Here is a 72089-nt window from a genome sequence, read left to right on the forward strand (position 1 = left end):
TATTCGATTCAAGGAATGTACACAAGCTGTTGAATTAGAAGAGGAGGCACATGGACCAGAAGAGAATCCCACGGTTTCAAAGAAAATCAAGAAAACATGGGTAACGAACAAACAAGTTTGTTTTGTAGAATTTTTTAGAATGCCGTTTTATTCATATGTTTTTGTTTTTAAAGTGGTATGTGCTGTTTGTGTGCTATACATTGATCATGTTTTTCAACACATCTCTTAGAGGCCCAGAAGGAAGAGACGCTTTAAGAGACAGACAAAAAATGAAACCAAAGATGTTGCTTGCCAAACAGATTTCACAATGAAGCAACTAATATGTGAGGTGCAGTGTGGTCCAGTCAATAAGGACCGTGATGCTTATGCCCAATGGCTGGAAACTGAATTGAATGTGATCGGCGAACCCTGCAAAGTGTCCATGGACCATTGCTACCATGTGACAACCCGACAAGATGTAACTGACTACAATGAAGAAGCATTGCAATTCCTTGCTGACCCCTTGACACAATCTACACCCGCCAAAAATGTTCCACCCAAGAAACATTCAATTTTAACTGTTTCTCCAATTCGTGTGCAAATATCAAAACCTGAACTAATAGAGACTGAAGCTTCAATGCAATTGACTGAGGAACTTGCTAAAGATCTCAACTGCAGTTTGCCTAGTGTGGGTGATTTATCCACCACAGTCGAGTTACAAGCCACATTCATGCCGGATGATTGGCTATGAAATGAGCAAAAATACATTGTATTCAACAGCTGCTTGTAGAGATTGTACAGATGCTGAAATGTGTCCATGCATTAAGGAGGAATATATGCAGGCAGCCATTGGTGAATGTGTCTCATGTATTACAAGGCACTAACCTGAAAATCCAAGCCAGCTGTGTCCACCTCCATAATACATTTTCATGCTCTGCTCAACCGATGCTGGGCAAAGTGCCAGCTGTAAATCTACTATGTTCAGCAGCTTTACTTTTCAGCGGGTTTAGTTTCGGTAAGATATCCAGTTTCTGTCAATGTGTGGCAGTTGAGTTCCTTGCTAAAACCCAGTACTACAAATATCAAAGGGAATTCTTATTCTCCGCTATTAGTCAAGTCTGGAAAATTGAATAGATGTCATTCGAAAGCACATTCTCTGGCAAACATTTCTGGCTAACTCGTGACAGACAGTGTGACAGCCCAGGATTTTCAGCAAAGTACTGCACATACCACTTTCAAGATATGGAAAGTAAAAAAAGTGTGAGTTCAGAGATAGTGCAGGTGTCCGAATGTACATCCTCTGTGGCCATGGAGAAACATGGTTTCATCAAATCCGTCGAACATCTTCTATCAAGCGGAATGAAAATAATAACTTAATAGCCACTGACAGGCATGTTTCGATAGCCAAGGCCATGCAAGAGCAGTTTCCACACATTCGTCATCAATTTGATGTATGGCACGTTGACAAATCAGTCAATAAAAAGATTACAGCTGCTGGTAGAAAAAAGGGTTCGGAAAATATTTTAAAGTGGTGTCAGTCTATCAGCAACCATTTTTGGTGGAGGGCCAAAACTTGTGATGGGTCTGTAGAAATTCTACTTAAAAAATGGTGTTTGTTGATACAACATTGTTCCAATGTACAATCATGGACAGAAAACCAACATTTTCACGATTGTGCACATGGACCTTTATCGAAGGAGCAGAATGCACGAAGAAGTGGTTGATGCCATGTTCACTTCCACACAAAGCTCTTGAGAAGATCGTGTATGATAAAACGCTTTCAAGAGACCTGAAGGGACTCATAGAATTCTGTCATACCAGAGATTTGCCGGGGTTCCACAAAATGTGTCTAAAGTATAGGCCCAAAAGGTTGTATTTCGGCATAGACGGTATAGAAGCCAGAACAAGACTAACTGTACTTGTGCACAGGAATGCTGGGAGGGAACAAGCGAAAACTGCAGGACATTTTGGGATGCTTCGTTATCTCATGCCCTTTACAAAATGAGGCAAACAATGTGTGGCCAAGCCAATATAGCAGGTAGTGGAATTCGAATTTGTGAAAGATTTGACATTGAATGTGTTGGCCATGCAGGGGTGTTGCTAGGTCTGGAAAAGACCTGGGGCTAAGCTGATGTCAGAACTGTTGGGACTGGGGGCTAGCTAGCCTTTTGGCTGTAGCTCCTGAGATTCTATCCGGGGCTACAACCAAAGGACCAGGGGGGACCCCTTAGCCCCCCCTAGCAACACCTCTGTGGCCATGCATACTCATGGAATCGATCCTGATTTTGTTCCTAGGACACATACAGTGCCACAAAACATTGCAAGCGAGCCATGACCACCAAAAGAGGAACTTGTAGAAAAGTTGACTTCCCGATATAAGTAATTAGTAGCTGTCTTCATAATCTGCTCACACTAATACTTTCGATATGTTCCCCAATGTTTGTACATTGTACATCAACAATTGAATGCTATTACACTCAATTTCAATGCTATAAAAAGTATTGAAAAGTATTTAGTTATGTAGATTAAATTTGGTGTATGATTCATTAATGTATATCTTTTACCTTCCCTTCATTGATATTACGGATCCTCAATCGATAAGACACAGGGCTGCGGTTGCTATTGGTGATATATTTGAAAATAGAATTGCCCTAGCATATCGGTGCTGCACTACCCATTTGGGTTGCTGAAATACTGATGGTCAAATTGATATTTTCCACCAGTCAATGGTACACTGAGGCTTGGGGTCTATCAAACCCTCCTCTAGACCCAAACCACATATGCAGTGATTGGTACTGGCATTGAAGGCCTATGGTGGGTAAGATTTTCATAGAAATGATCAATTGCCTGACCTGTGTGAACCCCATAACTTCCAGAACTTTGTGCTTTAGCAGTGTATTCTTTTTTCAAACACCTCGGCGAGTGGGCACCTTTTTACACACTCACAGACTATTTCAGTCTTTGAGATGTGTGTTTTCTTTGGGTTCTCCATAGCTCTACATTGCTCACCATAGCGTCCAAAAAGTCATTTTTCAATGTATCCTTTTTGTCAACTTTTTGGCAATAAGTGCCTGTTGTTGCTAGGTTGCCATACAGTGTGACTCCGTGTTTTGCTTTGCGTGCGTCCCTCCCTGTGTCCTTCCCTTGTGTTTTCCCAGACCCCTCCAACACCATTTCTCTTCATTCCTCTCCCTACCAACTCTATGGTGTTCTCTGTCTCTCCTATCTTTTCAAACTGTTTCTCTATCGGCTACCCTGCTCTCCTCACTGAATATAGTAGGAAGAAGTTTAAGAAGGACATCCTGGTCTTCAACCCAGGCCTCCCTATCGCTGTACCTATACCTATACCAGTGCTTCCTCCGAGCAAACCCTCACTGACATCCTCTTTGTCGTTCCCTCGCCACACCTATGGACTCTACATATGGCCTCTGTGCTCTCTCCTTTCTCTTCTTCTCCCATTAATGGTGGCACCCGGTGAGAGGCCCTCTTGGCCTCCTTCTACTCCTCTACGGTCATAATTAATGCTTACTTAATGCCTCTTAATTAACAAGTCTTCTTGTTAAAGTCTCCTTCTTCTAGACTTTAACATCCAACTGGATGCTTCCTGTACTTCCTCAGGAATCATACAAAACTGCTCTCCTGAATATCCCTGAAGACATGCTCTCAAACCTTGATTCCTTCACCCCCTGGGTCCTCATCTTACTCGATCTTTACTCTGTCTTTGACATGGTCAACCCTGCCATCCTGCTCAACCGTCTTCGTGATAACCAGGGTATCACCGATCAGGCCCTTGCTTGGCTGACTTCTTTCTTCTCTGATCGACCCGCCCAGGTCCAACCTAGGTCCTTCCTCTCCTCTATCTCTATCTGCTTTTTCTCCTCCTATCCCCTGCTGACCACCTGGCTGAAACTGAAACTGTGCTGGTTGCCTGGCTACCTTTTGACTTGGCGACCCTCTGATCTCACTTGCACCCAGGGACTGTTTCTGTATCCCTACAGCCCCCTATCAGCTATCGACACGATGTCTGCACTTACCCTTACACTTTCCAGCAGCTGGCTGCACTTTTTTTATATTGTATTTCTATATTTATTTCGACTGTTTATCATATGCACTACAATGCCCCCTCCCCCTTTCCCTCTGCACTTTTACCCTCCCCCGTCCCTTTGCACTTTCACAATCTCAATGTCACATGGCCTCGTAAGATCTTTGTCTCTGTCTTCCCTCTGTCTCCCCTCCCTTGCCTCGTCGCGCCTTGAAGCACTTGTGCATATGTGCGTTATAAATGCCATATCATATCATCATATGATATCATGGTCTACTTTGGACAGACACAAAAGGAATCTTAGGTTACACCAGGCTTCCAGTGCCTTGTAGTATCGGTTTAACTTACCTTGAGAGTAACTGCTGTCCAAAACTAATTTGAAGTCATGGCTTTCCCTACTCTGTGAAACAAAAAGCAACTGTGATTGAATATTACACCTCAAGGTCCAACTCTCCTAGAATGACAGTTATCCAGAATACAATTCATAGTTTTATACCGTACATATTATAGACTATGCGATTTCTTGCTGAGATTCACGATACAACGGATAGAATTCGAGGTTGGCTGGGTTGGCCTGCGCTCACCTGCTGTTTTCAGATTTTGAAAACTGATCTGCTGCCATGTGCACACCCTAATGGAATAGTGGGAACCAATTCTTCATCGCCTCAGGCCCCTTTCTGACTTGCTACGGGCTTCCCAAGAAGATACGCTTTTCGCTTGACCGTCGCAATTGCGTGCCTTCGCGCACTAGTGCAATGTTGAGCACAAGGCTACAGACTTCTCAGGTCCACATTTAAAATTCAGGGAACAGCTCAGAAAAATTGTTTAACACTAGTCCACGCTTACCCTATGCACATGCACGGCCGATTGTCACAAGGCCTAGTGAGATCATGAAGATACTAACTTGGTATGGGCAAGCAATGTAACCTGTCTCGCTTGAACTTTCGACAGGGCTGCCTCAGATGGGATAGATAGTGTGAATGGCTGTCCCCTGTTACGCTCACAACATAATGAACATAAACCTATCGGGAAAGAAGCAAAGAGATAGCTTGCAGAGTTTAACAAGGTTAACTTTTTTCCGAAATTAAAAAATAATCATCAAAGGTGGCTGCTCTTCGTGAATGTTGAGATTCCAGAATCAATGGGCCTCATTATGACCCAGGCGGTAAGGGGTTAACGGCGCCGTAAAAGGTGGCGGCGCGGTTAACCCCTTACCGCCTAATTACGAGGTCCCTTTGCGGGTCCCTACCTTAACGGCTGTTTTATACCAGCCGTTAAGGATTGGACCCGCAAAGGGACCTTGGAGGTATTTACGGTACCGCAATTTGCGGTACTGTAACTACCGCCTTCCCCATTTCCATTGAGCCCTATGGGGGCAAAAATGGGAATGGGGAAGGGCCAATGGTGAATGGGGAATTACCGCCCCACCAACCTTGGAATGGGGCGGTAAATCCGCCATTCACCATGGCGGAATCGGTAAAATACTGGCGGCAACCATGGCGCTAGTAGTGCCATGGTTACCGCCTGGGTCGTAATGACCCCCAATGATTTTGCCCATGGAAAGGACACAGCATTGTGAATGACATCAGATATAGGTTCATAACCTGCACTAGTGATGGGTAAGACAGTTTTCAATATCGCGCAGTATTGGTGGATGCCAGCCAACAATTTGTTTTTCATGGGTTTTTCGAAATGCCACGTGGGTCAGCTGTGCTCATCGCTACATGGCGTGAAGGTCACTTCGTGGGATTATGCTTGTGGGGAGAGAAGAAATTAATCAGTTCACACTGTCGCGTCTTGTCCAATATGTTTTAATATTGTGGCATTCTTTCACAAAAACGAAACCTAGCACGCATACACACTGAAAACAATCTTCAATTGTTATGTGACCTTGGACGAAAGGGAGAAATTGCCAGGCTAGAAGGACAGAAGCTGTGGAATCCCTCTAAAAATTATAACATTTACTGGGCCTCATTACGACCCAGGCGGAAAAGCTTACCGACTCCGCCATGGAGAAAGGGGGAATTACCACCCCATTACAAGGTTGGCGGGGTGGTAATCCCCCCTTCCTCCTTGGCCCTTCCCCATTCCCATTTTTGCCCCATAGGGCATAATGGGAATGGGGAAGGCGGTAATTACGATACCACAAATTCAGTACCGTAATTAGCACCAAGGTCCCTTCGCGGGTCCATTCCTTAACGGCTGGTAAAACCAGCCGTTAAGGTGGGAACCCGCAAAGGGACCTCGTAATCAGGCGCTAAGGGATTACCGGTACGGGTACCCTTACCGGTACCGGTAATCCCTTAAGCGCCAGGGTCGTAATGAGGCCCACTGTGTTGAAAGTTGACATTGGAACATTGTTCAGAGCGGACACTGCGTGTTACGCCAAGAGAATGGAACTACTGAACATAATATAAGTTGAACTATACATAATATTTTTGCGATTAAAAAAAGGGGACATTTTTCTGTTTGCGTATGGGAGAATTCAGCGATGTGCGAAAATACAATTTGATGTAAATAGTGGACAGAATACGTTGTTCTGTATACCGCACCAAAACCAAGTGCGTAACTCGCTGTTTCTTTATAAGTCTACTAATAATAGTTATTTAGGTTTAGTTTACGTAGTAATGAGTAAATGTTTGGATTTTTAGCCGGTATTGGTTACTGAAATTTTTATGGGTTGTTAGTTGGAGCATATTGTGATGATTATTCATCAACGACCCAAAAGCACAACCTGTATGCAGGTTAGTGATATCTAAACCACTTTGTCCAATGGAATATCAGGGTGTGATATCAACGTTGCATTATTGGATGTGCCGGGGGCAGAACATTTTCCAAGGCTACTCGGTTAGCTTTTCAATAGATAATATTCCCAGTTCCGTTACAATGCCATCTGTCTGTTGTCGCATTTCTGCGTCAGTTTCTCCAAACCTTTGGGAGCTATACCGACTTCACAGCGCTAACCTTTCATGCACATCATAGTCTAAAATAGTCCCTCACGTTGTCTGTGTGTGTCATTGTGTGTGATTTGAGTTCGTTATTCGGTTTCACCCGGTGAAGAATTAGAGGATAAATTTGAATAAAGAACGGATACTAAAATAGATACTAATATATATTTTTATTCTATTATCTACACAGATATATTGTACCATTCTGTGAATGCCATCATTTTCAGCTGCTGTGGGATGGCTTCTTTAATCAACAATGGCAGATACGTCTAAATACCTCGATTTGCATTACCCTCATGTGGGATGATAGACTTGGACCGATATGGCTTTTGGCGGTACCAGCGACAAGGGGCAACTTGTCATCGTTTACGCTATAGCAAGAAGCAGATGCATCAAATACACATATTACCCCGAAAGTAACAGCATGTGCGTCATTTTAAAGTTTAGCCACTCGAGCCTAAAGACACACAACCATAGGTCGTTCATCGCAATTAGTGGAACATGATAGTGTGGTTTTTGAAGCGTTCTTTGCTAAATAAAAGCACTTGTGAAATTGCAGATTACTGATGATTTCTTTAAAATTATTGATTGCAAATCTGATTTGGGACGCGCTGTGAGAGGATGTGTGTGTTGATCTTCCGGGTTCTGCATTAACTGACTTTATGACATGGATGATGACTCGGCGCGTTTGGCTTCACTGCCCACTAACGTCATGAAAATCGGTGGAGCATATCGTTTGAATTAGTGATGTCAGCTTCAGGGGCGGGTGATATGATTTACTGTCGCGAGGGCACTCGAATTTGGGGCGATGCATCTACGGATAAGATTAGCACAAGATGGCCGTGCCCAACCCGTTGTTTTCGCGTTGTGTAAAAGTGAGGAAACCTAAGGTAAAATGTATTGGAACTTTTTTTACGATCAATCACAGTATGCTGAAAAACACATGCCTGAACGATCGGGACAATAATATTTTTGAGCGCACTTTCCCTTTAAATACTTGGAAACACATGGGTCTTGAGCAAAAATAGCACATAAAGACATAACAAAATAAAGATGTTTCGCTTTTTCATTATGTGAGGCACTGCTATGAATGTAGGCAGTGCCTTGGTGCCGACCAAGGATTTTCCTTTGACAGCCTGTAAGTTCTCACACCTGCACTTGTCCTATAATGTATCCTGGTAGCGCCACGGTGGTGGGGAAGCCACGTGAGGGTGTGTGCCTTACTCGTGGGTCGTGAAAGCCAATATCCCTGTAATACAGTGCGTTAGGAAGTTAGGAAAACAGCTGTGCCTCGGTGGTGGAGCCCAAAAAGGCAGAAATATGTCTGTGGCTGCGAGTGTTCTTGTACAGAAGGGGCGTGGCCCAGCAGGTCAGGACGAACTGATTTCTCTATAGGAGAGGTGAAGCTGATTTGCATATGGATGACCTCCTTCTTTAATAATGCATGCAAGACGTCGAATGCTATCTGTAGAATTTCCCAGTGGTTAAGAAGTTGTGTCTCATTTCTATCCGTCACTTTTCGGTTCTAACTTGTGGGGTTAGGTCACGTGAGGGTGGAGGGGGATATCACTTGGCCTAGCGTGGCAAAGCCCCCTCATTGTGCAGCTGAGCCTTCGCAGGTGTGCTCTCTCCCAGACGCTGCCCACACCTCCTGTAATGCTATAAGCTGTTTATGCCTGCGGCGGCTCTACAGACACCTTATTACCCCTGACCTTGGAGCACACACACTGGGACGACCTGCGTGGCTCCTGTGTCTGGGCCCCGGAGTGCCCTTTCCAGAGACTAGCTGACACCAGGGACTAGGGTGAGCCTTTGGGCTTCTGGGGACTACAGGATGGCTTTCATGCTACAGAAGGTAATGGGGTCGTCCATGAAAAGCATGGGGGGAGATGCACAAAAGGAGAACGCTGATGGGAAGGAGACGGCCCAGTCCAAGGGGCTGACCCGCGAGGAGTTCGAGGAGTACCAGCGCCAACTCGTGGAAGAAAAGTAAGTGGTGGTAGGAGGGGGGGCAGTGTATTTCCACCTCTTTATAGTATCACGTGGGTGAGGGTGAATAGAGTCCCGGTTTCTGGTGCCGTGCCCCCCTTTCTCAAGATTATGTTTCCATTAGCATAGCTCTCAACTCACATGCTTTTGGCGGGTGTCACCCGCCTTGTAAACAGCTGCCTCACCCGCCAAGCCTCCAGCACGCCCATTTGTTTCAATGGGCCTCTCACCCGCCAAAAATAAAATCGGGTGTTTTCACCCGCCTTTGCAACAAAAATGGTTGAGAGCTATGCATTAGAAACTGCAGTGGTCCCGGTTTTTGGTAGTTTGTCTTTATAGCTGACAGGCATTAATGCACAATCTGAAATAGAAGAAATTCCGCATTTTACAATTTAAGATAGTGTTAGTTTGCAATAAATTAATTATATTATGTGTTTATTTGAACAGTAACACTTAAACCACCCTTCTCCTCCAACCACTAATGAAGTGTAGAGTTTTGATAGCCACTTTCAAGAGTTAGTCCTACTTTTATGTTAGCTGCCCTGTCCCGGTTTTTTACTTTTTAAATATGGTCACCCTAACGTGGTTCCATGTTAAGTGGGACACCTTCAGACGGATGTACCTACATTTGGTGAACATGGATGGATTCACCAAACTTCTCTGTACCGCCGACGCATCTGCATGGCGAACACAGAGTGCCTCATTACACGGATGGCGGTAATGGTTAACGGCCACCGTTAATGGTAACGGTGACCGTTAACCATTACCGCCTTACTACGAGGTCCCTTAGCGGGTTGGTGCTTTAACGCCTGCTTTTTGCAGGCGTTAAAAACCAACCCGCTAAGGGACCTCGGAGCTAATTAGGGCACCGCAAAATTGCGTTGCCGTAATTAGCGCCTTCCCCATTCCCATAGAGCCCTATGGGGCAGAAATGGGAATGGGGAAGGGCAATGGCGGAAGGGGGATTTACCGCCCCTCCAACCTTGGAATGGGGCGGTAAATCCCCTTTCCGCCAAGGCGGTGCCGGTAATTTACCGGCATGGTCCAGGGTGCTAATAGCACCCTGGATCACCGCCTTCCGTGTAATGAGGCCCAGAGTCACAGAAAGCATGGTCCACTTTCCATAAATACTGTACGCAGCACAGACACGTGATCAGGCCACCACAGAGGATGGGGCTCGGGGAGTGAGGTTAGGGCGCATGGGTGTGCACAGAGTGAGGAAATGAGCTGGTGGCGAGGGCACAGAGAAGACAGTATGGATGCGGCGTTATGAGGTGCAGACTAGGGAGAGGGAGGTGATTTGTGGTGTAGGTATGGGGCGGCGGTGCCCTTATTGAGGCAGAAAGAAGTGGGGCAGAGGAAGGACCCGAATTTCTTAAAGCGATTTATTGAAGATGGTGTTAGAGTGAGAGTTGGTGCGTGGGTTTCGTTTCGGTGTGTCCCATTTCAGAGTTCAGGATGTGCTTTTAAAGGTGCAGACACGCCCCCGGATTTGTGCAAATGCACAAAGGGTTGACAAAGGACATCTCAATGAGCGCATCTAAGATGCTCTCATTCACATCTCCTCAGTGGATTGAGCTGCTTCTTTTTTTGGTGCATCTCATCGCTTATGCCACAACAGATTTGAGAGTTTGGCCCCTTATCTGTTCTCTCCTTTCCTGTGCATTTTATTTTTGGCTGATTGGCGGTGCTTTAGCTCTACTTGCTGTCAGCCAGAACTGATGCCAAGGAGTGTGAGATGAGGGGCAGAGGGAATTCCACAGTGCTTGGGTCTCTTAGACATCCGCTTGTCACATGGTGCACATGTTCTTTCCATAAATTAAAATGAATTAGAGGAAAAGAACCTCAGCAAAGCTATCTCAAGTCAGCGACAAATTGCCCCACTTTGGATGTTAAAGCTGCAATGCAATGCTCCCTTGCCATCCAACTTGCCATCCAACTGGAGTCGGGGCAGCACTGACCCCCCATCAGAACAGTTTCTAGTCCATTTGGTGCCCAGGGCGAAACACTAGGAATGCGTCCACCCAGCGCACCACGCCTGGCGTAACGTGCGCGCCCCTCCCAAACTACACCGTTAAGGAATTCCTATCCAAAGTCAATAAATCACTGCTATATAAATGAAATTGGTTTTATTATATCACGATTCAAAAAATGTGCAGTAACTCATCGGAGAAAGCAGAGTGCACAAACAGTATATACTACTTTTAAAGTTTTGTGTCAATTTTTAGTATATGTTAAGGGTACTCTCCTTGACTTTGCTGCTGCAAAAGCATTTATTGCTGCTGCATAATCAATGGTTTCAATAAGTTCACTCTCAATTGAAAGTATTGCAAGAGCTTTTCCTCTGCCATTGTGAAGCGCAAGTGTGTCTTTAAAAGTTTCAATTTACTGAAGCTCCTCTCACCACTTGCCACTGTAATTGGGATGTTAGTAAGATCCTTATGGCAACCCACACATTTGGAAACAACCAATGTGTTTTTGTATGATGAACATGCTGCAAAACTTCAAGGGGCATAATACAACTCTTCTGAAGTGATAGCTGGATATGTCTCAGTTCTTCAGGCAACTTGCTCAAGGGGCTTGCACAGTTTTATCAATTCTTCTTTTCCAGGCAAGAGCTTTATGTTGTACATGAAACCCCAGCTTGTATTGTGCGCAGACAACTGGGAAAAGCGCCTTTCAAGGGAAGTAGTATTGCCGTCAATCAGGGTATAAAATACGGGTACTTTAAAAAGTTCTTCATTCTCAGGGGCCTCGTCCCAAGTCTCATATGCAAACATACAGTAATACAATTTGGAGGTCACAAGAAAATATCAGTTTCGACATTTGTGCAGCAGAGGAGAAAACTCGACCACTTGGAGTACTTGTGAAATGAAAGAACTGTAGCTGGCTCATGAGTGGGTATATAGCCACGTGTACACGTTGTGACCCCGTGAATACTAAGACAGGCTATTCGCAGACATAATATTGCGAGATTGTGCATTCCTGCCTGCCAGCTAAGACGACGTACTACAAAAAACCGGGACCACTGCAGTTTTCAATAGGAATATAATCTTGAGAAAGGGGGACAGAGTATCAGCCATGCCTTTCAGACCATGTGAATACCAACACCTTCAATTACTTTTAGAAATCAAGAAAAGCACCACAAGCTCTCCAGGTACAAGAAGAGGTTTATCATGCAAGCCAGTCTTTTAAACATTACATACACCAAGGGCAAGAAAAGAAAACGTTGTTATGGGCCATTAAGATGTGTGTGAAATTAATGCTATCTAAATCATTTAACAGATCTCTAAAAGTATGTAGCATGGGTCATTCGTTTGATCAGTTACTTCAGCATGCGGATAGTAGTTTTGATCAGTCTTACTGAATATATATTCTTTAAAATGCAGAATTTGCATCACATTTTATCAGCCTCCGCCCTCCCCCCATTGCACTATTCAAACAGTCCATCACACAAGACAATTTTATGCCCCAGTCCCACTTAGGCGGCACATAATGAAGACTCGGCACACCAAGAGACCAGGAATATGGCATAGGGTGCAGTATATACAGCCAACAAAGAACACAAGATGCTGAAAGGGGTTTGGAGGCAACCTAAGCCGAAAAGGCAATGACAAGGAGACACCTGAACCCGATAAACAATGACTTTAACATTCTTTGAATGGGAATCAAGTGTATGCTTTGATACAGTAAAGTCTGACTGTTGACTTGTTATAAAGATAGATGGACTCAGATTATTTATTTATTCATGCAATGTTTCACGCACTGTGGGCCCAAACGGGTGGGCCCACAGTGCGTCCCTGCAAGGCCATGACCCTTCAGTTATCCCCCCAATCTTCGAGGAAGAAATAAATAACCGCCCACTCCCCACACCCCACTGAATCTCCCCTCCCATCACAATGCCAGCACAAAACCATTCAGTGACTAATGGCCCATCACTAGCAGTTTCCTGCTGGCATTGTTATGGGAGGGGCTAGTCTTAGCTGCAGGGGAACTGAAGTGTTTTTATTGTTGCGCTTATGCCCCCACCCTAAGTGGCGCAAAAGTGCTCTGACGGAGCCTCTGACTTCCGTAATTTCACGTAGGACTTGCGTACTATGTGACATTATAGTCAGAAGAGGCAGCGCCAGCACGTGCGGACCTCTCCCGATGGCAATCGCTCCACCCCACAAACTGGGGAATTTCATCGCAACCAGGGACCGGGGCAATTGCGCCCACTGGGGCAATTGCGCCCCCTGGGGCAATTGCACCCCGGGCAGCTGCCCGTTTTGCCCAGGCCAAGAAACTGGCCTGCCTCCCGTATCCCCTCTCTGTGTGACCTTAGAAGAGTCAGGGTTCCACAAGGATGCACCCAATGAAAGCTATCATAGCCTGGCTCTGCTCGGGTTGCAGACTCATGAATCAGTGGCATTGGTGAGGTCTCTCCTCTAGTTGGAGCAGCCATTAGAGGAAAGGACCGCAACCGTGATGCTTGCATGGCACGTTGTCATATGAGTGTGGAATCGGATTATGAGACCGGAAGATGCTTTTTGCTTTGATAATACTTATTTATCTCTGTATGCATTGCAGTAGTAGTTTACTTTTTCTCTCAAGTTTGTCCCCTCTTTCATTTGTCTTTGTTTTTGCAAATAGGCTTGGCCCTTTCTGAAGCAGAGCCTCCTCTTGTAAAAACAAACAGCACTCAGGAATGGAGCACCACCTCTCACAATCAATTAGTGAAAGAGGGCGTGTTGTCTGCGTCTGGTGGAGCTGTGCAGAGGACATTGTGACGTCACTAGCTGACTGTAATAAATTATTACGTAGTATACCAGTTGTGTGATTTTCTTATTTCAAGTGAATTGTGATGTTGCAACTCATTTGTAAAATGAAACACATGGGGCCTCATTACGAGGTTGGTGCTAGTCATGGCGCTACTAGCGCCATGACTAGCACCAATAACGGAACCGTGTCCGCCCTCGTTCAATGGGGACTTACCGGTCCAGTCCGACCTTGGCGGGACCGGTAAATCCCCATTGTAAAAGCCATTCCCCATTCCCATTTGAGCCCCCATAGGGCTCAATGGGAAGGTGTCAATAACGGTACCGCAAATTGCGGTACCGTTATTGACCCCGGTATCCCTTAACGGGTCCCGTCCATAACGACTGGTAAAACCAGGCGTTAAGGGAGGGACCCGCTAAGGGACCTCGGAATAGGGGGCAAAGGGATTACCGGCACTGGTGTCATTACCGGTGCCCGGTATCCCTTTGTGCCCACCTCAGAATGAGCCCATGGATTATAGTTTTACATGCATTCTGAACTTTAACTGAGACAAACTGTGGAAGTTCATTGGCATTTTCCCAAGACCTAGTAGGCAAGTTTACCATGAGCTCCTATAATAAAGTAGAGTTCTCAGAAGTAAGTAGTATGCTTGTTTATTAACATACAGATCAAGAACAGTACAGGGGTAAATGGGGCACCCAGCGTCCTTCACCTCTCCGCTCACCTTTTCAGATGCCTCCCACTCCAGAACCTCCCAAGCATCTGAACCCCCAACAAATCCACCTCAGAGCTCAGGTGTACTCCATTCCCCATGGCATTATGCAAGATAGAACTATATGCAAGAAGAAACAGTAATGTACAATATAATACACCTCCCCATCCCACATGAATAATTGAAATCAAAACCCTGTAAGGCCTGGTCCCAATACTTGAAGACCGCGTCTCTCTATGGGAAGTCACATTCTCCCTTCCAGCAAACCTCTCTTTGTTCCAAACATGCTCATCCTCAGATTCCACAGCATTATCAAATTATTTTGTCACTCTCTGTGGGCCCCAGAATCGTGGCTCACATTTCGGCACCCATCCAGGGCTTTGCTCAAACACTATGCTGCCCACGCCCCACTCTTCAAAACTAACATGATTCTGTTGATCATACCTGTGTTTCATGCACAACTCCTTGGCATGAATCCTCTCCCTTAAGTCCCTATCACTCCACTCCACAAAACCTGATCCACCTAACCATGGTGTATTGGCCATTGTTGGTGACTTTCTTCTCCTCAGAACCTCAAATGGACTCGGACCAGTGGTGGTATGCGGGGCTAACCTGTAAGCATAAACTCTCTTCCTCACTAGCTCCTACCAATTCTGTCCAGTATCAGTAGCCTTCCTAATCCCTTGCATAAGTGTGCGATTAAACTGCTATACTGCACCATTGGTCTCGGGGTGATACAGCGAGGTACGATGTTGTGTCACACCCATGTCCTCAAGAAATGACTCCATGGTGCTTGAAGTCAATTGCACACCATTGTCTGTCAGAATTGCCCCAGAAACCTATATACCAGTATTCCCATATAAGAGCATACTCATCTTTGCTTTGGGTATGATGCCAGTAATGATACTGCAAGAAAACATGTCAAGCTGGATCTGCCAATATATACTAGTACCCACACGTAAACATATAATAGTGTTTACTTTGTTATTAAAAATGCCATACCACAATAGAAAACATGTTAAAACTAGCTGCTCCAGTGCAGGCCAGTCAGGACATGTAGTAACACTTATCATGTTTGCTTCATCATAGATGAACAGTAAAAAATCCCATGTCACAGTACGATTTTATAGATAGACTGGCTGCGCCAAAATGCTAGACAGGTAATAAGGATTATCATGCTTGCTTTATCATAGATGTCCAGTAAAAAATGTCATGCAACATTGAGAAATAGGTATACTGTCTGCACCAAAATGCCAGTCTAACCATGCAATACCACTTATCATGCTTGGTTATCATAGATGCCCAGTAATAAATGTCATACCACAGTAGGAAATGGCTAGAATGTCTGTACCAAAATGCCAATCCAGCCACAGAATAACACATATCATGCTTGCTTCATTATAGATAGATGCCCAGTAAGAAATGGCTACACTGCCTGCACCAAAATACCAATGTAGTCATGTAATAAAACTTACATTGAGCCGCATTACACGTTTGGCAGTCCCCTTGCCGGTAAAACCGGCAGGCTGCTGCCAAACTTGCAATTTTTTCCGGCACCCGTGAATGCGCAATTACCGGATCATTACGGCCCCGCCGGTCCCGGTAATTGCCCATTTGAGGGCGTCGGAAAAAAATGCTTCCAATTCCCATTGGGGGAGGTCTGAAGCACCAGCACCATTCAGAATGGTGCTGGTGCATCCGACATGCTCTGCTTGCAAGTGCCGGTATGCCTGCCAGGCCAGTCCTGGCGGACGGAAAGGCACCCGCAAGCAGAACTCCTAGTTTGCCGGTCCAGTAACAACGGTACCGGCAAGCTTACCGGTACCATTGTTACCTGACCGGCAAACTTATAATGAGGCCCATTGCATGCTTCCTCATAGATGACCAGCAAAAAATGTCATACAACAATAAGAAATATGTATATTGGCTGCACCAAAATGCCAGTCTAGCCACGTAATAACACTTATGATGCTTACTTCATCATAGATAAATGCCCAATAACAAATGCCAAGCCATAGTGAGAAATGGCTAGACAGGCTACACCAAAATCTCAGTTTAGTCACATTTTAACACTTATCATGCTTGCTTTATCATAGATATCCTGTAGAAAATGTCATGCCACCATGAAAAATGGCTAGACTGGCCACATCAAAATGCCAGTCCAGCTACATAATAGCACTTATCATGCTTCATGTATCAGCAAGCAGGATACATGTTATTTTGTGGCAGGCTGGTATTTTGGTGCAAATAGTCTAGCCATGTATTACCGTGGAATGACATTTTTTACTGGGCCTGTAAAAAAGATGTCAAGCCACAGTAAGAAATGGTTAGACTGGCTACATCAAAATGCCAGTCTAGCCATATAATACTTATCATGCTTGCTTTGTCATACATGCCCAGTAAAAAAAGCTCTCCTCCCTGAAAGTCATGCCCAAATCAGCCTCCCAGGCTGGCACAAGCACACACACATATACTCGCCCATTCAAATTTACATTCACACAGCATTACATTCATTTAAACACATTCACTCGCTTATTTACACAGCATTCATTTTAAACATCTTTCACTTGCTCATTCAAACACACATTAACACAACATTCACTTGCTCATTCACATAGCATTCATTTCAATCAGCATCCGCACAGCATGTACTTCCTCATTCAAACACACATAGACTCGCCCTTTCAAACAGTGTTCACTTACTAATAAAAAAAAACACTGAAGGTTGACGGCTGAAAGGTCATGAATGAATGTTAACCACTGACAATTGTTCTGGGCAACCTTCCAAACCATTGTTTTTCTGCCTTCCTTGCCATTACAGAAGGAAGGGGAAGACAGTTTACAAATCAGGCTTGGGGTCACCCCAGAGCAATGGCAGAGGTTATGAATAGTTCAAAACCTTCTAGCCATTAACATCCTGTTTTGCTAATGTCACCCCAACAAGTATCCCCAAACGTGAGTTGTGTTGGAAACCTTCTGTTCCTAGAAACCCAAGATACACCTCACGGATAATGCCAATGAGAACGAAATATGTCGGAGTTTTCTTGTGGTCTCGTGCAGAAGAGATGTGACCTAGCAGTTCAGGCTGGACTGACCCTTTTGGAGACCTAGAAAAACTAAATATTCCAAACTCAGACCTAAGCATGAGGCTGTCCTAGGCATCTTTTTAGTGGGCTTTTAACACACTTAATTGCTGATTATTACATGATATGTACATTATGCATAGTACACGATACTTGCATGTGCCAATTAAGTACTATAAGCCTGTGTCTATCATATAGGCTCTTCCGTGTAAATTATGCATAAGTCTGAACGTAGTACAGCCATATGGTAGTCTTGCAGAGATCTCATGTTCTTCCATGTCAGTAGTGATGTCATAAACTGATCTTGGCTGTCAGGTTCATACCACATTGCATTCTGGTACATGTTGACCTTCACGCGTAATTGGGATTGAATTAAGGATTTTTTTAACAGAAGCTGAAAGCGGATCGCGAGTATCCAGCATCTTCCAATAAGAAGGACCTAACACTGGCAAGCAAAGTACTAATATGTAGCAAGTTCCAAATGTAATGTTAACATGAGGGGCAAATTCCATACTGTTGTCCATTATATAAGACCCATTATGATTTAAATGCATACTAGCGCTGTCGCGCAACTCTTTCAGACGCATTCCCAAATACATAGAGGTAAACTCACATAAGTTTATTTCTAGGGCACTACGTAGCCTGGGGCTGCACAAGTAGTTGCTGGTAGCTATTGTTGTCAAGCTAACTAGGTTCTGCTAAACTACAAATAGTAGCTGAACAGCTCCCAGGTCCAAGAACTGTCAAAACCAGATGGTATGTAAAGGAATGGAAAATAGCAATCCGTACACGCACCATGACTCGTAGAACATGCTTTGAGAGATCTCTTTCAGCATATTTTCAGGAAACGTAGTGAGCATGAAGTAGTGATGTGAGGTGAGAAAAGTGGATGGTGGTTTTCTGCTTTATTACCTTTAGCAAGCTATAAAAGTGTCATCGTTTTATAGCAGCTATTTTGCACGTGTTTTACTGTTGTATAGCTGAAGAGAAAATATTCATATGTTCGAACTCAAGCAGGGCTAACTTTCTTCCATCTTTACACAGGTGATACAATAAATGCCATCATTTGAATATTATTACCATCTATTATTTAAAATGTTGTAAGGTTACTCAATGAGGAAATATTACTTTGACCACCCTACTCTGGGCTATGCTTTTATGTTAAAATTACTTAAGTCTATTTTATTCAATTGAAGTGATTCAGGGCTTCAACTCCTAAGGTGAAACTGGTAGAAAAATTAAAGCATGCCACTGGTTAATGATGTTGAGATGAAGTCACCTGTCAGCCCATATGCTATGAAGCTACTGGTACTCTCAGTTATGTATTAAAAGCTATTGGTGCACCTGGTCGCTAAGCCTAAAAATACCCCAGTTAGAAATATAACGTTCCAGGAGAACAAACTGAATCACAAAGTAAATCAACTATCTTTGTAAGCTTCTCAGTTTATTTCCATATTGGACCTCATTACGAGTTTGCCGATCCGGATACAACGGTACCGGTACGCTTGCTGGTACCGTTGTATCCGTACCGGCAAACTCCGAGTTGTGCTCGCGGGTGCCTTTCATTCCACCAGGTCTGACCTGGCGGAATGAAAGGCACCCGCGAGCGCAGCATTTCGGATGCGCAGGCACCGTTGATAACATGCATCTGACTTCCCCATTCCCATTGAGCCCTATAGCCAGCTGCCTTCGTCACATGGGGTGTTTTGTTGTGAAATTTGAGTTGGGCTCATATTACTTTGTGTTCTAAGACTGTGGAAGTACACATTTGGTTGAATTGTGTCTTTTAGTCAGTTAAAAGTATAAAATAGCTTGTAATATGTCAGACTTTGGCCTGTCGGGACATACCGCGATAAAAGGGATATATTTCTTTTTGTTGAGAGAGCCCCCTGCCCTAGGCTCATATGTGTAATGAGCAATGTGCAGGCCCTTCCTGGCAAGAAATCCTGGTTACAACAGTGTGTGTGTAGTAAAACCCAGTTGTATATTTGTAAGACACAGGGAAGTAATATGCGGCCATGTATCTATGGACTTGTGGCACAAATGTACAACCAAGTATGTGCTTTAGGTGGTGCTCGCTCACATTTAATATTTGTTCCCTGTAGAATTGAAAGAGACCACAACTTTGCCCAGAAGAAAGCAGAGCGTGCCACAGTCCGAGTGCACATGAGGGATAAATACAGATTGCCGCAGGTAAGGGCATGACCGGGCATAAACAGACACAAGTGGCTGTGATGGTCATAGTTAGGGCATGTCTTCTTCTCTTAAAGCAATCAGAAAGTGTGAAATCCAGGATCGAACGACCAGTAGGATCCTGCATTTCACACTTCTACTTTGTTCTCCCTGCTACCGGCTTTCTAGCCAATGAACAAGCTTGCAATGGAGGCTCCAGCCGCCTGCAGGGCTGCATTCCAGGCACTGGGCAAGGAGGCATGGACTAGCTCTGTCATGGGAGGCCCAAGCTGAGATTTCCATGTTTCCTGTGCACAAGCTCTGATAGCCCTGGGAGCCCTTACCACTGAGCTCTATTGTGTGCCAGGTGATCTTCGTCTCACCTTTGGCTTGGGCCCACTAACCTGGGCGGTGGTCACCTCTGCTGCTGGCTCTAAAACTTCAATAACGGCAGGAAATATGATTGAATGATAAATAAGATCAAACATGCGAGCAGGCTTCCTAGGTTAAGTGGCCCAATCATGTTCCTCAGACGTAGACAATGCAACCAGGCTGCACCAGGCTGCACTTGGGGTGTGTATCTGACCACCAGTGACCCTTCAGAAGAGGCTTAAATGCTCACTGTTTACTCGCAAGGGGTCCTTAGGAATCCACTATCAGACTCGTTCTATGGAGCGTTTTTGAGGCATTTGTATGGCAGAGTTGTGGACCTTTTGCACAAAAGTGCACACAGGAGCAGTCCCCTCAGTGCAATTTACATGGGGATTGAACAAGACCCCCAGGCAGTCTGCCCTAATGCTAATACAGAATGGTATTAGCACTAGTGCAAACTTTGTCCTGTGCAAAAATGCATCAAAAACATTTCTTTTTTGCATTAGGGCCAAACTGCACTTGTCCTGGTGCAATTATCTTCTAATATGCCCCAGTGTCTTTAAAAACGGGGTGAACTTTGCCCTAGTGCTAATACCGTGTAACTTTGCACTTGCACCAGTGCAACATCTATGTAATCCAGCCCCAGGAGCTCAACCCTACAAAGACTAAATTCCCTCTCCTATGAAACCCCACCAACCATGACCAAGTCTAGAATTGGCTGATTGACATGAAGCTTGAAGGATTCAGGCCTCAACTCACACCCAGTACAACATCTCTCGGCTTTACTATCGACTCTAAGCTTTCATTCAAACCATATAACCAAGAAGGCCCAAGCACCATGGTCCCAGCTATTACGCAGCTATAAAGGTAAGCTGTTCCTCGCAAGCCGGAGTGTAAGAACAGTTGTCCAAGCCCTGATCATCTTCTGTGTGGGAGCTGACAATGTCCTACTCAAAGTTGTCCCAGACGCCATCTTGGCCCCCCCAAAAGCTGTCCAACATGCTGTAGCATGCCTCATCAGAGTACTAAGAAAATGTGACCAACTTCACCCTCATGGAGTGCATTGGCTATTCCTTCAAGCGGGCATCATGCTCGAGACAGCCTGTATCACCTACAAAGCATTCACAACCAAAACACCACTCTACTTTGCAGAGAAACTCACCATGTCCAGAGGGCAGCACACCCCAGAATCCTCCAAATTGCCAGTTTGAAAACTCATAAGAAGGAACAAAAGAGGAAACAGGCTGTTTATGCTATGCACCCAGTCTCTGGAACCATCTGCCAATGTAGATAAGACTTACCCATCCACCCTACACTTCATGAAGGACCTGTAGGCCCTACTCTTCAAAGAACATCTTGCCAATCACAGATAACTCTACTAAAACCTATTCTACTTGCTGGAGTTCTTCCCTCCCTTCTCCACCTACTCATCCCAGCTTCTCTGCTCCCACCACACTCTACTTTTAACCTCTGGATGTGTCCCCCTTGTATGCACCCAGGGGTTACAAGTTGCTTCCCAGCTAGGCCTGACCTTTTTAAATCCTATACATGCCCACATATACATACAAACATACTCTGTCAATTTATAAACATAATGGGAATGGAAAGAGATCAAGAATGTATAACTGGGAGACTATTTGTACTGTGCAAACTGGGACTGTGTTGCGATTGAGCCAACAAATAAATAATGGGAACGGTGCAATCAGAAAGCACACCAGGATATCACAACTGGTAATGTGGTGGTGTTAGACAAAAGGAAAACATGCAAGTGTGGTTAAGAGAACTCGAAATGTGCTGAGATTGTCCACAATGGATTGGTGTAATTGGGAGTAGATTGGCATTCCCAAAGTGGTAGAACATGGGCAGTGTACTGACTGGAAATATGCTGCATGTTTCGAGACATAGATCATACTGGAAACGTGTAACAATTTACTGGGACTCTGCAAACTAGACTGTAAAAAGAGTGGGCATCCTGGAGTTATACCAGAATTTCACAAACTGGAAAATATTGTGATTTTGCGAACTAGATTATACCAGAGTATTTAAATTGGGAATATAATTGGATTTGACACAATGGGAGGGTACTAGAATTGTAATGCTGGTAGTAGGTTCAAATTGTGCAAACTGTAATTAAACATGGATTGTCAAAGGGGGAGCAACTGGGATTGTGGAACTCAGCGTACACATGGGATTGTGCAGACTTGAATGATATGGGGATTTCAAAAAAATGGGACTAGCATGGCATTGTGTAACAGTAAACTCCCCCTGATGACTTGTCACTGTCCCCAAGGCACACAACCATGGGGTGTCCTTCAACAGCAATCTAAAGCCCCAACACCCCATCACCTCCAGAACCACTGCTTGTGGAGTCAATAACCTTAATAGCCACAGGATCCCCTTCCTTACCTACCATTCTACTAAAACTCTTATCTCCACCCTGGTCCTCAGTCACCTTGACAACTGCTGAAGCCTTATTCTAGGCCTCCATCTCTACTCCTTCCCTCCCGCTGAAAATCCTCAACTGAACAAAAATAGAATACGTACACAAACACAGAATACATGTAAACACTGAAACTGACAAAAACACATAAATTGTGCAAATAAGAGGACACATTGGGGAATACATTATTTAAAAAGAGTAAAGATTGCTGCCTTTAATACAGTGATGTCTACAAGCTCGGGAATTCAAACATTAAGTTACAGATCCCCAACCAGGGGTAACAAAATGAAAGTAAAGTCCACAAACCTTGTGAAGGCCAATGCTCACCGGCACCCTTGTTTCCAGACCGGAAAACTACCAGTCTACCTGCCGGAGCCGCTCTGCCCGACAGGTCTGACCCTGCCGGTCGCAGTGGCTACCGTAGGCAGACGTGTCACGGGAGCACTGACACCGTTTCCCCACTCCCCCAATGGGAATGGGGATTAACAAATGTACCGGCGCCTGACTTCCCAGGCACCGTACTTGTACTAGCTCAGTGGCACCGGGAAGTCAGGTGCCGGTAAATTATTACGGGTCTGGCGGCAACCCGCCGGTAGCACCCGCAGGGTTACCGCCGGAGTCTAATTTCCCTAATACAACCAATTTAAACGAGAATATATATTAAACAATAAGTCGTAAACAATTAGACGAGAATTTGCCACCTGAGTCAGCTTAGACACCTCTCTTTATTTGTTGAAAATATGTACATAGTTTTAAAAAACAAAAGGGATTGCTCCAAAACAATAAATATGTTTCCATTGGACCGAAATTCAAATCTTATTTCAGGGAATATGAGAGGACGAGGTCAGGCTGATGAAGGTTTGCCACCAGACAGCTTTGGCCTGTGTAACCAGATTCCAGTCAGTGCTTCTTTTTTGGTTGATTTAATGTCTAGGAAATGCGATATAGCCCTATCCAGTTTTTTTCCATCTTAGAAATGTTTTGCTTTTTAAGATTTTTACTTTTGTGTTTTGCTTTTTAAAAATGTTGATCTTATAAACAAGTGCAATATGTAATGTTGCTTTCTTTGCATGGAAATAATATGTGAAAGACCATAGTTTTGGTTGAAACACAATAAAAAAGAAAAATGGAAATAAAGCAGCCAGCCCCATTGGCCTTGAAAAGGCCAGAGTTTGCCCTGGACGGATGGAGTGTGCATCTTTCTAGAACAATGACCACATTTTGCCACAGAATGCATTCAGCCACAGAATTCATGGATACAGTAACCAGTTTATGCACATTTCCATAAGCCCTGCTAAACTTAAATTGACGTTGGCCCACAGGAATTGGCAAATCGAGAGAGGCTTACAATTTTGGCTCCTATAGTTAGAACTACATGAACCTTTCTAAAAAACAAATATATGCAACCTTTTGGGAAAGTTTCCTAAATGTGTGGTCTGGGAGATAATACTGAAATTCCCTAAAGTAATTTATGAAAAGGTGAAGTATAAAACTGCTAGTTGGAGTGACATGAAACTTGAATGTGAAGTTGATATCTAGCCTAGAGTGACTGTCCTGGACACAGGGGCAATTGTCTTGTGAAGAATCAATGTGCTCTGGGCACCGTGTCTTCTGGTTACACACTGACCCACCCGTTAGACCCACCCGTCACTGTCCACTGGGCGTGTGCACACGCTACTGTAATGACAGGGAATTGTTCTCGTTCACTGTTCACATCCTGTTCTAAAAGACCATAGAAATTCACTGAAAAACCTCTAATAATGGGATGTTATAGATACTAAACTGTTAGAAGATGCTGGTTTCTGCTACCCTTGGTACACCCTTCACAACAATATATTAATGTTAATGATAAAGGATATTTATACAGCACACTATCACCACTGGAGTGGTCCCCTGGTGCTCTGGCGGCTCTGAAAGGTAAGAGGGTGGGGTGTAAGTGGGACATAGCGGGACAAAGGTAGAGGGAGAAGATTATGATGTACTGTTGGCAGCTTCAGTTCGGTTAGCTTCGTTCGCTGAGCATGGGTGCGGTTTATGGATCGTAGACTCCCATGTGCTATTGTGCAAGACTATGTGTGGTTTCCTTTGTTGATGCAGTGTAGTGAAGTGGGTGCAGATTGCTGCGCAAGGATGTGGTTGTGTTTGTTTAGCGTTTGAGAGGCGCATGTAGAGAGGAGAGTTGAGATTTAGCAGTTGGGTTAGTGGGGCTTTTCTAACCTTGTTGCTTTGGGCATTCGACACTCACTGAGTCTCTCGCCGCGTTCTGCACCAGTGGTCTTGTCTCCTTGAAACTGTTTTGTGGTCCCAGGGTAGAAAATAGGTGAAAAAGCCCTCCCCTCATTGGGTCGAGAAGTGTATGGTATTAGGATCATTCTTAGGTCTCCAGGCGGTTGCCTTCCGTTGCCTCACTGGGTTTCTAGGGCTGGTACCTGCCCTCTAATTTGTAGGTGCTTCCAGTCTCACTGGGTCCGTTTATTGGTTAGTGCTCCCTCGCCTGCAGTTAGGGTGTCTTTCCTTGGGCAAAGCCGAGAGTTGGATGGTGGTTTGGGAGTGGGTATGTCCTGGGATTATCTCCCTTCCCGTCTTCTGCCTACCAGGTGCGTTCATCGTGGCCCGTTTTATTTTTAGTGTTTTCTTAGTGTTTCTACTCGTTCCTGTCGAATTGTGAGACGAAGAGCCAGGTTTTAAGTGATTTTCTGAATATTAAGTGATCCTTTGTATTTACCTATTTCTTTCAGGGGTGTTCCATGTTTTGGCTGGCAGGTGGGAGAATGATGATCCTCCAAGTTTTTTTCTTGTGTATGGTCTTGGTTCCAGGTGGATGTTATTTCTTGATCTGAGAGTTCTTATCGGCAGATAGATGGTTATTTTCTTTTGTAGGAATTCTGATCATTTGTCATGAATTGCTCTGTGCGTAATGGACATGGTTTTGAATGTAATTCGCTGTTTGATTGCCAGTCAGTGTAGCATTTTTAGCGCTGGGGTGATATGGTCCCTTCGTGATAGTTTGAAGAGAGGTCTAGTCGCTGAATTTTGGATACGTTGCAGTTTCTTCAGTAGGTGTTCCGGCATTCCGAGGTAAAGGCTGTTGGCATAGTCTGTTGTTGACATTATGAGAGCAATGATGGTCAGTTTTTTATGAGTGAAGGAGAGGAATGGTAGGATTCTTTTTATCGTCTGTAGGAGGAAGAAGCATTTCTTGATAATTGCTTTTGCTTGCAGTTCTAGTGTGAGTGCATTGTCCATTAGGACTCCAAGGTTTTGACGGTGTGGGTGCTGTTCTTAGTTCTCTCAGCCATGGGATATATTGGCACCGTGTCTTCTGGTTACATACTGACCCACCCGTTAGACCCACCCGTCACTGTCCACTGGGCGTGTGCACACGCCACTGTAATGACAGGGAATTGTTCTCGTTCACTGTTCACATCCTGTTGTAAAAGACCATAGAAATTCACTGAAAAACCTCTAATAATGGGAAGTTATAGATACTAAACTGTTAGAAGATGCTGGTTTCTGCTACCCTTGGTACACCCTTCACAACAATATATTAATGTTAATGATAAAGGATATTTATACAGCACACTATCACCACCGGAGTGGTCCCCTGGTGCTCTGGCGGCTCTGAAAGGTAAGAGGGTGGGGTGTAAGTGGGACATAGCGGGACAAAGGTAGAGGGAGAAGATTATGATGTACTGTTGGCAGCTTCAGTTCGGTTAGCTTCGTTCGCTGAGCATGGGTGCGGTTTATGGATCGTAGACTCCCATGTGCTATTGTGCAAGACTATGTGTGGTTTCCTTTGTTGATGCAGTGTAGTGAAGTGGGTGCAGATTGCTGCGCAAGGATGTGGTTGTGTTTGTTTAGCGTTTGAGAGGCGCATGTAGAGAGGAGAGTTGAGATTTAGCAGTTGGGTTAGTGGGGCTTTTCTAACCTTGTTGCTTTGGGCATTCGACACTCACTGAGTCTCTCGCCGCGTTCTGCACCAGTGGTCTTGTCTCCTTGAAACTGTTTTGTGGTCCCAGGGTAGAAAATAGGTGAAAAAGCCCTCCCCTCATTGGGTCGAGAAGTGTATGGTATTAGGATCATTCTTAGGTCTCCAGGCGGTTGCCTTCCGTTGCCTCACTGGGTTTCTAGGGCTGGTACCTGCCCTCTAATTTGTAGGTGCTTCCAGTCTCACTGGGTCCGTTTATTGGTTAGTGCTCCCTCGCCTGCAGTTAGGGTGTCTTTCCTTGGGCAAAGCCGAGAGTTGGATGGTGGTTTGGGAGTGGGTATGTCCTGGGATTATCTCCCTTCCCGTCTTCTGCCTACCAGGTGCGTTCATCGTGGCCCGTTTTATTTTTAGTGTTTTCTTAGTGTTTCTACTCGTTCCTGTCGAATTGTGAGACGAAGAGCCAGGTTTTAAGTGATTTTCTGAATATTAAGTGATCCTTTGTATTTACCTATTTCTTTCAGGGGGTGTTCCATGTTTTGGCTGGCAGGTGGGAGAATGATGATCCTCCAAGTTTTTTTCTTGTGTATGGTCTTGGTTCCAGGTGGATGTTATTTCTTGATCTGAGAGTTCTTATCGGCAGATAGATGGTTATTTTCTTTTGTAGGAATTCTGATCATTTGTCATGAATTGCTCTGTGCGTAATGGACATGGTTTTGAATGTAATTCGCTGTTTGATTGCCAGTCAGTGTAGCATTTTTAGCGCTGGGGTGATATGGTCCCTTCGTGATAGTTTGAAGAGAGGTCTAGTCGCTGAATTTTGGATACGTTGCAGTTTCTTCAGTAGGTGTTCCGGCATTCCGAGGTAAAGGCTGTTGGCATAGTCTGTTGTTGACATTATGAGAGCAATGATGGTCAGTTTTTTATGAGTGAAGGAGAGGAATGGTAGGATTCTTTTTATCGTCTGTAGGAGGAAGAAGCATTTCTTGATAATTGCTTTTACTTGCAGTTCTAGTGTGAGTGCATTGTCCATTAGGACTCCAAGGTTTTGACGGTGTGGGTGCTGTTCTTAGTTCTCTCAGCCATGGGATATATTGGTTATTTTCCTGATTTTTGGATACAATCATAATTTCTGTCTTGCCTGGTTTGAGTTTGAGGCTCTTTGTGTTCATCCATTCATAGAGTTCTTTTAGGCAATCTTCCAGTATTGTATTCTCTTCTTGTGGGCCGTTGGTTGTATTGATGATTTATGTGTCATCTGTGTAGTTGTAGCAGTTAAGGCTGTGTCTTTTGATGAGCTTGATTAAGCGACTCAGGTAGATATTGAAGAGCAGTGGGGATAGAGATGATCCTTGTGGTAATCCACAGTTGGAGACTTGTGGAGTGGATTTGAAGGGTTTCATTCAGACTGTTTCCATTCCATCAGTTAGGACTTATTTAATCCAGAGTAGGGCTATATCGGTTATTCCTATTTCTTCTAGTCTTTTGATGAGGATGTCATGGCTGACTGTGTTGAATGCTGTAGTATCAGGGCACAGTTTGTGTTGGAGTGCACATTGTTTTTTAAATTGTCCCATATAGATAGGAGTACCGTCTCTGTTCCTCTCGTGGGTCTAAAGCCAACTTGAGTTTGGTGCAGCTGCTGACATTTTTATTCATGTTCCTGTGCTAGTTTGTAGATGTAGGTTTCTTGCAAGTTTGCTGGGTAGGAAATGTTTGTGATAGGTCTGTATTTAGAGAGGTCTTCCACGTCGGCTGCCGTGTCCTTGAGGAGAGGTTTGATGTATGCAGATTTCAATGATCGTCGTACTTCTCCTGTTGCGAGTGACAAGTTAAAGAGGTTTCTGAAGTGTTCCAATGGTGTGCCCTGGTGAGGGTTGATTTGTAGATGTCTGGAGGGCATGGATCCATGGGGGAGTCTGATTTGTTGCTATGTTTGGCCAGTTTGATGAAAGTCTACATTGATATTTGTGGGAAGATTTTGAGTTTATTATGTGGTTCCACGGTCGGTGGGATGGGTTGTGCGTTTTGGTTGAATGGTCTGCTTTGTATGATCCGATGGATATCGCTGATTTTATTCTTGAAGTGGTCCTCAAGGTCATTGCATAATTTCTGTGAAGGTAACGGTGCGTTGTTGCAACTCGGTGGGTTCCTCATTTTGCTTATATTGTTGAAGTTATTTTTGGGTGCTGGCGGCTTTGGTGATCCGGTTGTCGTATTATTTCTTTTTTGCTTTTTTGAATTTCTTTTTTGTAAGATCTGATTTGTCGTTGGTTTTTTTCTGGTCGTATTCCTTTCTCCATTCTATCTCGAGCTTCTTGTTGTTCATTTTCATGGCACTGAGGAGGGGAGATGCTGTCAATTGTTTCGGCGATCATCTATGCAGTAGCTCTGTTTTTCCATTGAGGTCGCTTTCGTCTAGGCTATTGGGCGAGGGTTTTGTGATTTCAAGTTGTTCTGTTAAGTTGCTAGCTTTTATGATCTTTCGGTTTCTTTTAACGATACTAGGGAGTTTTTTGGGTTGTTCGGTTGCTTTAGTTGATAGAGTGATCATGTAAGGAATGGTGAGGTGGTTGCTCCAGAGTATCTGTATCGGTGGTGTAGTGGTGATAAGGTTTTTATTGGCGAAGATTGCGTCAAGCGTGTGTTCTGCTGTGTGTGTTGCTCCTTTAACCAACTGTTGTAGTTTCATTGTGGTGAGTTGCTAGATTAGCGATTTTTGCGAGTTAGCGTTTTCTTCTTCAAACCAGATATTTAAGTCCCTAAGTATTATCAGGGGTTCATGTTTGATGGCTAGGTTGGTGATTAATTCTGCAAAGTTGTCAACACATGATGTGTCATATGTCAGTGGGTTGTAGACCAGTATGAATTTGAGGTTTGTTTTGTGGTTAACTGTTAGGTGAAGAATTAGGGATTCACAGTTTTTCATGTATAGTGGTTTGTCTGTTCTTATTTTCAGATGTTCCTTGTATGCTACTGCGAGTCCTCCTCCTCTAATGTTGAAATTATGAGACTTGGCTGCTAACTGCTGTTTGTAGGACTTAAGGAAAGTAACCAACTCCCTGAAAAAGTATTTACCTAAAAGGTTAGATTACATGTAAAAAAAACAATGGATTACCTGAATCCTAATTACGCCCACATGGTTGTTAAAATGTTTCTAAATCAAACAAATAGATCGCTTTTGGACAAAATCACATGTGTTCCAAACGTATATTTATTATAGTTGGAAGAGATATGTAGGCACAATTTTAAATCTGAATATATCAAGCTATGTTTTATCATGCCTGAGATTAGCCAACACCTGACTCAAGCCCTGTAAGGCTCTTTCTCGAGGCTTCTGCCATAGAAGTGTTGTCTTCTGTCTTGCTCTTTTTGGGGGGGCTATGCCTCACAGCTTTGGGGCCGCTTTCACAGTATCTCTTAATTTTTTCATATAATTACAGTTTTGCTTTTTAGTGTCCTCATTATGGTGCTGACAGATGAGATTTTGATTTCTGACATGCCAGTGCCTGTTTTCTCATTACTTTAAATAATGCTTGTCAGCTCTTTGCTTAATGGAAGTGGAAGCCTTTCCACTTTTCACATCATGGTGCCCTCTTAATGAACTTAACCAACTTCACACACGGAAGCCTGCAGAAAGAGACCTGAAGAGCTTGAAAACTCTCTGGAGCCTCTGAATGCTATGCACATTTCATCATCAGACAGTGAGTGAGATTGAGGGCCTCTCTCCACCTTTGCCTTGAGCTGAGAGCCCCATGGTTCATGCTCCTGAGGAGTTATCCTCAAAACGTCTGTGGGACATTAGGGGCAGTCTAATGTGGCTTGCAGTGACCACAGAGCACCACAATACCAGGCAAAGAAAGGTCTTTCTAGGGTATCCAGAGACTTTTGGGATCTTGGGCAATGGAAGTTCGTAGACTTACTTCACCTAGGGCCCTGGGAGAGTAATCATAAGTGGATCCTCTGCTAGTTCTAGCGCTACCGTAACAAAGTCTAGTAGGCAATGTTGTGAAGTTATACTTTTTGAACTGACCACTCCTTGTATATTCTAGTATTACCAGAATCTTATGAAAGGGGTTATTTATGAAAAGGCTTGGGGGAAGTAAATGGTAGTGATTTGCGAAAATGAAAAGGGGGGAGACGGTCCATATGACGTCATGCACTAAAGTAACATTTATGATTGTATTTTCTTTACCTAGAGCGAGAGGGATGAATCCCAGATCCAGATGGTCGGGGGAGATGTAGAGCTCCCCCAGGACCTGGCAAAGATGGTGCAAGAGGACGAGGAGGAGGAAGAGGCTAGTGGCTCTATCCTGGGGATGCTGCAGGACGTGGATCTAGATGCACTGAAGACCAAAGCGCAGGGCACACTCACCGAGGTGAAGCGCGTTGCCGAGGAGAAGTGCACCATGATGTGAGAAGCCCACTATGAGATTTTTCCATGCTCCCTATCCACAGAATTCCATTCTGCCAGGAAGGTGGACCTCTGTGACCCCATAAAGACAATGCAGCACCCAGTGTGACAAAAGATCTAAATATGCATGGGGGAGTCAATATTCGCGACAATTTACCAGCTTAGAGTTCAACTGGCCTCTCACTGAGGAAGGTATTAACCGCCTCTTCCCTCTGCCCTATGTCACAGCGACACCATCTTGGCCGAACGCGGTGATGGCTCATAATGCTTTATGCAACGGGCTGGAAAGCGACTCTAACATCTTCCCTACCATGCTTCATTTGTGCTCAGCATTGCAGGGTGTAAAATCAGGTGAACCTGGAAACACAGACCACCGAAGATCATCTAGGCCCAGCAAAGACGTGAGCTTAACGAACCATTGGCCATTTATCTTGTTATGAGAGGAGCAGCAGTGGGGATGGGGCAGTGGAGAAAAGCTCAAGATATGAATTGCAGTCAGCACACAAACTGCACAATTATTGCTGTTATGACTATGAAATGGGCTGTCTCTTCTCTTTCCAATTATGGTGGCCAGAGAGAGATGAGATGGAAGGGAGCCAAACCAGATGGGTGAGGGACACCTTTCCTCCTATTTGGAACGTTCATGTACATGCTTTCTTTAGTTTTTGCACCATGCTTAGATGAAAATATGAAATGTTAAATCTGAGACATGTCTATTGTGTCCATCAGCATTTGCTGTATTAGTTGAACAACGCTGTTTTAGGCAGTCTACATTTTAACCCTGGAATGTGGCATGATGTCTTCAGATTGGCTGATCTGTTGGCTACACAAACTTGTGTAGCCCACGGATTGCTCATTATGCCTCATTGCAAGCGGCCCTTCTGAACACACATGGAGCAAATTGACAATGACCTCTCAAGTAGATTTATAAACTTTCAACTGTCTTGTGCCATGTTACTCTGGATACCATCAGTGAAGGGAGCATTGCCGAAGTGAAGAACGCTAACCTACCTGTTGAGTAGTGTAAGGAACCCATGGTGGTAACAGTCAAGACAGACACAAGTGATCACAGTTCACAGGTGTTTATTAAACTGTTTAAAGGGTTGGAAAAATGCCTAATCTAAACCTAGATGTAAAATGGGAGCAAGCTACGACCATCAAATAGTGATAAGGCAGTCCTAGTCACGTCTTGCCAAATAAAAAGGTCTATACAAAAAAAAAACGATTGCCAATCCTTACAACTAAATACAAAAGAGTGTGGGATAGGATTCCCAAGAAAGAAAGAAGGGTTCACAAATGATAAGTCAGGATGTAGTAACCTGGAGTCTTCCCTTCCCGTGTTTTTAGCACAGGACAAGGTGGGAATTTGGAGCACAGCACAGACTCTGGCTTTTCCCAGCACAAGCCTACAGTTCCATTCTCAGGTACCAGGTCCTCCAGTGGTTAAGTCTCTTTTCTACAAAAAGTGTTCACAAATGATAAGTCAGGATGTAGTAGCCTGGGGTCTCTCCTTCCCCGTGTTTTTTTAGCACAGGACAAGGTGGGAATTTGGAGCACAGCACACACTCTGCTATTCTCAGCACAAGCCTACAGTTCCATTCTCAGGTACCAGGTCCTCCAGTGGTTAAGTCTCTTTTCTACAAAAAGTCGCTTGCCTTCGAGGACCTGTTGTATTCAAAATAATAAACAAAAGAGTTCCATTCCCTCTATATGTTGGGTGATGCTTTTTCACCCCTGGCTCCGCCTCTTCCGTGTTCAGACCTCTCTTGAATGTTAGTTTCCCTCTGTCGGGTTTACTATGGCTTTCCTTAGAAAACTTCACTTATGGCATTCACAAATCTGAAGGTATTTTTAAACAGTGCACTGTGGACATACCTCTTCCGGGATCACCTTTGTCAACACACTGTTCATCGGAACTTTAGATTTCACCCCTTTCCATCGGCATCCCTCCATCAGTTTCATTCTTGCCAATCACACAATTTCCTCTCCTTCCTTACGATGTGAATTCACTTCCCTTAGCTTTCCATTTGTTGCTGGTCAAAGACTTTCAACTGTACAGCGGATTTTGCTAGACCCCTGCATGACCACTTTGACATTCTTCTCACGGCCCTCACATGCCTTCTGGTATCAGTAGTTTCAACAAGAAAATGGAGATCCAACTAGAGTCTCTTGCCGTACACCCACGTGGTGCCGGACCCTTTCAGCTGGCTTTCTCCTGCGACATTCACAGTTCTTTGAACTTTCCCTAATTTCAACTTTTATTCAACACAGTTCGGTTTCTTATCGCTTCTCCCCTCGGCTCACTGGCTGTGATGAACCGCTTGGCTTTCCTTGTATCTGGAGTCAAGGGCGGTACCACGGTAGCAAGCACCTTCTGTTCTTCTGCTTATCAGTTTAGGTGCGCTCCGTGTACCGTTGACATCTGCTGCAGCACACGTTAGCTTCTGTTCGAGGTTTTATGATTTCTTCCACAGAGGAATCACGGGTCTGGATCGGAAAGGGCAAAGTTGTTTCTCTCCTTGTCACCCGCTCGGTTCTCGCAGCTGGTTGCATGTCTTTATAATGAAGCATTTTATAACAAATGCACATATGATGACAATTATATAATGACAAAACATAATGAATTTTGCATTTTCTTTTTTTGGGGGGTGGTCCCCCTCAAGCCCCTGTTACCCACCCCTAAAAACACACCCCAATCATTTCGCAACAAGATTTAACCCTTTACCGCAACCCCCATACATTTTCGTTATGTTTTTCATTATACATTAATTCGATATAAAATGTAAGTTATAAAGACTGTATACCCTTGCAGCCTTTCTCCTCTTCTTGAACTGCCGCCCTCAGATAGCTCTGTCGTTGTGCTGTCTGCCTTGCTTCTAGTGTGCTTTCGTGCTCCACCTTTTATCCCTGTCGGGAAGGTAAAGGGCCGTCAGTTGTGAGTGATTCTGGTCAATTGCCTGACTTTGCCTGACCCTTGCGTTGGGACATGTCAGGTAAAGGGCCCTAATGTTAGTCTGTTGTCTCTCATGGTGTGCAAAGGTGTTCGTGTTAGAAAAGGGGGCGGGGGTTAGAGAGGTTGAGTATCCTATGTAGTAGGATAGTGAAGCAGGGTTCTGAGAAGGGGAATACTGTGCCTCACCCGTCAGTGTTCCCACTCTACTCCCCGAGGAACCCCCATCCCGGTGATCCTCCCACACTGGTCCAAACCCAGGAACTGGATCCAATAGCGATGTCCGTGTCCTGGCCACCTGGATGACAAATCCCTGGTGACTAGTTAGGGAGACACCTTCAGGTTTCTCACAGTAGGCATATAAAGGCAGTGCGTGCATCCACCGTTCATGCCATTTTGGCTCTTTTTTCTAGCTCATGAAAGAGCGAGGAGGGTAATATTAGCCTCAAAACCCCACTCTTGGACGTACCAGCAGTTATTATCCTGTAAACCTCATTAAACACCCTTGTTGAGTTTGGGACTTTAATTCAGTCTTACGGGCCAATAACTCCTGGTACGGTCACCGCAACTGTTCAGTAAAGCTTAATGATAACATTGGAATGTTGGCAAGCCATTGTAAACAGTGGGTGAGAAGAAGGATAAACCTGGATGTTTCTCTCTCCGTGTTCTGCCTTAACGCTCAATGTCTTCCTTAGCCAATATTTCTCCACTGCACGGTTCAGCGCACCTTCACCAACTGTTTTCTTTTGTTCCCAACCTCTGTAACAGGTCTTATCATTCCTTAGCCTCGTTGTGTACCCTCAGCTTTATATCAAGCCCAGAACCCGTGTTTGGGCCCAAAGCACTGGTTACAGTCCTTGCCAGTAATGATTCAATATAACACTGGAGCGTTGGCGAGCTATTGCTAACAATGGGTGAGCAGTGGGACTGAATCATTGTTACAAATCTTGATGTTTCCATCCTTACATTCCGCTTCAATACTCAGTGTCCACCCTCTCCAACATTTAACCAGGCTAATGCTTAATGCAAGGTTCTGCGCACCTTCTCCAATGATGTTCTAATGTTTCTAGCCTGTTTCAGCCATATTATAATGGTAACACAGTTGGAGGGGAGGGCTGTAACAGGTATGTGTGTCCCATATTATAATGGCATTGCAACCCTGGCAGGGTAAGGGATTTACATGTGCTTCATCCCTTAGACTTGTTATGTTTCAGGCTCATAACTCTGGTGTGGGGGATAACACCAGCTAAAGCCCTCCGCCCTGGGCGGTAATGGCAATTTACCACCCCTTTGAGAGCATTCATGGTGGCCAAGCCAATCGTCTTCAAGAGAATTGTGGGTACTATAAGCGAGTAATGCACAGTATCGTTCTTTCCTTCTTAGCTTGTTCGCCATGAAGGTTCTCTTCATTTTGGCCCTGATGCTACCTGTTTTCCGTTATTAATGTTCTCCTGCTTCCTTCTCTCCCCCCGTCGCTTACCACACGATCACACGCTTCTTCCTCCCCGCTGCTGGTCACCTCTCTGTCACCTACTCTCCCTCACACTCCATTCTTCTCTGTGGATCCCTGTTTCAGGTCCTATTTTCCACACTACCTTCTGCCCTGAAACAGAGCAAAGGCCGATCTGGCCCTGCTCCCCTGGCTCTCCCATTTGGGTGCTGTCCCCAATGTCTTTCCACCTTCAGCCCCCAGAAGCCACCCGATATCTCCTGCACCTTGCTGCTCTGGGCCACCCCAATCTGCCAGCACCGCTCTGCATTGTGACACCACTGCAACCTCCTCTGCCTCTCTGTGTCTACCGGCACTGTCATTTCCTTTTCTGGCAACTTGGTATATGGTACTGTGTCTCCATGACAACACAGCACTGTGTACATACTCCATGTCCTCAATTTCTTTCTTTTTGTGGTGTGCATTGTGACTTCTTCTGCCCTCACATACCAGGCCCATTCCTAGCAGCGGGCAAGCCAGTTCTGGATGAGAGGCACAGCAAGCAGGCCGTGGATAACTGCGAGCCTTTGCATTTTGACAACTAGGTACAGAACCCGGACACGGACGGAGCAAGGGGACAAACGCCCGACCTGCCCATACCCATTTACCTCCTTTGATACAGCTAATGGCTTAATATTCTGCTCAAAGGTCTTTCAAGAAGGCTCCCTTCTCCTAAATTAGCATCGCTTTGTGAAACTAAACATGCATAAACAGTGTGATAATGTCTGCATACAACTTGCATAATGTTATATTATAATTGATTATTTATTACGCCTAATACCCAGAGGTTTCTAAGTGCGTACCTGGGGATGGAACCCGTGTTGCACCACATCGTCTTGCTTCCAAGGCGAGCGCGTTGCTCCTGAGCTATCCTCCCGAGACATGCCAGATTGGAAGGTTGGGCGTTAATGTTGGACTGAAAAGGCTGCTTTTTTTTTCTGGCTTAATCAAAAGATCCAGAGAGAGGCTGCAGGAGTAGGCTGGTGTGGGGGCAAGAGTGGAGGGCCAAAGTAAATGGCCAAACGAAGGCATGTGAGATGGGGTGAATTGGCATTCATTTATGATATTTTAACAGGTGACTAGGCTAATTTTCTTGTTTGTGGGATGTTTTAGGGCAATCAAATGAGTGGCCCCATGTCATCTGAATATCTCTGGGGTTTCTTTCGAAAATCGTTGTTTTCTGGTATATGAATCCAATTGAAACAAATGACTACAGCTCCACAATGCATTGATCTGTTAAACGAAAGCCCAGGACTGCAAACATTCTCAGGTGACATGGAGTCTCCTTGACAAACTATGCTCTTTGCTGGGAGTCAAAACAGTTTCTGTAAGGATGGAAAAAAAGATCTTTGTACACATCGTTTTTTGCAGCCCTTTTACATTTTAGCAAAGTGGTCACAATTTGAAAGAAATTGAAGAGCTGAAGGCTGAGGGGATTGTACTTAGGTAATTCCCTTTTTTTTGGTGACGTCTGTGTGTGTTTTATTTATTATGAAAAAATGTATGTGTACAGGTAGAAAATAATGATTGCAGCATCAATTAGTGACAAAGGAATCCGTTCTGACATTGATTTTGATTTTGATTTATTTGTAAACGCGCACCTGACGAAATTAATCGCGTCTGGGCGCAGCTGTATCACAGAGTAACAAATCCACATCGATAAGAATGTTATCAATTGAGAACATTTTGCATAAACCAGTGACTAGACGTGTCTAGAGAAGAGTTTTTTCTCTTGCTGCTGGGGGTATTGAGATTGCATGCCCATGTGCATTTACGATTTGCCTAGAATTTCAATTGCAAGTCAAATTGACCATAATTGCATAGGTTTTACCAGAATATGTTGATATAAAACCTATGACAGCTATTGTCCTCATACACCAAGGAACTCACTTAAATGCCAGGTATTCTCTCGACTGGCCAGTTTTTGCCATCGGACAACAGCAACTAGCACAATTGACTAGGGATTTCAATATATTGGCATTGTACTAGCATCCTATAATGATGATTGGGTGATTATTACAGAGCTTCCTGTAGATGGCCCACTTTTAAGCTCTGTATTACCAGCCTGTTGAACATGAGCTATCCTCCCGGAATGTAACTATTTGCCGTAAGTTAACATGATATGCCAAGGAACTTACCCCATCACCCCAGCTGTTGCCACCACATGCCTACGTACACATGCCATTTTCTACATAGTGCCATCATATACTCTGGCACAATCATCATGTACCAGGTTTTCCACATTTGGCAAGTATTGTTATATTTTGCCTAGGTACACAGATCACATGGCAACAAGACTGCGTCCATGTCAAAGCCTTTCTATTTCACTGGTCTTTTGCTGTGGTGCTTTGAAGTCGCTTCGAGGCATTTTGTAAAACCTAACCATACTTGATATGGCTGAAAACTGCCTTTTTGTCACTACCACGCAGCTCTTTCCCTTTATTTAAGAGTCATTGGGCCTCATTCCGAGTCGGGCGGTAGGTGATACCGGGCACCAGTAAGGAGACCGGTGCCGGTAATCCCCTACCGCCCAATTCCGAGGTCCCCTAACGGGACCTGTAAGGTACGTTTGGTCGGACCAAACGTCCCTTATGGGTCCCGTTAGGGGACCAGGGCGCAAATAACGGGCTTGCCATTTGCGAGCCCGTTATTTGCGCCCTCCCCATTCCCATTGAGCCCTATGGGGGCTCAATGGGAATGGGGAATGGTTTGGTCAATGGGGATTTACCTGTCCCTCCAGGGTTGGAATGGACCGGTAAGTCCCCATTGAACCAAACCAGAGTCGGTACCGGTATGGGAGGCAGCCATCGAGCTAATTGCTCCATGGCTACCACCATACTCGGAATGACCCCTCTTGTTACACTTTCAGTTAAGAGCAAAATTGTTGGAAAACTAGATTAGAGCAGCGGCGATCGGTGCCTTTGCACAAGCACCATCTAGGAGAGTGCCCTTCATTTAGGCAACAAAAACAAGAGATAGAAAATGAATTCCTTTTTAAAATACTGTTGTATATGTTTTCTTATTATTAGTTTTAAGTAAAATAAGTGGTGATTTGGCACAGTATTAAAGCATATTAACATACCATAGCATATCAAAACAAGGAAACTCACGGGAACACACATGGACCTGCAATAATACACAAATTCCTCTGAGACTCGCCCACAGGAAGAGAACCAATGCCTCCACATACTGGTTCTGCTAGGATATAGCGGCACTGAAAGAAAACTTAAGAGCCCAGAACATAGCTGTTGAACCCATATGCATGCATACATGTGTTTGCCGATCCCATACCCTCACCCAGAATAATTTGGCTCACACATTGTTTGTCAAGTGTTGGCAATAAAAGGCCATAGGTTTCGATTGTACAGATATGGTTATGGAGATAACAATAATCACATAACATGATATTAAAGTACTTTTGGGCACCGGGTCTTGAGGTTACCCCCTCTGGCCCGTGCCCACCTTCTCATGTCCACGACTTGTTGTGGGCACCGTACAGTGCCTTGTACTTCTTATCCCTTGTTCTTCTCCCTTATTTGTAGGGTTGGAGGGTTTTTTGGTAAAAGAAGCAAAGGTTTGGAAGGCACTGAGTAAACAGTGCACCTCCTGTGTGTTTGGGTCCCCGTTCAGGGTCCACAAACTGTTTGTGTTTTCTCAGAGCATGCCTCTCTGTATTTATAAGACCCAGGTAAGGCCTAGGTCTTTGATATGTATAGTAGTGGGGGCTGTTATGTTTTAGCCCCCGGCCGGATAGCCGACTATCTGGCCCCCTGGGGGGGGCAGGTCTTTGAATCTGATCCCTGCCTGCCTGTTGGTTTCCTTAGGTGCTTAGCACCTTGCTGCATGAAGGAAGGGTGAGGTGATTGCACACACCTCACCCTTCCTCAGCATTGTGTTGCACAGACTGCGTGTCTCTTCGGCTTGGGGGAAGGAGAGGAGCAGAGAGGGGGAGAGGTTGGGCTGCCCCTCTCCAGGCCTGCTGATGGTAACAGCAGTTACCCTACCTCGCTTTGGGAGGCCCTGCAGCATTGCCCATAACTGGAAAAACAACCTCTTCCTCACCGAAAGAAATGCAGGACCATAATCCATTGCAAAGAAAACCATGGCTACCAGAAAGCAAGCCGACTAGGAAAACAACACAACTCTCGAGGAACTAAAGGACTCTCAAGGTGCACTAAATGCACTTCCTCTCTCCCTCGGCTGATTGGTTGACAAAAATACACCAGCACTGTTTAAATAAAGTCTAGAGCATGCTTTTCATGTAAAATCTAATTTGCCCACTCGTGTACATATTGTGATGATACTGATGTCCCTATCATTATATGCTTCCTGTCTGAATAAACTGGTAGCAGAACTAATATAATCACGCTAGAAAAGGAATGCACACCACACAACAAAAGGCTCACTCCCACTACCATACAAATACTTGATCCTCAATGCTGGTGAAACCGCAACAAAACCTTTCCTTCTTCAGCCTTAGCAACACACTGGTGATCACTCAATTCAACAGTTGTGTGAAATCTTGCGTTGAACTATCGTCATGTTTAATGTGTATGATTACCCCGTGATTTCCTCTCGTGCTGTCTACATAGAGGTGAGTTGGTGTTGTGTGAAGAGTGGGGCCTTCAAGCCTGGACATTATTTTAGAGCAATCCATCCCTTTTCAGTCCTGCATAGGACGGGTATGCCCTGACGTGGGTCCTGTGCGTCCTGTGCCTAACATCTCAAGTCACAACTCACTAATGACACCCAACGAGACTGAATTATGCTTGGATCGCTTGCTCTGTGAGCAAGCATTTTGGTCTGGTCTGCCCATTTTGAGGTGGAACCAACCCTGATTGGAGTATGTTTTTCGTCTTTAATGACATCTATAATGAAGCGGCAGGATGAAAACCATTGGATCAGATGGCTGCCCAAAGCAATGCCGGTGGCCATGAGTCATCCTTACATCCATTACTCTTCATTCTTGCATAATTTTGCATAATTTGACATGGTGTGATAAAGTCCCATGTTGGAGGCTTATTGATGGGACTATGATAACCATGGGGCTAGGTGCCACCACCTTGTCTGTGATGCAGGACCAAGAGGGGGAACAAACAGGCTCCACCAGGCTCCCCATCCTGCATCATCAGGACCCTAGGGGACAAGGAAGGGGAGTCATGAAAGGCGAAACTTACAGCACACCAGAACTTTGGGGACCATTCTACGTCGGGTGCACACAAATGCCTCTTTCCTTTAGCTACTGGGGCCCCACTGCTCACCTTTGTTAGGAACTCCAGTAAGGTTCAGAAACGTGGTGCCACTCGGGTTGAGAAAGACAGTGTTCGTAATGACCAGCCGGCCCCTATTAGAAGGCCAGCTACATGTTACAGGAGAGGACTCATTTCAGCAAGGTGGAACAGGTATGAAGCTTGCAGGACCCAGACCCAGCTGAAAGCAATCTTACAATCACGAAGGCCCAGGGGCAGAACCGCTACACTATAAAAAGGCCCAGAAATTTTGGGGGAGTGTAGGAATCTAGAGATTTAGGTGTAGTGAACAATAGTATGTTTTGTGGCAGTGCAGCGAGGAAGTAAGATGAAGAGAGGATGCAGAGAAGAATAAGGGAGGTGGAGTAGAGGTGAAGGAGGTTGAGAAAGACAATCAGGAGGAGAAGTAGGGAGCAAGTGACGGGAACAAGGCGGAGGAAACAAAAGGGGTGGTTTAAAGTTGAAGGGAAGATAGAAAATATCAAGAGTAGAAGGAGGAGAGAATAACTGAAGGGGAGGTGATGGGAAAGAATAAGAAGGACGGAGTGGAGTTGAAGGCGAGAGAGGGAAGATATCCGTCGGAGGAAGGAACAAGTTAAGGGACAAGGAACTACCAGATTAGTTAAGGATCAAGTGCTGGCAGAAACTGTCGCAGGGTCTGTGACCAGTGCCAAGGTAGATAAACATGATCTTAGCAAATACGTAATAAACTCTGTAGTATGGTTCACATCCAGGTAACCATGTACACCAAGGTTGGTTGTCCCGGCTCTACACCCAGAGAAGAGCGATATCATGACAATATATGTGAAAGCCAAGTATCCAACCACAAATGACAAGAAAGAGATCTGGGGAACTTAAAAGCCAAAACAGATGTGAGTGACATATGACCACTAGTTGGGGGAGAATAAGGGAGAGAGCACAGGACTGATTGACTTGGGTCTTATAGAGAGCCTGCTTTGTTTATTTTGGTTTGTGTTTTCCACCACGTTATTATAGTTGTACTTAATCCGCTAGCACATTCTGTTACTTAATAAAGATCTTTGAACCTTAAGACCTTGGCCTCGAGTTGACTGTTGATCCCTTAGCCATTAGCACTGGCACGTGAGCACGGACGGTTTTTGCCGGTTCGATATGGTGTCCCATTCTGTTACTGGACTGTTGCACCCACTAGCAAGAAATGAACAGGCCCATAGTAACAAGTTAATGGAGATTCTCCAGAAATATTAAGACTTAGGCCTTCAATCTTTGGATCATACTGTACCAACAGAGGTGCTCTCTCGGGGACCTCTGTGCAACAACCTTGTATGTGAACAGGTGGGTGTATCCAACGCTATTGTAAGTAATTTACCTCACTTGTGTGTATCGCCTATGGATGCTGCTCCAGTAGTTGCTGATATATAACTGCCACCAATAGGTTTTGGACTGTATTAACGTTGATAATGCTACTGAATTACTAAGACAAGGGAGAACAGAGCGACTTCTAATCAATCGGGATCTGTCGGTTTCCCAGTCACAACCATCATCTGACCAGGATGTTAGAGGGGGGTTCTCAATCCCTGGGCCACATGGAATCTACCTCACTATTTCATGCATTGACAATATGTTGACTAAAAGCGACACGTCATATTATGCCAAGCCAATTACCACCCATAAATGCAGCAAAGGACCAGTATTGAGACACACAGGGAACTAAGATGAATGTTACTTAATTCCGGGTCACTTGGTAAGCACTCTACGGAAATAGCGGACTACTTAGTTAGCCAGGGAATTGAATTATGTGCCATCACAGAATCGTAGTTACATGATGCCGCCGGACCCGCCATTACATTGACGGTTGCAGCAGGTTATAACATATTAAGAACTGACCGCTTGAACGCTAAAGGTGGTGGAGTGGCGCTACCATATGATCATGCCGTAAAAATCTGTAAAATAGAGAATATCTTGATTCCGGAATGTGAGGTGCTGTGGCTAAGTTTGAGGTTGATCCCAACATCACAATCAACATATTTCTGATATACAGACCACCACATAGCATGCCTGACGTTTTGACTCACCTTACCGATCTTATAGCCCCCAGTCTCAAACCTAAAGCAAGAACTCTCATTCTAGGAGACTTCAACTATGGGTTCCTTCATGACTCAGATGTCACATCCTTGATGCTCAAGACCATGTTACTGGATTTAGGTCTCAATCAGTCCATCACCCAGCCCACCCACAATATAGGGAGGATCTTAGATTGGGTTCTGTCACAGAATATCACCATTGGGGATATGAGTAACAATCAGTGTCCATGGTCTGACCACCATCTTTTGGATTGGAATTTGTCCATCCCCCCTCCTATTAAAATTGTACAAGAAAAGTGATAGGTTTCTTACAGAAACCATTGGAAGCTCACACCTGCTGCCCTGGCACCCTTCATCACACCTACTATTGATAACTTGGCTAACCTACACTCTGGTGAAGAATTGGCAGCTGCCTACCGTAGAACACTAGATACAGCTGTTGATAGTGTGGCTCCTGTTAAATCACGCCTGATGAAAAAAGTACCTGACAAAAAATGGTACTCGTCAGGCATCTACAATCTTAACAAAAACAAAAATAATGCATTAAAACAATGGGAAGGTACCAAATCTATCAATGATCAATCCAGTTACCAGCAGGCGGTTAAGGCACACAAGACAGCTATCTCCCTAGCAAAATAAAACTATTACGACTAACATGTTCTTGGGGCTGCTTCTAGTTTCAACAGGTTGTTTAGATCAGCAACTGAGTGGTTAAAATCTTTTCTGGATGAACGTAGGGCCAGGGTTTTCTTTAAGTACGCCCTTGTCGAAGAGTTCACCGTCACCTGTGGGATCCTGCAAGGCTTGTGCGTGTCACCCACTCTTTTTAACATCTTTACACTAAAATCTAGGCATTAAATATGCTAACAAAGCGGACAACATTCAATGCCTTGTTCCCCTTACGGTGGACTACATCACGGACTCCATTAATCTGAGCTCCACCTACGCGCACTTCCAGATGTGGATGCAAGCTAATAAGCTCGCTCTCCACAGCTCTAAAACAGAACGTATGGTTCTGGGCACCATGACACCATTGTGTAAGCTTAGTTCAGAGTAACAACCTTTCATGGTTGCAGATTGTAATATTCCTACCCAGTCTAAGGTCAAGGCACTAGGGGTCACATTAGATCAAGAACTGATCATGGAAGGACAAGTTAACAGCCTTGTTTCTAGTACTTGCCATCACTTGAAATTGCTTGTCCAGCTGCGCCCCTTTCTTTCCACCACAAACTGTGCCACTATTGCGCGGACAATTATAGGAGCCAAACTGGTCTTTTTCTCCAGCCTATTGCTTGGCATCTCTAAACAAGACCTCACTTGCCTACAGGTTGTTCAAAGCAATGCTGTATGCATTGTTGAGGGTTTACATAGAACAGAGCATGTTACTGCAGTCAGGAGAGCCCTACACTGTCTCCCTGTCTGTAGCAGAATCACCTTTCGTGTATTATGCATCACGCATAAATGCCTATTTGGGCAGGTACCCAAGTATCTATCGACTTGCATCTCGCTTTTGCCAGCTCGTAGAGCACAGAGATCCAAAAACACCTGCCTTCTGGAAATACCTAGGCCAGACTCTCCTGTGTGGCTTTGAGATCCTTTCCTCTCTTAGCTCCACGGATCTGGAATCCTCTCCCTTTAGATCTGGGATCATGTTCCTCATTCGCACTAAACGGCTTTATTTTTCTGAAATTTCTGTGACATCTTTCCTGTTTGATCTGATTTGTTGTTCTTTGTTGTTTACTTCGTCCTAGCGCTACTATGCCGCTGGGCTTGTGATCACACGCTTTACAAATAAATAAATTAAATAAATAAAGACAATGGTCATCCATTTCTTTTATGGACTGAAGGACTGCCCATCACAAACTGGTAGCTTGTTCTGAAAAGGACTGCTGCCACTCCGAGCATCTCTAAAAGATGAAATACTGAGACGTTGGTGAGCAGAAGATCTCAAGGCACGTGCAGGTCCGAACTTTATGAACTTTTTCAAACAAGCATTGTCAATGCCAACAGCTGGGATTTTGTATAGGCATAGGAACGGCACTTGCCAGGCACTGGCAAATGTCTAACACTTACACAAAAGCCAAAACGGTTGGCTTTGTCAATGATTTTTTTTTTACAGGACTTCAGTGAAGGAAAAGCATAGTGCTTATAAATCGAGTGGCTGAACCCAGACATGGTTAAAACATTTCTACTACACCAGTAACGTGTTTACAACTCCAATTAAGTTATTAACACTGCAAAGGCTGCTTTGAAAAACACTGGCAGGCACTTCCAGCACAATGTTCGATGGTAAGGCTTGAGTAAAGTGAGCTCAAAGAGTTCCCATGAGGAGGTGTTTTAGAGCAGGGAGGAGCAGGGGAAGTGGGTGCGAATGGCCATAAGCATTAGCATGGCTAGGGGAAGTCAATGGGTGGGCAAAGAACCAAACGGCACCTACAAGCTGTGTGTGCCTCTTCTTACACCGTTTCCCCCTATCTGTACTCCAATGCAGTAGTTTAGGCTTATAGACGACCAGCCCAAACTACAAAGAATGAGGCTTCTTGTAGGTGGTTAGCTCGATGTATGTATAATGCCATCTGATTACATTCGGCCCTCTTTCGGGGAAGCGTCCAGCGCAAAGCCTCCAGATCTTGAGGTACAGCCTTTTCTTTTGAGATGTGTGTCAGAAGCTGTCTGAACGTGTGCAGTTAGAGTGCACTGAAGCCTGCACAGGAGTTCCATGGATTCTTAAATATGCCCGCACCCAAAATATGTGTCCTAGCCAATACCTCGTGGACAGTCGCTGCTATCCCCACAAAAGGAGAATAAGCATGTATGCCCCCCCCCCCCACCCATGCATGAAGGAGGCTATCCAGGATGCAGGCACCATGGTCATTTGGATGCCCTATCCTTAATAACTAAAATGTTGGAAAAATGTACCCTGAACAAAGCTAATCGAATGCACAGAAAATGAATAACCCAGTAATTGTTTGGAACTGAAAATAAAACACCAGTTCTGGAAGACACCAGTGAACTAAGAGGGTCAGCAGGATATGGCCATCTAGCTCCTAATGCAACCAGTTACATTTGACACAAAAGACAACCCACCCCATTCTTTTGATGAAATTCCAAAGATTACAGAAACAGCTGTGACCACTCCCAACAGGTACTCCTCCTTAATCACATACTGGCACTCACAGGCTTGCCTGCGAGATGTCAACCTCCACACTAGCATCACATTGTTTTGCATCTCCCATGGATCCTTACTTTCGCCAATACTGGACACAGTGGGCCTCATTACAAGGTCAATGGTAACCCGCAGGTCTGACCAGCAGTTTGACGCCAACCCCGTAACACTGGATCTGCCGCCTGTCTTCCCAGTGCCACCTGGACATTACAAGTCCCGGCGAAGCGGGAAGTCAGGCGGCAGAAAGCGTAAGTCCCGGTTCCCATGGAGTCCAATAGGACTCCATGGGAATGCAGACTCGGAAGCACTGCCACTGTCGCTGACGGTGCTTTCATGGCAACTCTGCCTGCCAGGGCCGCTGTGCCAGACAGGGTCAGACCTGCTGGGTGCAGCGGTCCCAGCAGGCATACTCGTAGTGTGGCGGTCCGGAAACAAGGGTGCCAGTAAGCTTACCGGCACCCTTGTTCCCAAACCGCGACACTTGTAATGAGGTCTTGTGTGTTTACTGATACTTGCATGTTCATCGGTTATTTTCAGTCTATATCTGTTGACTCGTGCTCATCAATCTATAGGTGAAGCCACTGCATGAACTCCTTGTCAGCCTAGACATAGGTTTTGGCCACACGCAGTTGATGAACTGTTTTCTTTAAAGTATCACAGAAACCCTCAATGGACTCAGAGACACTCAACAGCCACCTCTTGGGTGACAATTGGTTTACGATGAACAATCACTCAAGTTTGTAATCAATTGTTAATCAGAAGATCAGTGTAATGGGGATATTCGCCCCAATGGAAAAAAGCGCCCCCCACTGGCCACCCATCAAATTTTCAAGGTTAAGATTTCATATCCGGTATTATTTTGCATCATTGAGGATAATAGAACAAATCAATTTTGCAAAATTGTTATTGTCTGCGTGCTAAGGAATAGTGCAGACATTTGCTGAGAAATTATTTAGCACCATATTACATTAAGGTTTGCAAAGCACCAACATTTGGACATTTTAACTGGAGATCTTCACATAATATAGCTTGTCACCAAAACCTGCTTGCAGTATTCCATGTAATGTACATGCCAAATATAGGTATAACATGTATTTGCTTTATTTTTTCACATGCAACAGTTACATAGAATACCTATTGGGGTATCCTCTCACTCAGAGAGTGAAGAGGAAAAATTGGATTACTCATGTCGCCCAATGCAAGAAGGACCCCATATGACTGCTGCAAAGTCCACAAAGGAGGGCCTGAGTTGCACCTGTTGTAAACCCTAGGACTTAAGGGGACAATTGATGGTTCTGGTGTCAAACCTGTGACCTTGTTATATCTGCCAGTGCCATTTATCACCATCGACCACAGCAGCCTTATCAGTAGTATCTTTTAGGCCCAGGATTCGAGGGGGTGCTTTAGCCGTACTTCCTTCTTTCTTTAAGAGTGCTATCAGGTATTGATGTTATTACCCTTTACCTCTTCACAATGACACTGATTGGGTCCCCAAGACTCATTCTTCTTGCTGTTTTATTTAACATCTACATTCAGGTTTTAGCACAACTCCGCTGTACGCATGAATTTCATTTTTACTCCATCGTTTACATGCCTCCTCCATCCAATTTTCTTCATGCATAGGTACCATTAACAAGTGGACTTGCGCATATCAACTGACGTTGAATGTAGTCAAGATGCAGGTGCTACTGGTGGGAGGATGGCCATGTCTTTGGTCTCTGGACCTTTTGACACTCAATGGGGCCTAGCCATATTTATGTGGTAGCATTTGTATCGTGGTGGTTCTTTGTTAGCTCGTCTACCATTCTGCGAGGGGGAGGTCTGTGTGTGTTTTGCCTTTGGCATGAACTCTTGGGTGTCCCTGCATAGGCTACAGTGTGTCTGGGTAGCCAGGAAGTGGGGAAGGAGTTCCTTAAGGTCCCCCATAAGATCATTCCAGTGCTAAACCCATCCTATATATGGACTGCTGTAGCCTATTTAGGCCTCATATATAGCAATTGCTATACTTTGGTTTGATTTAATTGGCAATTAGTCATTTACAGTGGATCAAGACCTTTGCTGATAGTCAATTGGCATTGCTTAGATGCTGTCATCACGTCTCCCAGTCCCCAGCTCTGAAAACTGCATTGGCTGCCTGCTGCACAGCACATCCAATTGAAGGCTCTTGCCACTATGCATTAGATATTTAGCTTACTGGGCCCCCATTCTTATCTGGTGCCAGGAGTGGTGAAGCGTCTGACGATGCACCAGCAGTATAAATGTTTTAAGGAGAGTAGCGGCTGTTGAATATGTTCATGGAGGGGCCTAAATATCTCCCTGAATTAGCATGAGCAACTTAGCATATCAAAGAAACCCAATATGAAGTTGGGACATCGTGGGGGTGGGCCTACACCCTGGGGACTGTGATGAAACTGAGGGAATCATCTCTGATTTCCCAGCGATTACCTCCTCCTATTTGGCCAGGGGATGGCAGCCGCTACCTGATCCTGACCCTGGGAGTGGCTATATGAGGGAGGTTCACATGGGGGGAGACAACCTCTGGGTAGATGTCATAGCTTCATCAGGTGAGACATGGTATCCCCCTATCTAATACCCTCATGGCCTATTGTTATACGTACACTCTTTCTCCCATGAAGTTAGGGAGATTACTCTTTCCAATTCCACCTACCATCTATCCAAGAATCATTTACAGTTTAAGACTGCTGAAAATATCTATTCAAGACTTCCAAACCAATTTCAAAACCCAGACTTCATGTCTCAGGGTTACCAAAGTACTCAGACAAAGAAGAAGATGAATAGAGCAATGCAGAATGAAAAGTCCCAAGCACAGTTAGCATTCTGGTGTTTACTCATTTCCACCTGTGCCTGGGTTGTTCAAAAGGCAAGTGAAGCAGAACATGGATGTCTGCTGCTGGCGGTAGAGAACAGCGTCTCTCTGCGAGGCTGAAGAGATCGCAGGGCGACGACCAGTGTGTGGAGTCAGGAAGCTCACCAGAGAAGAAGGAGAAGGCTGCAGTGCAAGGAAGCCACGCTTTGAGAATGCTAGGAGTTACCAAGGGACTCCTGGGCATTCTAGGTGATCAAGAGCAGTGCTTTCCTTACTGGTCAATGGAGCGAAGCAGATGCTGGAAGTGGAAGCCGCAGAAACCAGGCTGAGGCTGTCATAAGATGGAAGTGGATGAAAACGCTTCTCCAGCTGACCACAGAAGCATACAACAACGCCAGCAAATGCTGGTGAGTCTGCCCAGAAGCCTTGGTGATCCTGGGACGTGTCGGCTGGTATGCTGAAAGCAAGAGAAGGAATCACAAACCAATGAGAGCAACATGGAGAATGCATTTGATATAAAAAGGGGAAACAACTTGCAAATTGAAGCGCCTAGAAGAAGATAAATGCAAATTGTGCAAACGATGGAAAACCCAAGACCGGAACATATATTTGCAAACAAAGTGTATGTGCGACTTTGGAAAAAGGCAGGAAGCCCATGTGAATAGAAGAAGGCCTGGCAGGAGAGTACACCAGGCAACCACCACAAGAGTGTGAACCTAAGAAGTCCTGGCAGGAGAGTACACCAGGCAATCGTCACAAGAGTGTGAACCTAAGAAGTCCAGGCAGGGGACTATACCAGGCAATCAGAACTGTGTTGTTTAAATAAGAGTAAAGAACTGTGTTGTTTTGACAACGAGGTCCTGAGGAGGAACATCAGAACTAGGAAAGGATTGGATGCACCAGATGTTCAAGAGAGATACAATTACAAAGCCAAAACCAGGTTTTTACATCAACATTGTTGAGGGCCAAGAAAGGCATAAGGAACTGTTAAAAGTAAATCTTCATAGGATCAAGAGGAATCCAGGGGAAGGGAGTCCTCCTGTGGAGCAAGGACTCAAGGAAGCAATAAACCTTTAGGTTGAAAGCCAGTTTTCTTCCTTTTGTGAACACTTTCTCAAACCTTTAAAGACATTTCTTGTTTCACCTTACATTTTAGTTTTAGTGTGAGGGTCAGAATAGAACTTTGGTCACAGGACAGTTTTAATTTTGGACATTATGACATCGACAAATCCTTCGTTTTTGGTTTAGGTTGGGAAGTTCCCCTAGAGCAGAGTCAGAGAGGCATGTTCCCAACCCCTTTTATTTTTGATAACGTTGTTTAACTAAAAACATGGCTGGCCTTTGTCTGAGTTTCATTCATGAGTTTCATTCATGACTCCTCAAAGTACCATTCTGATGTTATGCATTTTACAACACAATGTCAAAGATAAATGGGGCAAAAAGCTGTGCAGATTAAAATCGGTTCTCCAAGGTAACATATAAATGCACAGGCACATTTAACAACATTCTCATGATGCCTCTGTCCACTATACATGCCAGCATTGGCATTGTAAATCACTTTTGTGGTGATGCACCCACAACATGTCGACGTTCAATATGTAAATCACTTTGATGTCACGCCCACAACATATAGTAGCATTCCACTGTAAATTTCTTTCATAATGCTGCGCCCACAGTATGCTGGCATTTCCATTTTAAATCACTTCCATGATGCTGCACCCAAATAATTCAGAACTCTTAAGTTTCCCATTGCAATTGTGAATGATGGTCTACAGTTTTTTCTTTAAATTCTTTGATTTATAATTTGTTTTTTCCCATTTAAAATTTCGGGCTATAAATCCCAAAATTCCAAGCCAAAAAGCCAAAACAGGATGACTTTTTCACGCATGGCCTGGGAATGCTTGAGTGCTCTGCATGGTGTGAAAGCATTGCCACTTTCAATCACTTTCATGGATCTGTACCTATAATATATGCCAGCATTGCCCCGTAAATCACTTTCATAAAACGGTGCCCACACTATATGCCAGCATGTCCAGGGTAAGTCACTTTAAAGAGGATGTGCCCACAAAATATCCAGAACGTCTACTGCAAATTACTTACTAATTTATGCCCTTCCCCATCAAACAAAAATACATGCACTCATTCCACTTGCATAGTTGCACGGTTGCGCACATGCTAAGTCAGTCAAACACACTTGCAGAAATATACACATACCTATATGCATGCACACAGGCTTGCTCACTCTTTCATATGCATGAGCACCCATATGCGTGCACGTGCATACACACACACATGCACACACACGCATAAATACACTTTTAGACTTACCTTCTCTTGTGTACAGTAGGCTATGGGGGCAGCATGGTTCCTTATCATGGGTGGGTGGCAGAAAGAGGAAGGAGAAACACGTGGGTCCGGACAAAACAGTGGCAAGGGCACAGTATCCAGCTTTGCTTGCGTCGCAACAGCAACTCACGGGCTGCAGCAGGATCTATGCGATTACTGTGCATCAGGATTTTCGAGAATCTGAAAAGATTGAATCACAAAATCCCGTTGCACAGTGATCATGTAGATCACTGTCTGCCATCCGACATCCCCTTATGCTACCCCCCACTTTTTCGGCGGCACTCACAGAAGTGTGCTGCAGACTCTCCTGTACCCCTGCAGCATCAGTTCTGTGAGAAACCTGACGGTGTCTCACTTGCTAGTTCCCGGGGATCAGTCATCCAGGTGGCCAGGACACAGCCATCGCTATTGGATCCAGTTCCTGGGGATGGACCAGTGCCCGAGGATCACCTGGATGAGGGGTCTTGGGGAGTGGAAGTGGGACACTGACAGGTGATACACGGTGCCCCCTTTCTTATAACATCTTTAACCAATGCTACCTCGTAGAATACTCAGAAGTTCTTCCCCCTCCCCTTGTCCCACACAAACACTTTCCTACACCGAGACAGACAAAGGACCAGCACTAGGGCTGTTTACCTGACATGTTCCAACACACGGGTCAGGCAGAGTCAGGGAATTAACAATAACTATGCACACCTGACGGCCCTTTCCCTGCCCCACAGGGACAAAAGGCAGTGCATAAAAGCACACTTTGAGCAAGGCCGAACGCACGACGAAGCAGCTATTCTGGAACGGCACTTCAAGTGGGGGAGAAAGGCAGAGAGACCTGGAGGGACAATGAAGAGGGAATTGCCCTTGCCCTTTACAACTCATATCCACAGAGCCTCCAAAAGGGAAAGCATAATACTGAGAAAGCCCAGCTGGCATGCGGTGTGACAAGTGTCAGCGGCACACAGGGCCCTCCCATGCTGATAGGCAAAGCGGGGAGAAGCGCTTGCCGCTGTGGTGCCATCCTTGACTCCCGAGATAAGAAACTCCAGCAGTTCAGCACAGCCGGTGAGTCTGAGAAGACAGATTGTAAAACCGAACTGTGATGGGCCCAAGGTTGCAGGCAGCAACCTTGGTGAACAAAGAACTTGTGTAATTGAACTTTAAATGAACCCTAATAAAAGGTTCAGAAGCAGAGTGGTCAGGCAGGGGCCCTCATTCGAAGAACTCTTACTGAAGGCTTTTTTGGGTTGTGTTGTTTTGTTGAAACTACGAAAACCAACAGGCCTTAAGATAGGCTAGTGTGAAGTGGTCCTACGAGGGTCAAGCAAAACCCCTCATACACTCGAAAGTCTTTGACACATTGGAGAAAACGGATTGAACTGGGATACTGGAAAATGTGAACCCACCTGTGAGTTGAGGGTAAAACAGTGATATAGCCGTGAACATTGTGACGACACGTGTGAAGCCGGCTGAGGGATGTCCACAGTGGATAGTTGGTTAAAAAGACATTGGGCCTCATTACAACTTTGGAGCTAAAAATCAGGCATTACCGGCATGCCAGTATGAACGTGTCCGGGTAGCCTTGATGTTGCAAACTGCAGCTGATTATGAGTCCTCATGCACACGCGTACCGGCATGCCGGTAACGGATGTACCGGTATGCCGGTAAGGACCCACAAACCCCCTGATAGCGGCATCATGAAATGTGCTGATACCGCCTCCTCCATCGTCCTCTCCTAAATAACGGTACCGCTAATACAATTAGCATTAATACCGGCTACATAATTACCAGAACCAGAAGTAACGTCATCGACAGGAACGGGAAATGCTCCGGCGGCCATTGTAATCCCCTGCAGACAGGACCTGTACAGCCTAAATTCCAAACACACCTTGAAGAAGATGTTGAAGGCAATCAAGAAAGCCACAGCTCGCCTGCGCAAACCAAGATTCAGCGACCAGAAGCTAAACATGTTAGCCGATACCCTAGTGGAGCAGGCCGACGTTGCATTCTGTGCTGACCTGAGGCATCCAGCACAGCTAAGGAAGAAACAGATATGGGAAGAGATGGCGCGAAAGGTCAGTGCAGTTTGATTGATTGATTGATTGATTTATTGATTTATAGAGCGCTTTACACCAAGGCGCTGTACAGTGGAACAACATTATACATAACATCAACAATGTAACAGATGAAGCAAAATTATATCATGAATCATTCGATAAAACAGTGACAAGAGCAATTGACTGAAGGGGAGGGGGAATAGGGAGTGGGATTAGGCGGGTGGGGGAGGGCGTGGTGGAGAGTTAGAAGAGGGAAATTGAAGAGAGAGAGAGGAGGGTAGAGAGGGGAGAGGAAAATCAAGGGGAAGAAAGAGGGGGGCAGGGGGAAGCAGAGAGGGTAGAGGGGGAGGTTTCAAGGAGGAGAATGGAGAAGAAGAGATTTAAGGGAAGTGCGGAAAGAGGGGAAGGAAGTAGAGGAGCGGATAGTGAGAGGGAGTGAGTTCCAGTGTAGGGGTGCAAGGAGTTGGAAGGAGCGGAAACGGGAGGAAGCACAGGGGGGTGGAGGTACCGTGAGAAGGAAGTGGTCAGCAGAGCGAAGGGAACAGGAGGGGGAGTAGAAGGAGAGAAGGGAGGAGAGATAAGGAGGAGCAAGACCATGGAGGGATTTAAAGACAAGGCAGAGTAAGTAAAAGTTTAGCTGTGAGTGAAATGGTAGCCAGCCAAGGTAAGAGAGAGCGAAGTAGAGATGGAGTCAGTTGGCGACACCGCACGCACCATCACCATCAGGGACTGCAAAAGGCGGTGGGACGACATGCCCTGCGAATACAGAACATTCTGTCAGCCAATCGCAGCCAGGGGCTGGCAACAGGCAGCGGGGCACACTCCCCCATAAAGTTGACAAGGTGGGAAGAGACGTGCAGCTCCACTATTGATATGGAGGGCATCGAAGTAGTAGGCGGAGCGAAGCATGGAGTCACATCATCGGCTGATGAAGGTGAGTGACCCTTTGTACACAACACAAGTCCCCACAAACACCTGACATCCACATGACAATGTAGTCCTACAAATGTGATTCTGATGAGAGCTACTAGATGGCTTATCATACACACATTCACATATCCATGTCTAGATGCTGGCCCCAACACTGTCACATCAAATTGCATGCTGCATGCCGCTCCTATGCCTAATACACACCCGATACACAGAATAACAGCACATGTCACACAGCAAGCAAGCCACAACACACCTGTAGGCCACAAAGCAGACACCATGCCCAACATGTCAACGGCTGAGGGATGCCAATACCACTCCCCAATCTTGCATGCACCCTGTCCGCCACAACAACAAGCATGCAACGAGCCACATGGCACAAACTGCACAAACACCAATGCAAGCATGATGCAAGTACTCCCATCACTGATGGCCTGCCTCTCTCTGTCACGGATGCAGACTCTGACTGGAATGATGCTTGTGCACAGCCCAGGAAACCAGCCAAAATGCCCAGTGGTCAGGACGATGGCACCAGGCCATCCACATCCAGGGGCACAAGGCTGATCCAAGTGCCACACAAGGCACACACCAGTGCCCAACCAGCTTCACCACCCCCAACACATGACAAGCAAACACCTGCCCCTGCACCCCAGGAGATACACGTCTCACAGGACGAGGCCACAACCCTGGAGACCGAGCTTGACGGCTCACAGTCGGCAGCCAATAGCTCTGTTGGGGAGGCAGCTGCATGCGCACCACATAGTGGGGATGAGGACGAGGGCCATGAAGGGAGCTTCTGGTCTCGGGACATTCTATGTATGCCCAGCCTGTAGGACACCCCACAGGTCACCCCACAGGGCACCCCTCAGCACGAGTCTGAAGGCGAGGGCAAAAATGCTGAGTGGCCTACATGAGAGGACAGCCCCGCATTGGCCATATCAACAGCAGCAAATGAACCATCCACCTCCACCACAATAAGTCCCTCGAGGGACGTCTGTCAAGGATGGAGGGCCGGCAACAGGAGATGCACGGACTATTCAAGCAATATGTTACCGATGGTGAGGCAACACGCTGTGCAATGAGGGACAACACTGTGGCCATCATAAGGGCCGTTAACAGGAATTCCAGGCGGGTCAATGAGGGCTTTGCCACCATGGTCCAGATCCTATCGAGAATGGCAAACACCATGGAGCAGCGGCATCCAGCGGCATCCACGCCACAGCCATCTATTTCATCGTCTGCCATGCCTGTCAGCTCCACGCAGACCAGCCCTGTGCACAGGTCCCTGCGCAGCATGCGGCACAGTGATATGCAACCCACACCTCCAAAGAGGGGCCGCAAGTAGCAGGGGAACCACGCACGCGTTCACTAGCAGTGCATCTGGACACATGTTGTGCACTTGATGTGGGGGAGTGTTGGAGGATGGGGAGAGTGTGTGTGGGGGTGTTGGGGGGATGGGGGAGGTGGTCTGTGGGGGTGTTGAAGGGAAGGGGTGGGTGTGGGTGTTGGGGAGAAGAGGTATGTGGGGGTATTGGGGGGATGAGGGAGGGGGTGTGTGCTAGGTGGAGGGTACATACATGTTGTGAATTAAATCTGCACAATACACCTGTTGTATTAGAAAAATCTCATGACTGGACATTGCTTATTCAGTGTGTGTCAATTTATTGAATGACAGTGTACAGTGCGAATTCATCCCCAAACCCAGTGTCCATATTCACCCTATCACCCTGCCCAGGGACCCACATCCATGTCACCATCTGCATAATAGTGCTTTAGAAAGTATGGTTTATCAATGATTGGTGCACAGCACGTCCCTAACGTGCATCGCGGCCTCGGCACATACCATGATGATCTTGTCCACCTTCTCAGGATCGTAAATGAGTGCGCCACCCGATTTGCTGAGGCAGCGAAACCGTGCCTTCAGCAGGCCAAAGGTCTGCTCTATGACCACACGAGTGCGTGTATGGGCACGATTGTAGTCCTATTCGCGCCTGTTCTGCGGATTCCTGAGAGGGGTGAGGAGCCACGGCTTCAGGGGATAGCCAGCATCATCTGCATGGGAGCACAATAAGGTATGTGTAAGGGTATTGCTTCTGTTCCATTTGTGCTAAGCCTGTACATCGTTCATGCTCATATGCAGTATATCGTGAATGGCAGCTATTGACTTGACATCTGCGCAACTATCTGCCCTGTACACAACTTGGCACTCCATGGTGCTGGTCTTGGGTGACGTACACGACTTAGGCGTCTTGACATTGGAATCACCAACCACCCAGATGGAGTGACAAGGTCTATGATGTAGTCACATGTGAGGGTTGTGTGGCAGGGGATGAGACTAAATGCATATTGGGCAATGTTTGATGCATTTTGTGAATGCACTACGTGACATAGCTTGTATAGTCTATCATGCTTATGGATAAATGTTGACACCATGCACGTGTCCCTTGACGTCTTCACACCAGTCAGAATAGCACAATATGAATGTTGATAGGGTCCCCCAGTGTAGGGATGTGTTCCTAGGACTTTGCAGGGCATCGACTTGCATGCTGGTACTCATGTGCTGTGGTTGATTCCCCCACCATTCGCACCCATATAGGTGTTGTTTAATACTTAATGGCTCCAATTTGAGGCATCTTTGTCACATGTGTTTTCCCATTTGTATTCATCTGCACATGTTGTCTTGGTGTTATGCAGTGTTACTGTTGGGGAGGGGCAGTGACAGGGGATTTCCCTGAGGGGGATATCGTACTGCACACTCATGGATGCATGACCTGCGAGCTGCTTCGATGTGGTCATGTGTATTCAGCTCTGTGACTGCATGATGGTGCATTGTGGTGCTGTGGGTACGGGCAGGTGATGTCCAGTGGACAGATTCAGGGGGGTGCGCTAATTGTGAGTCTGACTTTTCCACATTGGTGTGTGGACCAAATATGGCGGCCTCCATTTCCTGTGTCTTGCATCATGTTTGTATGATTATGGGCATGCTGTTTGCCAGCATGGAGTGTGTCCAAATACCCCATTGGTGACATTCCCAGGGACCAGTGGGCAGACAGGTTGCATATGCATGCCCCCCCCACAATACATCACCATGGCCCAGAAGGCAGACTCACCCAGCAGCCAGGCACGTTGTGCAGCATCTCATTCCATATAGCGGGGTACCGTGGAGTTCCGCAGCACCATTGCATCATGCGTGGATCCTGGGTATGTAGTACAGCAATGTGTTATCATCTTGCTGCCGTCACACACCATCTGAACATTGATAGCTTCCGATTGTGGTAGACCACCTCCATGGCATGCTGGACTACCAACTCCACGTGGGTGCAGTCGAGGGCACCAATGATATTGGACATGCCTGCCAGTGCATGAAATGCTATTTTGGTGTCATTAACCTCCTATTCTGTCTGTGGTAGGGACATGTGGGCCCTTGCATGCTTTGGGAGTGCATGGTTGCGAGATGCCATGCAGCTGCCCCACTGTGTGCTGGTAGGTGCCTGTGGCCAGGAAGTGGAGCACAGACACCACCTTCAGCAGAGGGGTGATGGCAGTGCGGAGGTTGATCAGGTTGACCAAGTCTTCATGTATTAGATCCACTATGGTGGTGATGGTGTCCCTGTCCAGGCGTTAAAGGGTGTGGATCTGTGCTGGGGTTAAGTTGAATGGAATGGCCCTTAGGCGAGGGATCGGTGGCTGCCTGCAGGGAACAACTGCCTGCACTGGTGGGATTTGCTGGGGCGGTCTCACCCTCCTTCTCCTCCTGCATCTACTCTGTAATACCTGCTGTGCTGCCTGCTCAAGGAGAAGCAGTGCAGGAATGTCCTCCAGCTCCAGTATCGCAATTGCAAGTGGAATCATTTTGGTCTTGGAAGGGGTGTGGTGTGTGGGCGTGCTCCTTTTGTGCAGGGCCAGGCTCCATTGCCTCCACCTGTGTTGATTGTGTGCACCTATGGCAGTTGGGAACACAGCAGTTGGCCATTTACGGGTGATCTGCAATGCCGGTATTGCCGGCATCATGGTGGCCCTTCTTACCGGTATCTGCATGCCGGTATGTGCACGTTCGTGCGACTCATAATGTCTGCTGCATGCCGGTGTTACTGGCATGGCGCCAGCGCACTCGTGCACACACCGGTATGGTGGTGCACTGCCACAGCGGGTCCCTGTCGATGCCGGTAGTACCGGCATCTAGGGTCCTAATACGATGGGCTGGTAATGGATGCCGGTATTGCCTTACCGGCATCGTTATTACCGGAGCGCCAACCTTGTAATGAGGCCCATTGAACTGTTGAATGATACGTTTTTAAGTGAAAGGTCATAGTGAACCCGATTGAGGGAGGCCCAACATGAAAAATTAGGACCGGAGCCCGGCTGAGGGGGATCCAACAGGCGAAGAGCAATCACCCAACGTGAAAGATTACCAAAGGAACTTTTGTTTTGTTTATTGTTTATGGCTCAGCAGGCCTTCTAAGGCAAGAGACTTTGCCGGAAAGGGATTTGGCCCCACAAGGTCCTGGTATCGTTGAACGGAACCGTAACCTCTTGCTGGCAAGGCCCAGGAGTGTGCTGTACTCAAAGGTCTGGCCTTGTCCTATGCTAAAAACGTGGGGAAGGGAGATCCCCGGCTATAATATCCTGACATCATTTGTGAACACTTCTTTCTTTTCTTGTGAACATTATCCCATACTCTTTGTGAAATTAGCTGTAAGGATTGGCAATAGTTTTTTTTGTAGTGGCCCTTTTTTTGACAAGATGCCACTAGGACTACCTTATTATTATTTGATGGTCGTAGCTTGCTCCATCTTAGATTTACGTTTAGATTAGGCGGTTTTCCAACCTAGTTATACAGTTTAATAAACACCCTTGAACTGTGATCATTTGTGTCTGCCTTTACTGTTGCCACCAGGAGTTCCTTACAGTTTCCTCCCACTAACGTGGGACAGAGCTGGCGCTGCAGGGTACCTTTGTCTTTTTTCAGGCCCGTAATGCTGAACACAGGGAGCGGGGGACACCCTTGCCACCTCCTCTCTCTATGTTCAGCATTGTGGGTTTCGATTTTTTTTGCAGAGCAGTAAACACAATAATTGCGCATTCAGCTTTTTTCCCCCAATCATTTAGAGGATACCACTGCGGCATAGGTGCCTGTATGTGGTGGCATCTCTCAGCAGCTTCTTCTGCACACAATCTTTAAATAGCTGATAAAGTGCCAGCCCAGCAGGTGACTGGAGGGGAGGCAGTGCCCAAGACACGAAGAATGACTCGAGCATGGCCAGTGTAAGTCATTTTCTTGAAGCTGTGCCCACAATATATCAAGCATTTGCACTATAAATCACTTGCATGAAGTTGCACCCATAATATATATCCTAGTACTGCTCCTATAAATTACTTTCATGATGCTGCATCCACAATATATGACAGTAATATTGAAAATCACTTTGGTGATGTCAGGATCATAATATATGGCAGCATTGTCACTGCATATTACTTTCAAGATGCTAGTGTGGTGACCTTCCCCTTTCACACACACACACACACACACACACACACACACACACACACGCGCTTTCTCACTCACTCACATGCATGTGCTAGCTCTCCTCCTTTCTGAAGCACCACTTACACAGCATTCTATGCCACTGTATGTCCCTGCTCTCCTCTCCCCTACCTCTTTACGACAACCCCCTATCCCTCATCCCTTCATCCTAAAACTTAGCAGTTCCTCCACTATCCGGTTCCTATATCATGCTCTACTGTCCTTCTCCCTGGTACATGTTTCTACCTCCCCTGCATCATTTTACCATTGTTTTCCCTCCACCTGTCATTAAATAAATAAACAAAAGCGTGCGCACACACTCATTCAAACATTTGCGCACACAGACACTTTTAGACTTACCTTCTCTCAGGTACGGCAGGGCATGGGGGAAGCAGGATTCATTATCATGGGTGGGCAGCAGAAAGATGAAGAAGGAACACGTGGGACCTGACAATAAAGAGGCATGAACACGGTTTTCCACTTTGGTTGCCTCGCAACAATAACTCACTGTTTGCAGCTTGGGTGCAAGTGTGTGGTGGCACTTCTCAGCCACCTTTCTGTCCTGGCCCTAACCTTATGGAATTCGCTCCTGTTGGATCTGAGAACTATGACCAACCATCTCCTGTTGAGGAAAAAGTTAAGGATATGGCTCTTTGAATGTTCGTAATCAACAGGCCTACCAACAGTAGATGGCAGATGCTGATTCACTCACTTTTCACCTAGCGACTTCATGATGAATGTGTGCATCTAAGTGTTTAAAAAATAAGTAGAGGTATACCACTTCAAACAGATACATTCTAGAAAACATTGATAACAAACCTCTCCAGCAACCGTCGCTAAAGCCATTTGTAAAAGTACTCTGAAACTATTCAAAAGCTAACTAAATCCTAACACCAACTAAGAAATAAGAAATAAATAGCCAACAATTCTTCTAGGGTTTAAGGTCCACACAAACAATACACACATATATTTTCCTTGCCTTTAATAGCTCAGTATTGTATTGTATTCGTCATTTATATAGCACCCTTTCCCCATTTGTATGACCTCAATGCGCTTTGTGGTTGGAACACCCTTGGTGATCGCAGTCCATATTCAGCATTGTGGGTTTCGATTTTTCTTTGCAGTCCATGTGCAGGAGGTTCTAAGAGTTTAATTAAAGATGCTTGTGTGCATTTATGCCAGGCTAGTACTTAGGTGGGCTGGCTAGGCTACAGTAAACTGTAAGTGACTTCAATTCAGCACTCCATCTAAGTCAATGCCTAGTCTGGGATGCCCAATGGAAGCCCTTATTTATATATTTTTATGTCAAAGTTCTTTAAATCTGGAAGATGAACCCTTATATAACGCCCCTCTCTTTGAATCCCCCTGACCTCCCTGAGCCAAGAAGTAGGTTTGTTCTGCAACTTAAAAGATTTATTTGAAGAATTAAACAATATATATATATATATCACACTTTTATGAACAAATAATATTTGAATAGCACACTTATGAATATGAACAGTAATCAGCAATGGGTAATATTACAAAATTAACACTCTCTTTAATCACCTAGGAGTAGGAATAGGAAGGATAAGGTAGCAGAGAATATTTTTATGGTTCAAGGAAATGCAATAATGTGAAATAATGCAACACAAACATAAACTTGATATGATTTTAATCAAAAGATAATATGGTCACTTTTTCCCCTGGGACTACTCACTCCCCCCCTATGCAATATGAAGAGATGGAATGAGGGCACACAGGTTTCAGGGAGACAATCAAGAATGCAGTTCAATTCCAGTTCCCCCCAGCAAGCTTAGAGAAAACAGGTATGATTTTAAAACACAGGTGAAAACGCGTTTGAATGTGATTGCAATGGATGGGAAAATCTGCTTAATTGATTTTAATTCACTAAAGGAGATTCAGCACTAGTGAGAATTACTGTGGATGGGTACAGGTCAACACTAGCAATGATTTGTGAATGATTATCAGATTGAAAACGAAATTTAGCAGTGGAAAGCAAAAAAACGGCTATTTTGAGAGAAAATGAAATTGAGCCAAATTGCAATTCGTGGCAATTTTTCCGCATGCGTAAATCGCGATTACAGAAAAACTATAATGAATTGGAATATCGTTTTGGGTTTGTTGGAAAGCTTAGGATCTTAGCTTTAAAATGACAGTTACATTTCGCTTCGGTTTGCGGTTTGAAAGTTACAGAGGTTTTTATGAAGGTAGATTTTCAGAAATAAAGTCAAGATTTCAAATGACAGATTGCGCGTTACAGATTTGGAATCAACAGGATGGACACAAGATTCTATAATGCAGCTCTGGACAGGTTGAAATGGATGGAAGAGGATTACTTTAAACTAAGAGATTGGTTATGGACAGTTCTAGACTAGATACTCACTTCTGGCTTTGGAATGGAATGGGCCTCGTCAAAGATCTGGTCAAGGGGTTTGGCTTCACTCTCGCCACCGGACAGGTCCCAGGCCCTCTGGGTCCTGCGTTCATCACTGCATGGTGGTCTGTGGCCTCTTGAACTGATTCTGGCGGGTCTTGGATTACAGCACTGGTTTCTGGGTCTGGACCTCGGTTCTAGCACAGGGTTCTTAGCAAGAAGCAGGCAGCTCAGCCCGGCTTTGAATGTGAGAATCAGGTTTGCAAAAGATTCTGAAGCCTGCTGAAAAGGATTCAGCTTTTGGTTTAGGCCTCCCTGCTTCAAGGTTCTAGAGTTTGGGTTCTAGAGTTCTGGTCTCTGGATATTGTCTGGATCGGGTCTGGCAGAGTGCTTCGCAGGAATCGGTGAGTAGTGGAAAAAAGAGTGTTCCTTATCTGTCCTAAACAGTCTCTTTTTATGTGTTTCCAAAGTGGGTGGGAAGGCTGATTCTTTATGCCCAACCCTCTAAGGATTTGATAGGTTAGAGAATTTCCTATCCCCTGACTGGAGAAAGGATCAGCGTGTCATGGGGTGTCATCATGATGCTGCCATTTACAATCTAGGGAAGAAACTCCCCTTTGCTTTTACTTAGAAAATCAATTTTTCATAACAAACATATTTCCAAGGTGCACAACTTGTTCATAATGCATATACACATCACAAATTAATTAAGGTACATTATTGTCCAACTCTGATCTTCCTAAGAGCTTTAGTTCAGAAATGACAACTTATTCACGCTTTTGGTGGGTTTCCCAATATTGGTTCTGCACCAAATTTTGCACATGCATGCAGATCCTCTCTGGGCATATTACTGTAAATTCTTATGTTCATAGCAACAACACTGCAGCTGCAATACTAATAATTCCGGGGTTTAGTCTCAGAACATCACACAGCGTGCAGCTTAGTCTTAAATTGTGAGTGCATTTTTCATTTTAACCGTCTCAACATTTTACATTTTTGCCAGCTTGATACACTTTGTTATAAGCAATTTTATAAAACATATATTGCTGGGCTACCTGAATCCACAATGGTTTGTCCCCGGCCCCAGATCTGGCTTGACTCAGAGGTCACACGTCCTGTCTCTCCCAGAGCAGTTGTTGACCAGTCACACCCAAATCAGCATATCCCTATTCATCCCAAAGCCCCCATTGCCTCGACTGAGCGCAACATGCCAGGGTGCCTTGGCTAGTTCCTGTTCACACCAGTCTGTCAATCTCTTGGCCAAGGGCAGAAGGAAGCTTCTTTTGTCCAGGGATCTGTTTGATCCCAGTGTGGGAAACTTTTTAACTCTGCAACCAATGTCTACAATTTGTCTTTTCTTACAATATAACCCACATTTTTAATACATACATTAAAAAATTGCTTCCTTCAAGCCATTTCAGAATATAGTTTTAAATTGTCTCCACCCCTTAGGCTTCTGATTGCCAGTATTTCTTTGGCATCGTTTGGGGTTCCATGTTCAACTTTACAAAGAATATGGTTTTAAAATGCCGGCTTCTGGTAGTGGTGAGTACCGGTATTGCACCCATTTGGACAGCTGTCTTTCCATCAGTATCCTTAAAAGGGACCTTGTTCTGAGAACATATGATTCTTGCTGACATTGTATTGATGTGGATTCTTGCAATAGAGTAATGTGGACACCCAACAAAGAGGTTGGATCTTTTAGGTGCTTTGTGGGCCATGATTTTAGCAAATGTTTGACAATCAAGAAAACGGACTCCCAAAATGTTCAGTGTTTCTTTTGGCAATCAGCATTGCTATTTCCAAGTGGTTTCAGGCTACTTTGTGGGTAGCCCAATGGTGGTTTTTGGCAGTGGTCTCCTTTGCTCACTAAGATAGGCAAAAGTGGATGTTGGCCTGTTTTTCAGGTTTTCACTGTGCATTTTCTGGTTATTTTGAGCAAACAGCGTGCTTTCCAGTGGACATTCTGATGTTTCTGCTGCCAGCAATGCACAGAGATGTTGCAGGGCTTGGAAGAGGGGGTTGGTACATCCCACAAGCAGCCCCTAGGTCAGGCTAGGTCAGGCACGTGGGCGGGTGTTGTTCGTAGTTTAGGATACAGTTCTAGTGCTCAAGATTCAATGTGTGCCAGTTAGATTGAATTTTGTTTCGTTGGTTGCTGCTGTATACTGATGTCAGAGGTGTTGAGGTACGTAATGGGTTTCAGTGTGGACGGCTATGTGTGCTGCTTTTTTGCGGAATAGCAGAACTATAGCTGCATTCTAGAGTGCATGGATGGGTGGCTGTGTCTGTGGCCTGTGTCCACAGACGTGGTGTAAGGTGTACATACCATAGGCTTGGCTGGAGTTAGGCTATTTGTGGTCTCCCTGGAACGAAAGTCTGAGCAGTGGAAGACAGCCCGGAGGGATGACGGGGCGGGGTGCTACAATGTGCCCCTGTGAACACTGCCGGCATCTGTGGGGTATTGGTGGGTAGGAGGGTTGTTGTGTTTGGGAAGAAAGAGTTTGTCACAGTGTGCTGCTGCGAACACTTTCGGCATCCATGGGTATTGGTGGGTAGGAGTGTTGTATTTTGGAAGGTATCCAATTTGGTGATGAACTGTTTGTGAAATTCTGGCCGGTGCTTATAAACACTATCACAAACCCAAGCATTGGTTAATTTCTGACCATATCGAAGGTAGTTAAGGGGATATCAATAGAGGTGGTGGCGGGACTAATTATGGAGGTCACAACCTCGAGGGTTTGGGTAGTTATAACTACTCTATTGCCAGCCCCAGGTCCCCCTTTGCAGGGGTTGTGTCTGCCTGGGGTGGAGGGCAGCCCTCACTCATTAGGGGCTCAGCCAATGGGACTTCTATAACATTATCTACAGGATTGTCTCAAGCGAAGTGCTCAGGGCTGTGAGGGAGCAATCCACCGCAGCTGCAGATTTGTGGTTTATCCCTTGGCTTATTGGGTGGGTCCCCCCAGGCATCCTGGTTTGTGGCAATACATTTGTCAATTTCCTTTATCAGGGAGTACGCCTGTCCCGTAAATTTTATTGGCCGCTGTTGGCTTTTTTCTTGGTAGCGCCGGTTCCAGCACCATGTAAGGGAGGTTCCATTGCCATTTGCTGCCTAAAAGTCAATATTTATCGTTTCGTCATCACATGGTCTTTCATGGCAAAATAGGGGTGCTTATAAGCTGAGTAAGAATTGGTTTGGCTTGGCTTGGGTACAGTCAGACAATCAAGCAATCACACAGTGGCCCCAATCAGCCCGGCTCTATCCTTAGCCCTTTTCCCATGGCCACATGACCTCTCACCTTATAGGTGATACACGCGTTGGTCCACCAACTTCTCCTGCATGTGTTGATCCTCTGCCTCTTTGAAACTTGGACAGAGCCACCTCTGGTTCCGGAAGCATCTCAAGACTTTCCTCTTTGCTTCTGCCTTCTCTCTTCCTTTTCCCTGCTGATCTCCTGTCTGACACTGCACTGGTCACCTGGCTACTCTCTGAACTTCGGGCCCAGGTCCCTGCCCTCCCAATCGCACACCTGCACTGCCTCCTGGCAACCCTTGAACTTGGGTCTGTATCTGCACTCCTACAGTCCCTTTAACTGCACTTATCAGACACTTGTCTGTACTTAACCCTTGCACTGCCACCTGCTGGCAGCACTATTTGTTTTTGATCCTGTGTCCTGCACTTGCCTTCCTCCCTTTCCCCTGGCACTTTTCCCCTCCCCTCTCCCCTGCACGTTTGCGATCCCAATGTCACTAGGCCTAGTAAGATCGTTGTCCTTGTCCTTCCTTTGTTTCCCCTCCATTGCCTCATTGCGCCTTGACACATTTGTGTATTGGCGCGTTATAAATGTCATATCATATCATGCTGACCTATTGGGCGAGAGATACACAATTCCACCATAGGTCTGCCCTTCTCTCTTTGCCCCTTTTCCTTCCTCCCTCCCACACTATAGGATGCTAAGCCCTGTGACATTTTCTATCCCTCACAATCTTGAACCCTATATATCCTACAACACCAGTGGATACGTGGCACTCTATTATACAATATGATATATTTTATTTATATCGTGCCCATACACAAGTGTTTCAAGGCGCGACGACGCAAGAGAGGGGTACAAGTGTGGACACAACATTGAACTTACTAGGCCCAGTGACATTGAGAACGTGCAAGTGCAGGGGAGAGGAAAACGGGGAAAGTGCAACGGGCAGGGGAGGAGTGGGAAGTGCTGAACACGTGATCAAAACAGCAACAGGTAGTGCGGCCAACAAGCGGCAAGTGCAAGAATTAAGCGCAGACAACGGGTGTCTAATAAGTGCAGGTAAGGGGACGGTAGGGTTGCAGATACAGACCCTTGTTCAAAGGGTTGCCAGGAGACAGTGAGGGTATGCAACTGGGTGGGCAGGGATCTGGGCACGAATTCAGGGGGTAGCCAGGTGCCCAGTGCAGAAACAGATAAGAGATCAGCAGGGGAGAGTAAGAGAGAAGGCAGAAGCAAAGAGGAAGGTCTAGAGGTTCTCCTCAAGTTTCAGAGAAGCATGGAGGCTGTTCCAGAGGGAGGCCCAAGCTGAAGAACGTAAGGGGACCGTAGGCTCTAGTTCTCTCTCTCTCCCTGAATACAGACGAGTGACATTATCTCCTACAGCTTTCCCTTTAGGATGGACTGTCCTATGGCGTAATGGAGTGATTTATTAATGGGCATATTCTCCAACATGTTTTGGGAAACATCAGCAGCACGTTGCTCTGCCTGACAAGTAGCAGAATCTTCAACACCCCTGTCGGTGGAAGTTGCACTGCCTGTTGGGAAGTTTTCTGACTACCAAACATCCAAGGCCAGCTATGCTTTACCCCACCTCCTACCAATGTCTCTAGCAGAGCCCAGCACTAAAACCCATGCCAACCGGACCCTCACACCTATTACTCTATAACCTCTGTGAAAGACTGGCTTACAGGGGAAAACAACAGATTTCCTAGGTTCCTCTGAAAGGTCTCTGGGTGGGTTCATGGCTCTCTGCCTGGTGTGTAACTGACTTTACCCAGCCCTACTGGTCTGCGCTACCAATTGTGAGTTCTTCAAGATTCCACATAAGCCTTAACAATTGGAACAACCTCTGCTCACCTCTCCCTCATCCCCACCACTCCTCACCAACACACAAACCCCTACTCATTGCTCTCATATTTAATCACAAATTCTATCAATGTTTCATTTCCTTCCCTTTTACAATCTGCACCCTGTCTTTGCCTCTCTGAGCTGTTACATTGAAGTCCCAATAAGAAGGCAAAATATTCAGCTGGAGACGAGTAACAAGATAGTAATCGACAGGAGATAAAAAGCTTTTATTCGGGATACATTTGAACGAATACCTACTCAGATCGGAGTTCGGTACATACGTAATTTTCCTTGGGGGCCATCTTTATTCTGTTTTTTTTCATGGCAGATAAGCTTTGCATACACTGTGACTTTTCATTATTTTACTTAAGCATAAAAAATATTTTTTTTTCAAGGTGCTAATGGATATAGCGCCTGCAAGAGCAGGCTGTACTATGTGATAATGGCCCACAAGCCACATAAAAGACTCTAACTTTGCTTGGGCCTGTCAACATGGGCATTGGGCTGTTACCACCAAGTACTTTTACACCACGACAATCACTATTGCCTAAATAAAGTCTACATGGCTGTGCCTTCGGCTCAAAAGTCATGTGATGTCATGGAATTTCCTGGGTTCATGTGATGTCACACCTGGCCCGCTGCGGCATTAGTCAAATAAATCCCAGTAACATGACATAATCCCACCACGAAAGGGAGGCTGGGGGCGTATGTAGACTCTACTTTAGCCTCGGCCTAGATTTAAATGGCGCAGAGTGTTAAATCAGGGTGTAAAATCAAGGCATTATTCTTTTAAGCTTTTATTTACCCAATTTTGCAGCAGTGACAAGATGGAGGAGGGGCACGGTGCAGAGATAACATTTCCACGGTGCATTCCTCCTCATCTTGTTAGTGTGTTTTGTTTCACACCTGCATGACATTTTCATGTAGGCGTGAAACTAATGGCTTCCCTAGATAGAGAGGAAAGCCAAACAGGAATCAGAAATGAGACCTGTTTCACTCTTTAGTGGTACACTCTGTCTTGTGAGCTTTTAATATTATTTGCACAGGACCCTCCAGCACATAAGCACTAAAGTTAGTTGTCCACTGCATGCAATTTACTTTTTTTAATGAAAAAATTAGACGGTCTCCACAAAAGTCACATACAAGATGTAAAACCATTAGCGTCCACTAGATGGCCTCAGACAATCGGTATATATCATTTTGCCCGATCTGGTGGTGCACAGAAAGGTCCTTTTTATCTTTCGTTGCAAAAAATTCGGCTTCTATTTTCTGCAAAATTCAGCAGTGTGAGAACAGGTGACATTGTTTCTGTATAAAGAGTAAAGCTGGTGAACAACAACTTAACGCTTTTTTGTGAGGTTATCTTTGCGTGAATACGATCTATGACATTTCGGAGAGCGAGAGAGAGAGATGTGCAGACGGCAAGTAGGCATGAGGATTTTAAGTAGTGATCATGAGCAGAATCTCCCGTCCTCCCCCAATATGCCGATGCCCGCTTCAGGGCAGAGACCTGCTGCAAGAAGGGACGCCATTGTCTTAAACCGCGACGTTTTCAATTGCTTTTTATGAGCAACCCACAGGAGTATAGAATGTTTCGTTTGGGGGATGGGCTGCAATAATGTTAGTGGGAAAAGTCTACTGATTTGTTTGGTGATGGGTGCTGCGACATGCATGTTACATACACACAGATCGCTGCAGCTGGGAGTTTCTGACAGAGACTCGGTACAAGAAGAGCAACAGCCAGCTGGGCAGTCCTGTTTCCATGTGCTTTACAGTGGTGTGGGACTTTTGGAGGAATGAAGCATCCACATGTTGGTGAAGAGTAAGAGGGAACATGAAAAGAACTGCAGAACATACTAGCAGTGTGATATTTACAGCCTATACATTAATTTGCTGACAATGATGTACAATTATATATAGAGTGGAACAGGGGAGATGACAGCTGAGAGAGGTGTAGATGGGGTAACAAAATGGGGCATTATAGGAGTATCGCCAACGGACAAGGAGCTTGTAGCATGGAAGGATGTAAAGGCAAAGGTGAGATAGCTTTTACTAATGTATTTGATAAGGCAAGTGCCATAAAATAGCCCCACCTGCTCCCACGTCCTTCTCTCCACCAACTTCAACCGTCACCCCATGCATTCCATTCTAGAACCTCTCTGAGTCACTGAGAGTGCACATGACCAGCTGGAATGCAGGCCACACTACACATCCCCTTCTCTTCACAAAGTTCCACCATCACTCTTAGGGAATTTCAGGGGCCTCTTCTTCTACACATATTGTGGAGGTACTTAGGCTTCTGATGGCACCTCCAAGATTTCGAGCTGAGAGACCTTCCAGTTGTACTACTGGGCAAGGAAGAATCGCCACCATTGGCTCTCACCCCGAGACCATCAATACTACACACTCTGTCATCTTCCAACTTAACCCCATGCTTGAAGACTTCTCTCACCATTGTTGGCTTGGACCACCTACAGCCCCCATCTCTGAGAGCAGGAGGTAGTTGGCCTCTCACCATATCCCCCAGAGTGGGAAGAATGTTGTTTCTCTCCACACCAACACTGTCACGTGCCCATTTGTTCCTCAATTGACCTTTCCTGATATTTTCCACCACACTCCCCAATTTGTTCTCTGATACAGAAGCTCTACCCATCCAGGCAGGCAATAGTTTGGTGTTCGAACTTTCTGCCCCAGCTAAGCTCAAATGGAGACATGCAATGTGGGGTACACCTGTGGGCCACTACAGTGTCTTTTACAGCCACCTTCTAAACTCTACCATTGGCCCAGGACCTTCTGATCTCTTCCGTCAGCACCTTGTTGAAGCATACTACCGCCCCATTGGTTAGGGGGTGATGTATAGCACTCTTTTTGTGTTCAATGGAATGTTTGTGAAAATACTCTTCCATCTCCTTTGACCTGAATTGTGACCCATTGTCTGTCACGATAATCCTTGGATAACCCTCACAGAATCAAAACTTCAACCCGTCTGGTAAGCAGATCTGTCACCACCAGACAAAAAGACTGTACTCCATCACTCCAAGCGGGACTCAGTACATCCATCCCTAACTTGTCCCAAGGCTGCTCTGGGACATCTGTGACCACCTTGGGATATCTGGAACCCAAACACACGTTGTTCATATAATTACAAAGGATACAGTTTCACACAGTCCTCTCAATCTGACGATCACAGGCTGGCCACTAGTAGTCATTAATTATTGTTTGTTTTTAACAATCACTTGATGACCTTCATGTTCAAGTTCTATGAGGTGCTCTCGCAATCCTTTGGTGGAATGATTTTGTCGCTATACATTAACATTCCACCTTGGACAATCAGGTCGTCTCTCACATTCCACAAATACGACAGCCCTAGCTCCTTGAACACTCCTCTGATAGGCTTATCCTCCTCCAATTTCTGTTTGAGTTTGTACAAATTGACAACCCGCCTCATAACTTCCTCCCACTCCTCCTGGGGAATGGGCAGGGAACAGACTTCCAGAACTTCTTCTTGATTTTTGTTTTCATCTTCCGGTTCATCTATTGATGTCATCCTTGACAAAAAATCTGGTGCATAATTTCTTACACCTGGTATGTGCTTGACAATGCAATTATATTCCTGGATTTGGGACACCCATCTTCTGATAATGGGCGAGACCTTATCTAACCCTTTAGAAGTTATTGGGCCTCATTCCGAGTATGGAGGTAATCATGGTGCTATTAGCACCATGACTACCTCCAATACCGGTGCCGATTCCGCCCTCGTTCAATGGGGACTTAACTGTCTATTCTGACCTTTGCGGGACCGGTAAGTCCCCATTGAAAAAGCCATTCCCCATTCCCATTTGAGCCCCCATAGGGCTCAATGGGAAGGGGGAAGGCGCTAATAACGGTACCACAAATTGCGGTACTGTTATTAGCTCTAGAGTCCCTTAACGGGTCCAGTCCTTAACGCCTGGTAAAACGAGGCGTTAAGGAAGGGGCCCGCTAAGGGAACTCGGAATAGGGCACAAAGGGATTACCGACACCAGTGTCCTTACCGGTGCCCGGTGCCCAGTATTCCTTTGCGCCCAACTCGTAATGAGGCCCATTATCTCTATCAGGGGCTTATGGTCGGTTTGAAATTCAAAGTTCGTTCCCCAGATGAAACCTCTAAATTTCTCAGCAGCGCATTTGAACAGCAGTGCCTCCTTCTGAATTGTGGTGTAGTTCTCAGCACCCTTCAGCAACCTGGAGGCGAAAGCAATGAGAAATTCTTTCCCTCCTTCCGCCTGGGTCATCACAGCCCTCAAGCCCACATTGCTGGCGTCTGTTGTGATAATTGTATTTCTGTTCCTCCTGAAATACTGTAGCGCAGGTGCACTTGCTGAAGCTCCTTTTAAGAATTTTAATTCTTCCTCGCAGACTTCATCCCAAACAAATGCACCTTTCATCCTGGTTAATTCGCACATGGCCACAGTGTGCTTTGCAAAGTCACGGATCAACTTTTAATAATACTCAGCTATCCCAAGAAATGTCTGTACATGTTCATGGCATGTGGGACTTGGCATGCTCTCGATGGCTTCTGCCAGACGTTGCCTTCTGCAGAAATGACATGCTCCAGATACTCAATCTCCTGTCTATTGATCATGCCCTTCTCGTGGCTCAAAGTAATCCCTGCGGCATGTAGTTTCTTGAATACCCCATCTAATCTCTCATTATGAACATGCAGATCATTCGCATAGCCCAAGATGTCATCCCCGGAAACACCAGATGCCCTCATCTCCATCAAGAGCCACAGGATCTTTGGGACAGTCAGGTTCTTCTTCATCATCATCTACTTCTAGAGATATGCATTTATCACCTTCTTCTTTACTATGATCACTGCTGATCCAATGCATGGCCGATTTACAATTCCGTAACACCAGAGGAAAAGGGGCTACATACCCTAACGATTGATCGTTCAGCTGAACATCTATAATGCTCCTGAAGGTTTTGAACTGTCTCCAGGGGAGAAGAAAGGGCAGACAACGCTGGTTTTGTCCTGTCTCTCAAAAAACAAAATTGGTCTATGAATGGAAGGCTGCATACTGTGTAATATAGATCTAGAAAGCTGTTTAGAACAGAAGGCAAAAGGATAGGGAAGGTTACAGAACTACTCTTAAGCAACCATACCCCTCTTTTTCTGTTTAGATTTCCTATTCC

General features: G+C 45.4%; 1 protein-coding gene across 1 annotated transcript; it reads left to right on the plus strand.

Moving 5' to 3' along the window:
* Positions 1-8579: 8579 nt before the first annotated feature.
* Positions 8580-36980, plus strand: LOC138574566 (complexin-4-like). The gene is made up of 3 exons (XM_069649417.1): positions 8580-8958; positions 19617-19704; positions 30620-36980. The coding sequence occupies exons 1-3, from the start codon at positions 8804-8806 to the stop codon at positions 30836-30838; spliced, it is 462 nt and encodes a 153-aa protein (XP_069505518.1). The 5' UTR covers positions 8580-8803; the 3' UTR covers positions 30839-36980.
* Positions 36981-72089: the final 35109 nt, after the last annotated feature.

Source organism: Ambystoma mexicanum, chromosome 1p (assembly GCF_040938575.1).
Source record: "Ambystoma mexicanum isolate Mex_15411 chromosome 1p, UKY_AmexF1_1, whole genome shotgun sequence".
NCBI classification, from domain to species: Eukaryota; Metazoa; Chordata; class Amphibia; order Caudata; family Ambystomatidae; genus Ambystoma; species Ambystoma mexicanum.

Excerpts from the sequence above, each read along its gene's own strand:
- LOC138574566 (XM_069649417.1), top strand. The coding sequence starts at position 8,804 with ATGGCTTTCATGCTACAGAAGGTAATGGGGTCGTCCATGAAAAGCATG. Across the intron at positions 8,959-19,616 it reads CGCCAACTCGTGGAAGAAAA|AATTGAAAGAGACCACAACT; the intron begins GTAAGTGGTGGT and ends TGTTCCCTGTAG. Across the intron at positions 19,705-30,619 it reads ATAAATACAGATTGCCGCAG|AGCGAGAGGGATGAATCCCA; the intron begins GTAAGGGCATGA and ends TTCTTTACCTAG.